The sequence below is a fragment of the Pleurodeles waltl genome, chromosome 11 (genome assembly GCF_031143425.1).
Source record: "Pleurodeles waltl isolate 20211129_DDA chromosome 11, aPleWal1.hap1.20221129, whole genome shotgun sequence".
Classification (NCBI taxonomy): domain Eukaryota; kingdom Metazoa; phylum Chordata; class Amphibia; order Caudata; family Salamandridae; genus Pleurodeles; species Pleurodeles waltl.
In genome coordinates, this window is record NC_090450.1 from 679,597,101 (window position 1) to 679,669,189 (window position 72,089).

The 72,089-nt window shown below is 44.4% G+C and overlaps 1 protein-coding gene across 1 annotated transcript; it reads left to right on the forward strand.

Annotated features, from left to right (window-relative positions):
* The first annotated feature begins 31,542 nt into the window (after positions 1-31,542).
* On the forward strand, positions 31,543-56,430 carry LOC138265128 (gastrokine-1-like). Its single transcript, XM_069212669.1, has 5 exons — positions 31,543-31,632; positions 50,882-51,019; positions 52,174-52,284; positions 52,490-52,625; positions 56,336-56,430. Exons 1-5 carry the CDS (start codon positions 31,543-31,545, stop codon positions 56,428-56,430), a joined length of 570 nt encoding a protein of 189 aa, XP_069068770.1.
* Positions 56,431-72,089: the final 15,659 nt, after the last annotated feature.

Below are 72,089 nucleotides of genomic sequence, written 5' to 3' on the forward strand. Positions count from 1 at the left end.
TAGAGCGGGAGCCCTTTGCTGCGGTCTGGGCACCAAGGAAGCTGAGACCACAGCTGCTTGGGACTTACTTCTGGGTTCAGACAGACCACAGCCCCCTCAGATGGCTCATTCAAATAAGGGGTTTAGGGGCGGAAAAGTTCTCTGCATGGTGAAGACGTGCCCTCACCCTGAGTGCCCAAGTGTATGGTTGTCTGGATCCCTAATGCGGATTGTTTTGTCATAAGGCGAACACGGATCAGTGGTGTTCGCCATGACAAATGCTTGTCACATGAATTGCCGAGTTGTTGGACGCAGACAGGCACCCAAAGTGCAACCCTCATAGTGTTGGAAGGGTACTGCATTCTCCAGAAGTTAAACAGCACAAGTGCAGTTGTGGCAGCATACTGTGTAGTGTTCAGTAATAGTAAACAGGTCCTTTTTACCCTGCATCATTGGCGTGAGGCCTACAGGCCCAATTACCCTTTTGAAAGTTCCAATGCTGTATGCTTAACCCACCACTGGCCTACGTCAGGTTGATGTGGAAGTGCGTGCATGATGAAAACATGTGCTGAGTTTATGTATGCTTTCAAGAGCATACACTACATCTAGGATGAAGAGTGGTACAGTGTGCACATGGTAAATGTATGTGTGTTGGCAGGGTGTGCTTTTAAAATAACATATTCTGGTGCAGTACAGAGACACTGTAGTACTGAACAGTGTGCGCTTGCTGAGTGTGTGTGCTGCTTGTGGGAATGCTAGTAGTAGCATTATGCATTAGATTAGATTAGATTAGATTAGATTAGATTAGATTAGATTAGATTAGATTAGATTAGATTAGATTAGATTTGTCGAGAGTGGCAAATGCCCATAGGCGTTTTGGCATCTTTGCGCTACCTTCTACAGAAGAGGATCTGAAATAACAACTCAATTTAGAGACATGATGGGCAAAGTAAACAACAAGATATTAAGATGTTTTCTGAAGGCCCGTGGGTTGGGAGGTTTCTTTAATGCCATGGCATTAGATTCCAAAGCCGACAGGTGGTATTGGAGAAACTTCTGCCTCCCCAAGAAGCTGTAAATATTTTGGGAACCGTCAACATCTTGGCAGTGGCTGAACAAATGTTTTTAACGAGGGAGGTACCATGCAATTTTGTTTTTTAAAAGAACCGGACCTGAATAAAAGAGCATTTTGTGTGCAATGCAGAGAGCTTCAAAAACTACTCTCTTACTCTTATGCATGACGGCAGCAGTACTAGACAGTGAATGCACTGTGAATGTATACTGAAGGCAGAAGTGCCTGCAGTGGTGCATTACATAGGGGACCTTGGGTTCCATTTTGGGAAGCCCAGGCCTACCTGGTGAAAAATGAGGAGTAGAGGAATCCTCCCAGACATATTTATGTATTTCTCCATTCCTGTACTCTGGGTGGGACAAGCGCTGGGTGAGGGGGAACCAGGCTCTCCCTGTGCAGTTCAAAGGGCTCTTTGATTTAGTGACAGATCACAAGGAAGAGTCCTGGACACATCTCTGGAAGAGGAAGATGGGGCTAATGAAAGATTCATAAAGAAGTAGGGATGAGGGCCCAGGGTTAACATTGCTGCATGTATATACCACTGTGTCTGACATCCAGGTGTGAAGTCTGGTCACTCCCATGAATCTTGTTGTGGGTTAATCAGCTTCGAAGTCCTGCCTGCTGTGACAGACATCCTTCAGGAGGAATAATAAAAAGGAGACATGTCCATTGCAAAGAAGCAGAACCCCAACATAAAACTTCAAAGGTCCAGACCCTAAATCACGTTGCTGGAAAAGAACTATAAGTAGGGGAATCTAAGAGCCCATTCTTTGTTATCTGCTGAGCAGCCAGCCAGACTGCATGAGATGGGAAATTCTGCAAGACTTCTTCCTGTGACTAGGACTAGTGGCACAGATTGTTAGTCTCCCTGCTGGGTGAGGAGACAGCACCCAGGGAAACCAAGACCACCTGCCCCTTGAGTCTGGAGCACCAGTACCTGTCTGCTCACCAAGACAGGTTTGCCTGTGAGGGAGAGGAGTGTGTTGGAGGAAGCGATATCCAAAGAGGAGCTCAAATGTGTGGGTCTCCTGAGCGAGGTGGGTTGAGGAGTAGTGGCGCATTGATTGAATCATTGCCCATGTGCTATATATCAAAGTTTTTTGACTCCCACATGCTAGGAGGGGCTGCCTTGTAACAGGAACAGTGCAGCATCGACAGTACTGTTGACCATGTGCAGCGTTGTGGAAGTTTGGTGACTCGCATGCCAGAAAGGAACTACCGTGCACCAAGGACCAGTGTAGGATTGATCGGGCCATCACCTGTGTGGAGCATGGTGAAAGTTTGGCGACCCCAAATGCCATGAGTGACAGCCATATGCCAAGGAATAGTGGTGCATTCATCGGGCTGTCACTCTTGTGTGGAAAGTCACTGTGACCATGTATACCAGGAAGGGCTGCAGAAGAGGCACCCTGAGGTCAGCATGACCCAAACGTGAGGTTCATTGCCATGACCTTGTATGCAAGGAGTGGCAGCTTGTAGCACTGAGGACGGAGGTCTGGGTCGTTGCCCGTGACTCGAAAGTACAGCTGTGACCAAGATGCAGTGGTTTAGTGTCTTAGAAGGTCCGAGGACCAAGAAGGCGCCGTCGGAGCCCCGCCAGAGCCAGGAGACTGCCTCCTTTCCCGAGCAAGGAAGTAAAAGAACTTACTGTGTGTGGCTGGAGCCGGAGCAACTCCAATTGTCAGTACACTGGTGATTGCGGCTCAGGAGACAGAGCTTGCCAGGAGCTGTGCATGTTAACGCGTACAGCCCGAGTTTGCCAATGCGGGCCAGGACTGCTCTGCACCACTGCCAGGTTACATACCACCGGAGTGGGTAAGCTGAGAACTCAACCTACTGGGCCAAGGGGGATGTCCCGTCTTTGGTTTTTGCAACCCTATTTGAATCTAGGTGACTACACCTTACTAACTGATTCTGAGATGGTGATAGCGCATGAGCAGGACCTAACAGCTTACATTCCCTGTATGTGGCCGCAAATTAATGTGGAATAACAGTGCACCGGTTACACGTGGATTGGGTAGACATGGGGGTGGCCTGACAGCTACTAGTGTGCCTACCTCAAGGGGTAACTGTGTTATTGCTTTTTGAATGTCATTTACCTTTGCATGTGTAGAATAGGAATTAAAATACTTCTATTATACAAAATACATGTTTGACTGGACATTGATTTATTGTGTACACTACTTGCATGTTTGGTTATGATTCATGTTCATTGATATGTATCTACACTTCCCTCTGAGAGAGCCTTGACTGCTCGTTTGACGCTACCTACTGAGTCAGGTGAAGAAGGAGGTGCTTGACCAAGGTGAGAGGGATCCATAGTCGGGTGGGCCTGTGACATCAGGGTTAAAAGGCCTCAACCACCTTGATTGGGACCAGTAAGCCCTGCTTGGCCCATGGCCCTTTCAACAAGATTCTGGCAAGGGGTGAGAATCCCAAGCTGTTGAGATGGGCCATCTCCCTACAGGGAATGGACTTCCCATTGAAACACAGTCCTGGGTCAGACAATGCCAATGCTGATAGTCTCTCCAGGATCTTCACCTTTAGTGATGAGATCGCCCAGGAGGTTGGATAGTTCTCCCCACTTTCAGCTGGGTAGGAGCATGTGTTAATTTTGTCACAGTCAGGCAGGTCTTCCCTCAAACATTTTGCCTTACTGTTCTATTTTTGATAATGGTTTTGTTGGCCTTGGGACTCTACGCACTTTATCACTGCTAACCTTTGCTAAAGTGCTTGTGCTTACTCCTATATATGGTAGAATTGACTTACCACCAATTGGCTACTTTTAGGTTTTACATGTCCTGGAAGTGTAAAACTCCTAAATTCAGTTTTCAGTACTGTGAGACCTCTCGACCCACAGAGCAACAATGGGTTCCCTTATTGCATCTAATAATTGGTAACTTTCAATTGGGAGCTGGTAAGGAGGTTGAGTTCAGTGTCTAAAGGACTGTAATTTAAAACTCACTTTAAAGGTAAAGCTTGATTTTAAGAAACAATTCTGAAAATGTCACTTTTAGAAAGTTTGTATTTTCTTCTCTCAACCATTTGGTGCCTGCAGCCTGTTTCCAGGGTCATATAACTAGGAGGAGCTGGCAGTTGGCCTTTGTGTATTGCTCTCAGACAGTGAGACAAAGGGGAAATAGGCGTTGGCAGGATGGGTCATCTCTGACGCGATGAGAGGGAGGAGCTGTCATCTACCTCACTTGCACATCACAATGGTTCTGCCCAGCACACTCACAAAGGGTTTTAACACTAGTCTTTTGTGTCCCAAGAGAAACTGGGGTGAGGGCAGGGAGGCAGGAAATTTCAAACAACTCTGAGGATGGAAACCTCCAGAACCATTCTCTTGCTTCAAAGCACCAGGTGTAAACAATCAACACTTAGACACAACACTTCAGTGCACTTCTGGACATGTGCTGTGCTGCTATGGCAGAAGGACTGCTACTCTGCTGCTCTGCTGTCTGAGTGAGATGGATTGGACCTGCATCTTGAACCCAGGACCACCAGAGTAACTCCAAGGTCCAGTTGGCTAGTCTCCTGATCAGAGCCTCAGGGACAGAAAAGGCTCCAACCACCTTGAACCTAGCACATGGACTCTGTCTGCTTTAGGTCCTACCCCTCAAGGGGTGCCAACCAAGTCCTGGACCCTTCAAAGTGGTCTTTAAGGTGCTATGCTATCCAGCTGTGGTCTTATCGGCAGAACTGATGTGGCACAAAGCATTTCCTTGCAGCTCTGCTTCGAGACTGCCACTGCGCAAGGCATCACTGACACAGGACTTTGTATCGCAGGCAGCAGCCCGCCCGCAGCCTCGTTGGAACCACTGCTGTGCAACGCATCCTTGATGCAGGCCTTCACATTGTAAGCCCCTGATCAATTGCATTCTCAACTACCATGCAGGACTTTGCATTGCAGTCCTGAAGCTTCCTTGGAGCTGCCGCTGTGCAATGCATCCGCGATACAGGCCTTTGTAATGCAAGCCCCTGGTTGACGGCCCCCTCGATGATGATTCAGGACTTCTCATTGCACGCCCCCAACTGCTTGGAACCACCGCTGTGCAACACAAGTTCACCATAGGATCTCACAATGCTCTGCTACCAGGGTTTAAGGTCAAGAGGGCCTAACTTGGCTCCTGGGGCTGCCCAAAGCTCCAGGCTGAGCTGGTGACTTTGTCCTGATCCAGTACTACCAGATAACCACAGTTGACACTTTTGTTCTTCTAGCCATTATTTCTACTTAAAATGTTAAAATTGCATATCTCTGGTTCTACTGATTGGATTTTGTTATTTTGATTTCAAATAATGTATTAAATTTTACTCTATTTTTCTAAATTGGTCTGGATTTTTTCTTGGGTTGTATTTTCACTTTATTACTCTTTGAAGTGCTCACAAATACTTTGCACATTGCCTCTAAGTTAAGCTGACTGCTTTTGTGCTATGTTACCACAGGGTTAAGCACAGGCTAATTTGGGGATGGCTAGTGACTTTCCCCTGACAGAATCTGTGGTGGTTGCAACCAGTAACCCAATTTCCAATACCCACAAAATCTCTCATGTAGAGGAGCAATGTGTGCATGCAAAAGCCATCTTTCATTTTTTATATCAAACTTTTTGTATGCTCGCTGTTTATTTGAAAATAGTTAAATTATTTTAGGAAAACAAATAAAGAAGTCACAAATTAAAGTTTCCCTGCAAACCTTTCTTCATATTTTGAACAAAACAATATTATAGTTAAAAACGTTTATTTTCCTTAAATGTTTCAGAGACCAGTCAACCCCTGGACTAAAGGATTACATAGCCAGAAATAATGCTGCTGAGCAAAACTCACTTGTTAGTAGTGGAAACAGTGCCTGGTGAACATCACTGCAGGCTTGTGATAAGAACAGGCAGCATTCTGCTGTACACCCTGATAGAAATCAAAGGTTCAAATATTTTCCTTGGTCTCGCCCTGAAAGGGGTCAGAACCTGTGAAGGGTGGTGTTTAACTGGGACGAACGCCGAAGACACACTCCCTTGGGTGGATACGATGGCGTCTGTTTCACCGCAGGGAGATAGCCTCTGCATTTCACTTGAGGAAGTGGATTCCGCTAGAGTGCGCTGGCGAGTCAAAGGCTTTCCTGTTTCGCAAGTGTGTCAGGCTGTATCCATTGGCGACTACTGCACCGCAGTGAGCTAGCTTCTGCAGCTTACACAAGAAAGTGGAGTCCACATTCCCTGGAGGGCGCTAGGTGTAAGGCATCTGCTTCTCCCTGACCAGCCTCTTCCCCACTAGACTAATCTAAAGAACCTCATTAAGGATCTGAAAGGAAGTCACCTCTTTCTGCCCCAGGTCAGAGGTGTGTGACCTATACAGAAGAGACCTCAAGATGCCTTAGTCCCTGGGAATTAAGGGCCAGATGTAGCAAAGGATTTTACCCATTCTGTGTCTATGGGAAAATGTGTTCGTACATATGGCCCTAAATGTGAAGATTTTGGATCAATATCTATATTTTCATTTTAGGTGACACTCTAAAAACGTCCATACAGCAGTTCCGTATGGTCAAGAGTGTGCCTAATGTCCACGTTATAAGCCTCACAACCAGTGAGTTAGGATGGGTTGATTGCCACCACTTAGGAAGGAAATTGTGGAAGGCACATGTCAATGCCATGCATCAATGATGGGTAGCTCAATGACAAAAATAATTATAACTTTACTATCACTTAGTACCAGTTGTCGCTGTTTGTAACTAACGGAGCTATCATCATCCAGTTTGATGATACTTTATTGACTTCATAGCAATGAAAGACGGGCATGGCCTTGGAAGGATTCAGACTCTTAATTTGTAGACTGCAACTCCTTTTTATCTCTGTTTTCTCCTTTTATTACTGTTTTTTCTAGCTTTATCTTTCCCCTTCTTTTTAAGTCAGGCGTTAGCAATGACCTTATGTTTTTGCTACAATATGTACAATATACTTACATATAGGAGCTTTCAGCCACCTCGCTTCATCTGTTGGTCTGTTGTATCATTCACATTTTGCTTCAGCCCACTACACCATATAGCATGAGGCAATGAAGTCTACTTAATCCACTGAATAACTTTGAACAACTGCATTTTACCTTCTCACAAGGAACACATCCCCACACAAGCTAGTTCTCTTCAGTGGCAGTGTTTTGTGTTTGCTTTATAATTACTTTAGTGTTGCCTTTGTGTTTAGACCCCGATGTGACATTAAGGTTCTTCAGATGCACATTCCATCTTTATCAGATCCCATCTCCTGCCAATGCTGTGTCAATTTATTTTGGGGTGTTTTGCTTTTCTGTTTTACAGCACACCAGATTGTGTCCATTTGATACTGTTCTGTATGAAATCATCATCTTTCTTTCTTTTTTCTTTCTTTCTTTCTTTCTTTCTTTCTTTCTTTTGCCGCCTTTCATTCTTGACTTCTTTCATTCTTTCCCTTTCTCTCTTTCCTTCTCTCTTTCTTCCTTTCATTCTCTTTTTCTTTCTGTCTTACTTTATTTTTTCTTTAATTCTTACCTATTTTCTAATCTTCTTTTTTCTCCTCTCTTTCCTTTCTTCTCTCTTTCTTTCCTTCTCTCTTTCTCTTTCCTTCTCCTTTCTAGCCCACATTCCTTTTATCTTGCATCCTTTCATTCTTGCCCTCTTTCATTTCTTCTTTTCTTCTCTTGTTCTTTCTTTCTGTTTCATTCTCTCCTTTTTCTTTCTAACATATTTTCTTTCTTTCTTTCTTTCTTTCTTTCTTTCTTTCTTTCTTTCTTTCTTTCTTTCTTTCTTTCTTCTCCTTCTCTTGTTTCTTCCTTTCCTTCCTTGCCTGTCTAACCAAGATTAGCATCAGCATGTGGGTCTTCATGCAAAAACAATTTAGATGAAACATAAATTAAGGAAAATCTATCTAAAGAGAGAAAATCTATTCAGAAACAGCGCAGTTGGCACCTAGATTTTAATCAGCACCACTCCTTAATCAGACCTACTTCCTTTCCTGTCAAATCCCAGACTTCCTCCTTCACAGTTCCATGTAAATCTGCATGCAATTCTTTCACAGTAAACATTGGGAAAAATTCAATCAATGGGTATTCTTCAGAGGCATTGCTGACTATCATTGCAGATGCCTGCTCTTCTTCATCATCACTATTTGTCTGGACTTCTATCCCTGTGTCTGAACAGTTGATGGAACATTTGGTCTTGCGCAATAAGTCTCTACCCAGTAAGGATACGGGACACGAATCACGCACCACAAATCTATGCATTCCCAAATAATTTCCAATTTCAACCTGCACGGGCTCCGTGTTTGGATTCATCAACTGTCTGTTTTCCACTCCCACAACTTGAACTGTCCTGCCTGAAAGAGGTAAATTTAGGAATTCTATGATTCTTACTGTAGAGCGCGTCGCTCCCGTATCAAACAAGAATGAAACCTTGTAACCCATCACTTTTTCCTTCTCAAAAGGCCCTCTCTGATCTACTTCTAGGGATGCGGCAAGCATACAGACTCCTTCATCCAAACTATCACTCATCCATTCTTCGTTTATTTCATCCTCACTGTAAAATGGAAACTGGTGTACTGTGTTATTACTATTGTCTTGTCTTTGACCTGTGGCCTGCTGAGTAAGCATCACCTGTTGCTGTTCCATCGGCGCTTGAGGTATTTGCATTTGCTGTCTAGGTACCATGGGGACCTGCTGCTGTACCGGCGGTAATGGAGCAAATTGTGCACACAGCACCTGCATTTGCTGCACTGGTAGAAAATTCTGTCCTCAATTTTGAGTGTTAGGAATAAATCCCTTCATTCTTGGAACTTTTACAGTTTGATATGTACTGATGTCACCTTGCTGAACCACACCATCCTGCACCATCAACGGACATTCCCGTTTCCAGTGTCCCACGTTTCCGCACAAATGACACAGTAACATCTTTTTCATACCTTGCATGTCATTCTGAACAACCACAGTTCCTAAGTCCGGACCAAGCTTCATGTCCATTCCATGCCCTCTACCCCTCACTTGAGGTTGGAACATAACAGCTCTCTGTTGTAGCAGTATAGGCGGTACTAAAGCTCCCTGCACTCCTGTTTGAGCTGCCTTGATTTGCATCACCATCGCCTTTTCTTTCAATTTCTTTTGTTTCAACTCAATTTCATCACTACAGTTTTTTGCTTTTTGCAACACCTCATCAATCGGCTTTGCTTGCATGCATATTAAATGATTCTTAATCATCTGTCCTACCTCCGGCCTTAGACCTTCAACAAACCTGAACACGAAATGCAACATGTCTTTTAGCTCAATTGCTTCCTTACCACTGTACTCCTTGAATGCTTTCAACAATCATTCATAGTAAGTATGTATTGATACTTTAGACTCTTGGACCGTTCTAGCAATCCGCTGCCAATCAATGTTTTTGGGAGAAATCCTTGTCTTCAGGAACTCAATCACCTTACATTAATTTTTCATTACCTCAGGTGAAGGTGCACCTGTTACTTTATCCCTTTCCAGTTCACTTGTTGGCCAGTCTACTGCTCTCTTACAGTCAACCCATAAATCTGCCGGCACCACTATTTCCAATAGCGTGTTCAAGCCATCCCACAAACATTTGGAAAGCTTCACAAATCTCTCTGCCTGTTGATACCATTCAATTGGTTTCTCTATCAATTTTGGAAAATCATTTGTAAATGAAAATATGTCACTCCTGTGCCAGGACATGAGCAAACTGCCCTCCTGGAATTTCTCTCATTAGAAGCATCTTGACTGATTCCCCTTTGTCAACACCTTCCACCCCTTCTTGGGAATCCCATTTTTGTTTATCTTTTTCCTTTGTCCACCTACCTTCCCACTTCTCTAATGCTCCCCAAATCTGCGCGCTCTGCAGCAGTTCTCTCAGGTGTGCGTTCATTCCCCCTGACCTCATGTGTTCAAAATCGTTTGCGTCAAAATCGAATCTGTAGCTGCGTTTCAAATGCTTTGTTTTCTCAATGTCCATATCATGTTATTCTGCTAGCTCTGCAAGTTTCTGATGTATCTTACTCACTTCTTTTGTAATCTCTGGGCATAAATACCTCAGCTCTTCTTCTGTGTAAGATTCTAATCTGGTCACACCCATTGTTCCCTCGACTAATTCAGTGGCTTCTATATTCAACCTAACACAATTTATCTGATCCTCACCCTTGAATGCATTCTAAAGGGAGAGTTTAGACCGTCTAACATTCACTTAATTGCTGAGCCGATAATCCCTGTAATGAACTGTTATTTGCATTCAGCACTGGTATGTGTTGTACCACTGCACCTGAAGTTTGCAGTGTCAGAAGTCTCAAACTCTGACTCGCATTTGGGCCATTCACTGCATCTGGAAGTGCTACAGGTGGACTAAGATCCATTAGAGGGCTAGATCCATTGAAAGTTTGTCCGGCAGATGACATTAGCTGCGCAGGATCGCTCACCCCCCTCCTTACGAGGCTCTGTGATACTTCATTCTGCTCTCCTGCATCTGACTTCTTTTGTGCAAATAAGGGTATCGCTGGACCAACAGTAATTGGTAGCGATATTGCATCTGGAGCTGCTCTAGCACCTGCACCTTGTGTGAATGCTACCCCCATTGGCTGATTCATAACTGGTGTGAGATCTGACTGCGTTCCTGTCAGTGGTGTAAATTTCAGTGCACCCTGTGCTTGAGCTGAAGGCAACAACATTGGTGTCGGATCTGTCTGAATCAGCATTGGCTTCGTAAGCAACTTCTCCCTCAGCACCATGATGTTCGAGACGGTCTCAAGAACTGGCACATCTGGATAAATTTGCTGTACCGAAGGTGGATGTATCTACGCTTGAACTACAGTACTAGTTCCTGCATTAGGTGTACTCTGTACTACCCCTGGTAATTGTCCGCCTTCTGCCTGCACAGCTCCATTGGCTCCCTGGGCTTGTGCCAGAGCAGCTGTAGGGGCAGTAGCATTAGTGCCTGGACCCCCCGCATAGGTTGTTGAAGGTGGAGGTCTCTCTCTCAACAACTGCGTAATGAGATCCTCAACATCAGAATCATCATCATCTACATAGGACTTTCTCTTTTTCTTTCTTCCTCCACTCTCATCCTCTTTGGCACTATCTTCCTTCTCTGTCTCATCTCCTTCTGTAATTGCAGGAAACAATTTGACATCCTGTAATGTCACTACTCTCCATCTCTTTTGTTCCCAATCCCATCTAACTTCAGCTAATGATTTCTCTACTCGCTTCATCCTCCTCTTGAACTTCATCTCTTGTTGTTGTCTAGCCACTAGCTCCCACACCGCTAAAGCTTCAAACTGTGCTGGTCTTGGTAATGGCTTCATGTCATACAACAACATTTGCAATTGATCCAAAATTCTAAACGTCCCATGCTCCGGAAACGCTAAAGACCCTTGATTTTTAGTTAACTTGCACCATTGCTTCAACCACAAACACAGTGCTACACCTCGCTCCTCCATCACAATGTAAGCCGGAGTATTTTCCGGTGGGGTCGGCTCCCCCACTGACACTTTAATGTAAGTATCACCCTTCATTACACTCCTGAACGCCTTGAAAAACTTAATTTCAGCTGTTTTGTTTACTTTTGATTCAATAATGAAATTACTTTTATTCCCAAGATTCCCTTCACCTGCTTACTCAACCAATTGCCTCTTATGGACGGCTGCCAATCCGGGGACGGCTCGTCTCACTGACCAACCAATCCCAGCGCGGCACACTTTGACGTCACACCCACACACAGCGGCTGACAAAGTCTTCCGGCTCGTCCTCCTTAACTCGATTCACATAACTAATACAAATTATTGCGAGCACTTACCAAAGCCCAATAACTAAAACAAACCTGCTGGTTTACTATAGGAAGGGACACAATCGCTTCAGAGACCTTACGGATTTTCACCAATGGCTCTCTTGGCTCAGATAGCTATTCCTCTTTCTCAGTCCCTCACATTCGCAAGCAAAATTTGACCCGCAAATTTTACTCTAAACTGATCAATGGGTCTGTTCGGGTGCACATAGAACTCGCCAAATCTCAGTCGAAAATTTCTTCCACCCAATTATCACACTCACCAACTTGTTGACCACGCCCGATTAAACCTACTAAACCAGACAGATTACAACGTATAACCAAGTGTCTCCTACACTTGTCAATATACTCCGGAGCCATAGACCACGCAGGGTCCGTACATCATCAACAACCACGTGGATAATTTTTTAGCACAAAGCGCCACACACATGTGAAGTTCGACGACTTCCCTACTCTCATACTATGGAGTATGAACACTCCTACTAACCTCAATTGTAGCATAGTGACTCCCTTCTATACCTCACATATCTCACAATTCACCTGCAATTTGCTTAAGCGTGTACAAGCGCAACCTACCACTTTCGTACTATCTCAAAAACACGCCGAGAACATAGCCAACTTTACTAACAGGATCTAGGATCTGGGAAAGTCATTTCTGGGCTTAAGGGGACATCATCTTTGCTACCATTGGCATTTCAGAAAAATTAAATTCAAATCTCATAAAATACAAACAACTAACCCTATCTTAAACTAGTACCATAACCTATAATCACCGCATAACTAGTTCTCCAAGGAAAATAACCATCAAGCTGCTACCAAAAACTGCTTGCGCACCTGGTCCTTAGTAAGTAAACTTACAAAGGGACACGTATAGGTCGATGAACCTTTTGAATCACATGGAGTATCCTAATCATGCAGTGATTACTGAAACAATAATCAACATCAATAGATCAATATTAAACACTTAAGGAACAAAAAAAGAAAAACCATATTAATCAGAAATAGCCATCACTCGTGGTAAAGGTTAATCATTTTTATTCCCTATTGATTACAATTCTAATCAAATGTTAATTTTGCCTTTATTAATCAATCTTTATTAATTTACTAAAGAAAACATTTTTCTCCAAAGAAAACATAAGCAACAATGCAAATCATAAGTCAGTGAATATCAGCACTAATGGAGTAATTCAGCAATTCAATTTGTCAGTCATTTGTCACTGTCAGCGTCTCCCCTGTTAGCCTGTCTAACCAAGATCAGCATCATCATGTTGGTCTTCATGTGAAAACAATTTAGATGAAACATAAAATTGGGAAAATCTATTCAGAAACAGCGCAGTGGACACCTAGAAGGAAAGGCACAAAATTGTCAGTCACATTTTTATAGCTCCCTATCTAGGAAGGATCAGCAACAAGTCAGTCTTTGTCCCTAGGTCATGAATGGTCAGCTACGTATCAGGCTCACAGAGTATAAGCCCAGTTATCAGCACTTCGGACAGCGTCTCCTGACGTCATCAACTTTCTCCTTGCAGTTCTGATTTTATTCCCCTTGTCATGACTTTTTATTAGGGTCTCCCAGTCCATCCCATTAATTGCTAATTGGTCAGTCTCGTCGGAAGTTATGACTCTTACCTATAGTTTTTGTTTACCAAATCTTTAATTTTGCATAGGCCTTGTGTCCCATAAAATTGATTGCTCCTTCTTGCGATGAGAACATCATCCGGCTCTCCAGGTAACAAAATTGTTGCATATGAGTCTTTAGTCAGTGCCTCTATTGTTCAAGTCCAGGGAAAGTACATTTAGCCTATACTACACATAATTGTATCAAATTGTCTTCATCATCTACTGTCTGCTGGTATATTGAAGAATGTTCTAGCTGAGCCGTTTAAACTCTGAACAGTTCAAGGTCCCTCCTTCCAGCTACCAGTCCTTACAAAGCTTTTCGGAGTCTCCAGTTTATGAGCAAGCAAGGCCCAGCGAAACCAGGCCTTTAGTCCGGCTAATTTAAGAATTTGAATTAACATAAAACATAGGTTATACAGCCAGTTATAAACACACATTAATCATTAGACATTTCTTCAATTAGCATATCTGCTCCATCACTATGTCAATTTCTTTTGGAGTGTTTTGCTTTTCTCACTGCTGCTATTTTACCGCACACCCGATTGTGTCCATTTGATACTGTTCTGTATGAAATCATCATCTTTCTTTCTTTCTTTCTTTCTCTTGCCGCCTTTCATTGTTGACTTCTTTCATTCTTTTTCCTTTCTCTCTTTCCTTCTCTCTTTCTTCCTTTTTACCTTTATATCTCTTACATTCTTCCTTTCATTCTCTTTTTCTTTCTGTCTTACATTATTTTTTCATTACTTCTTACCTATTTTCTATTCTTCTTTTTTCTCCTTGCTTTCCTTTCTTCTCTCTTTCTTTCCTTCTCTCTTTCTCTTTACTTCTAGCCCACATTCCTTTTCTCTTGCATCCTTTCATTCTTGCCCTATTTTATTTCTTCTTTCCTTCTCTTGTTCTTTCTTTCTGTTTCTTTCTCTCCTTTTTTCTTTCTAATATATTTTCTTCATTTCTTTCTTTCTTTCTTTCTTTCTTTCTTTCTTTCTTTCTTTTCCCTCCTCTCTTTTCTTTCTTTCCTTCTCATTTACTCTTTACTTAATTCTTTCTTTCTGACTCACTTTTTTCTTTTTCTCTTGCCTTCTTTCATTCTTGCCTCTTTTCATTCCATCTTTCCATCTTTCCTTCTTGCTTTAATTTTCTTTCTTTCTTTCTTTCTTTCTTTCTTTCTTTCTTTCTTTCTTTCTTTCTTTCTTTCTTTCTTTCTTTCTTTCTCCATCCTTCCTTTATTCTTTCTTTGTGTTTCTGTATTTCATGCCTTTTTTCTTGCCTTCTTTCTTCCTTGCCTTATTTCCTGATCCCTTCCTTCCTTGCTTTCTTTCTTCTTGCACTGGGTCAAAAACTGATTGTTAGACCTGGCATATTTTGGCGTGGTTTCCCCTGACTTTTTGATTTCTGACCTCCTGTTTTGACTGTGGGCTAAGCTTCGTTTTTGCTTGCTTTAGGACCCTACACACTTTACCACTGCTATCCAGTGCTAAAGTGCACATGCTCTGTGTCTAAAACATAGTAACATTGGCTTCTCCATGTCTGGCATATTTGATTTACTAGTAAGTAGTGCACTATTTGTGCCCAGGGCTTGTAACTCAAATTGTACTGGTGGGCCTGCAGCACTGGTTGTGCCTCCCACTATGGAAGCCTCCTGTCTCAGGCCTGCTAGTGCAGAATCTGTGTGTGCAGTTTAAACTTAAACTTTTGAGGAGTTATTTGCTCTAGATATTTTCTCACGCTATTAGAGGAAATGCAAATTAATTGTGTTGTAGCAGACAGCACCTGAAACGTACTTAGTTAAATGTCCTTCAATATATGTACCCATCATGTTTTCCTTTGAGGTCAATTTGTGCAGATGAATACAAGAAAACGTTTTTGCTTTCGGGGGTGCATTGTCACACCAGTATGGTGTAAACGGAGCAGCAAAACTCCATTCAGGGGTGCAGTGTCACCAAGTGCCTGGGGGTGGGCCACTGCACCCCTATTATGCTTGCATTATTCCTGTCTTGTATTACCCTCCAGAGAACAATTAACTCAGAGGTTATGTAGTGTGTCAATCTGCTTGGTAGTTGGTGTTGGTCAAGAGGAGACTCGGGTATGACACAATCTGGTTTAAACAATGTCAAATGGATGACGTAAACCCAATAATGAAGCATGCCACCTAGGTTGGTGAGTGAGGGGCTGTCGTAAATTTGTATTAATCTTTATGAAATGCATACATTTAACATTAGGTTACTCACTTATTCAGGCACATCCTCTGGCAGTACCTTTAGATACGGTTTCCTGTTTTGTGTTTAGTTGAAACGCATTTCTGGCTTTGAGGGTAGTCAAGTAGGGAATGTGCATGTGCACAAAAAAGAGCTGGTTGAACGAAGTGCTTGAAACTGCATAAACAACTATTGGCCCTGGTCTGGGTTGAGGTGAGAGACCACCTCGTGAGAATTCATCTTCTAAAAGCAGGAAATACTCAACGGATTTGGACCCAGACAGACACAAACTAATTTGTGGACATATCGAATTTGAGATTTGCAAAGATTGTTATTTGGGGTGGACTGTAATCACAGATGGGAATTCCTTTTAGAGGGCACTATTTTTTGTGTTAATCCTGAATTTGCAGTGAGAGGTTAGCACCCCCCCCCCGACGAGGTATCAACAGAAGAGATTACCATTTTTTTGTAAGTGATGATTCGACCAATAACAAGAGTTGACAACTGAATCTGGATTATTTTTTTTACTAGCACCTTCAAGTTTTTCACATGAACATATTTTGCTAGTGAAATGCAAGCAAACAATTTTGTAGAAAATAATGAAGACTGTACAGAAAACAGTGTGCAAACTCCTATTTCCATGGTTGTTACTCCAAATTCAGGGACTGAATCTCCTACCCACCAGGCTATCAATTTTCATGCAGCGTTCATTTTGAGATCCTAAATCTTTCATTTAGAGGGATTGAGAAATTAGCAGGTGTCTGATGTTTTGAATGCATCAGATGTATAAGTGCAGGTGTGCTACATTACAACATTGATAATAAAATTTCACCAAAAAGCGAGACTCCATTTAGTATGAAACAATGATCAATTCACATAATTGTACAGACCGTTTACAGGGCATTAAGCCTAATTTGGGAGGGGCCAGAGCAGAGGGATGGATCAAGTATTTGGAGAAATTGATGATTCTATGGCTTTGCATAAGATGAAATTTATTATACCAGTTCTTAGATCCAAACGGTTGATTTGCAGCATGAATTTTATTACTTTTTTTTAAAGCGCTGATGTAGCCCAGGACCATTAACGTGCTTTATAACCGAACCAGACAGTGTTACACACGCCTGTTTTTTTGTGAAGTACAGGGAGAGTAGGGGTGTGGTCCGAGGCAGATGGAGCAGCACGCTGAAAGCGGAGCTCCCGACAGCCCTCCATGGGTCTGAACTATCCTGCATAACCGTTCGATCTGGGTGTGGGGCCGGGGCACGCCCGGCGGTGCCAAGCACCCAGTGCACTGGAAAACACCTCTCCCGAAGACCCGAGAGGATCCGGCGCCCTAGAAAGAGTGATTCGAAAAAAGGCAACTGTGAGGCAAGATGGTGGCCACACAGCGGAGACGAGCGGGGACGCTGCGGTGAAGCTGAGCCCCGGCAGCACTGACCCAAGCTATGGGTGCAGAGCGGAGGCACTGACGAAGGGGGCCCCCTCGATTCCGGACTGGACGAACGAGGGCCGCCCCCCCGACTGGCAACCCCGAGATGGCGTGCACCGGGGGTGAGTGACGGCCGTAGGCGCCTGGTGGCTGATGATACGGTGCAGCTCCGTTATTGGTGCCCCGGATGCCAGGGAAGAGTTGTCGATGCCCCTGTCCTTCCCCCCCTCCCCTGCAAAGTGTGAGGATGTCGTAGGGGGGAGAGACGAAGATTGACCCCCTCACATCGGTGAACCCCTGAAACAACTGCATGCTGGGACGAGGGAACCCGCGCTACTGCTAGCACCGATAATAGCCAGGACCTGGGAGTGCTGCCGCAGACACCCTGACGGGGCAGGCGGTGTCGGCTGGCGCGCCCGCTACGCTGGTGAGAAACCAAGATAAATAAGGATTGCCCAAACCCTTGCTGGAGGCCCTGGGACTGTGCCGTGAGGGGCTGGGTTGGGCCCTGTAGACTGTGGGCCTGGGTGCTAGACCCCTGGTCCGGGGGCCGAATCGTGGGGCCCACATCCGGGACAACCCGAGATCCACTCTCTTTCCTCAACCGGGTGGTGGTGTTGGACCCTGAACACCATTATCTAGTCCCAGCGACCTGCCCTCACAGCAAGAATAAGAACGACAGTCGAAACAAATGGCCAAGCCTAAAAAAGGAGAGGGCCCAGACAGAGAACATGCAGGGGAGAGCCTCCCGGAGGGGTGAGTCGCCAAACAAATGGCCAGTAATCGCAACATATCCCAAGAGACCACCCTAGACACTATACTCCAGGTGATTCAAGCATCCCGAGAGGCCCTGGAGCTAAAGAGTGACACCTTAACGGTGGATCTGACCCTGCTCAAAGGCTTTCATCGCCGCCTGACGGATAGAGTTGCATCAAATGAAAAATCCCTGGAACAACTTGCCCCGAACTGTCAAACACTGACAAAAAACGTATCCGAGCACACCTCACAAATCAAAACCCTAGAGACGTGGGCAGAGGACGCAGAAAACCGGGCCTGCAGAAGCAATTTACGATTGGTGGGTCTCCCAGAAAAAGCAGAGCAGGGAGCGGCAAACATGGTGGAATACGCGAGGCGGTGGCCCCTGAGGGACTATCACCTTTTTATGCAATTGAACGGGCTCACAGAGTGGCAGCGAGATCCCCACCCCTAGGGGCGAGGCCACGTCTGCTCATTGCCAAACTGCTCCACTTCAAGGACAGGGACCACATCCTGACCCGGGCGAGATTGAAAGGGGAGATCAGAATGGGGGACCAGCAAATAATGATCTTCCCGGACTTCACCAGAGAAACACAAAAACAGAGAGCGTCTTTTACTGAGGCTAAGAAAAAGCTCAGAGAACGGGGAATCCAGTATACCATGCTGTTTCCAGCTAAACTAAGGATAACCACTAAGAACAAGGTCCATTTCTTCACCACGCCTCAACTGGTATGGGAATGGCTGGAATCGTATGACCCAGCCTCTGCGGAACCATCAGCGGGGACCAAATGGACAAGCACCAGACCGCGTGGAAGACCGAGGAGACAGCCGTGGCGCCTCCGCTCCACGAAGCACTACAGGAAATGCGAGACGCGGTGGACATCGCACCATCCCTAAACGGAGGGAGCCATGAATCATCTCACCCCTCTGAGGTCTTGTCTGACCACGAATCTACATTTGACAGCGCTTCCTTTTCATCCTACGACTCCTCCGACATCCTGCCGAAGGTAACCCCAAGGACATCAGACGAAATACTGTAAGGAACTCTGAGCTATGAGATTACAAACTCTCACCTCATCTACAAAAGGGAAGAGAATAACTTCACTTCATCAAATTGGGCGGCGCTCGGTGGGCCGACGGGTCAACATCATGGCTCGGATGGTACCCACAACAAACTGAACAATATGTTTCGACTGCGCCCTGCATACCGCCGGGGCCCCACTTGACCTCCTGCTGCGGTGCTCCTGAGCTAACAACACCGCGGCGGGGGATGGAACACAACTCTGGAAAAATGGGCTCATGGGGGCACGCTGGTGAAGCTTGCTCTTGGCCTTTTGTACCTCGCCCCTGAACATACAATGTTTGTAAAGCTGTTGAAAGTTTGGACGGGAATAGTTTTAGATGCCGGTCCTGGGGAGAGGGAGTTGGGGTTCTGGGGTTGCTGTTTAGTTTATTACAATTTTGTCACTCTCAGTCGTGTCAGCTCCATCATACCCGTCAATCCCGGGAGCACATGTTTGTCAGCTCACAGCCATTGGGTGCGAGGGGTAAGAGATAAATATACTTTACTTAAACACTCTCTATGGACACCCCCCTAACCTATAAATTTCTTACTTGGAATGTCTGGGGTCTGAACAGTATGAGTAAAAGATACAAAATCTATAGTCAACTCAAGAAGAGCGGTCCATATAGCGATTATTCAGGAGACACACCTGACAGAACAGGAGGTTAATGCTATTACTAAAAGATGGCGAGGCCAAATATATACCACGACCTACTCAGCATTTGCTAGGGGGGTTCTACTGTCAATCCGACCGGGAGTGCCGTTTCGAAAAACAAATTAAAATATAGATAAAGAGGGATGTTATGTCCTGGTGACTGGGAGACTGGAGGGCACAGATATCACACTCGGGGGAATTTACGCTTCAAATCAGGAACAGGGTATCTTCCTCACTGCGCTCTCTCACACTCTGGGACCCCATCTTACCCAAGCAACCATCATAGGCGGTGATTTTAATTGCATCGCTGACCCAGAACTGGACAGATCCCATCCTCCCCTGCAGCACTCCCCCACTAATAGGCTGGCCAAAACATTTTCCAACTGGCAACAACACTGGGGCTTCACAGACTGTTGGAGACACCTCCACCCCTCGGAGCAAGACTACTCCTTTACTCTCACCTACATGACCTTCATGTCCAGTTAGATGTATTTTTAGCGCCCCCAGAAGTAAATAGCATAGCAATAGCGGCTGAATATCTATGCCGCACGGTCTCGGACCACAACCCCTTATTACTTATGTTGGCCTGGAAAAGGGACCGACGCGAATACCAAACTGGCGACTCAGAGTGGAGTCGCTTGAAGATGGTGCCTTTAGGCAAACCATTAGGATCGCAATAAGCGAGTACTTTGAACATAACACAGGAACGGTGTCATCCCGAGCACTTGAATGGGAGGCTTTTAAAACAGTTATTAGGGGCAAATGCATGGCAGAAGTGGTGGGGCTTAGGAAAATCCTAGAGGAGGGAATCGGGAAACATGAGAGAGACCTTAGAGATATTGAGCGAAGGAGGCCTGGTGCCCCGGAATTGTCCCCCCTCCTTACGGAAACAAGAGAAAGGGTCGCCGTGGCAGTAGAGAAATTTAGATTTTTTTATTATAAAAACTGCATGGCCAGACAGCACGCGGAGGGGGACAGAGCGGGGTTGTTGCTGGCCTGGCTTGCGGTAATGGAGATTGAAGACCCCGCAGGAAGAAGGCTTTTCAAACATGGGGATATTAATGATAGATTAACTAGCTACTAATCCCTGTTATATGCCCCACCAACAGAGGCTCTACCCCGGCACAACTGCGGGACCTAGACAATCTTCTGCTCCCACAACTGGGGGAAGCGGCTCAGCAGACCCTGTCGGAACCAGTGTCCCCTGCGGACTTCACTGTGGCAGTGGGAGCGATGGCTAGGGGAAAGGTCCCGGGGCGGATGGACTTCCTCTGGTTTTTTATGGCGCATACCTGGACCTGCTAACCCCGCAACTCTCCACACTCTTCTCAGAGGCATTGGAAATTGGAGCATTGCCTCTGTCCATGAACGAAGCCATAGTGATACGACTCTTAAAACCAGGCTGACCCGCAACGGATGTGTGCTCTTACCGTCCACTGTCCATGCTAAATATGGACTATAAGATACTCAGCTGGATTCTAGCTACCAGGCCCCTACCTCACCTGTCAACACTGATTAATTTAGACCAAAGTGGGTTTATCCCTCAGCATAGCACGGCGATTAATATTAGACGACTAATCTCGATCCTACAATCTAGCTCCCCAAACCTGCAAAACGCAGAAATTATAGCAGTGAACATTGAGAAAGCCTTCGATAGTCTCTGGTGGGATTTTTTAGAGCACTTAGGGCCTCATTATGACCCTGGCGGTAGAGAACCGCCAGGGCCAACGGGGGCGGGAGCACCGCCGACAGGCCGGCGGTGCTCCCTTGGGCATTCTGACCGCGGCGCTTTGGCCGCGGTCAGAACGGGAAAACCGGCGGTCTCCCGACGTTTTTCCACTGCCCCTAAGAATCCTCCAAGGCGGCGCAGCTCGCTGCGCCGCCGAGGGGATTCTGACAATCCTTACCGCCATCCTGTTCCTGGCGGCTCGCCCGCCAGGAACAGGATGGCGTAAGGATTGTCGTGGGGCCCCTGGGGGCCCCTGCAGTGCCCATGCCAATGGCATGGGCACTGCAGGGGCCCCCTTAAGAGGGCCCCGCTAGTATTTCACTGTCTGCGTAGCAGACAGTGAAATACGCGACGGGTGCAGTAGCACCCGTCGCACCTTCCCACTCCGCCGGCTCGATTACGAGCCGGCATCCTCGTGGGAAGGGAGTTTTTCCCTGGGCTGGCGGGCGGTCTTTTGGAGACCGCCCGCCAGCCCAGGGAAAAACTCATAATACCCTCCTCGGTCTTCTGACCGCGGAGCGGTGTTATGGAGGGCGGCATCCTGGCGGGCGGCCTCCGCCGCCTGCCAGGGTCATAATGAGGCCCTAAATGTTGCAAATGGGCTTGAGGTAGGGCTTTCTCTGGTGGACAAAACTGCTTAATACAAAACCTACAGCACGTGTACACATGGACTGAACCATATCGGAGTCATATCTAGTTGGCAGGGGCACAAGACACGGCTGCCCTCTGTCGCCTCTGCTATTTGCAATAGCGATGGAGCAGCTCGCAGAAGCAGCAAGATCAGGCAACTACTACAAAGGGCTCAATATTGAGGGTCAAAATCACCAAATCACGCTCTGTGCAGATGATATGCTGCTCTTTCTGGATGATGCAGAAATGGAACTGCTGGGAGCAATGGTGCTGCTGGAGAGGTTTGGAGATTTGTCAGGACTACGCATTAACTGGCGGAAGTCTCATATTTTCCCCTTGAGGGAGGGAGCACCAAAGGTGGGAAATAGACGAGGGCTCGAATGGACCTCCTCCACCTTTCTATACCTGGGTGTACACATCTATCACAGGCCAGAAGACCTATTGGAGGGAAACGTGCACCAGGAGGTTCAGAGGCTGCGATCAGATATCCAGTTCTGGAAAACACTTCCACTATCCGTGGCAGGGAGAATAGCACTAGTAAAAATGGCAGCACTGCCCAGACTGATGTACTATTTCTCGACACTGCCACGACTTGTCCTCAATCATTATTTTGCAATATTAACTCCACTCTGACTGGTTTCATCTGGGGAGCGGGCAGACATAGACTAGCAATGAGTAAGCTCCAAAGACTCACAACGGAGGGAGGACTGGCAGCACCGGCTGTGGAAATCTACTATCTGGCCTGCCAGCTGTAATGATTAGCGAGAGCAAAATACGCCGAACGAGAGGGGGCGGGCATGAGGCACTACACAGGGCACCCAATTACAACCCTCCTAGAAATATGAATGAATCCCAGAGGGCGACGTACACTACACCCGCCTGCATTACACATCCTGCACACCTGCTGGAAGTGCAGCTTCCAGTGCACTCAAACCAAACTACCTTACGCACCGGAAATGCCGATAAGTGGCCTTACCAAGCTACCAGGCGGGCAGGCCCTGACAGACATTTCGAGACTAGCTACACATAACATTACAATATTGGGGGACCTGTTCAGCAACGGAGAATTAATGATCTTTAATGACCTGAGGGAGCACTTTGATGTCCCCCGGGGTTGTTTCTGTTATGTAGCTCATTAACAACACTTATACGACGACACTGGAAACTTGGATTGAACGAACCACCCACACATGCTGGATGTCAGGCTATATGTACATTGGGTGGGGGGAGAAAAGTGGTGTCCACCCTCTATAGGGCATTACAAAAAGACACACTTCTCCCACTGGGCAAACTACGAACAGCATGGCAGACGGACACAGGGACCCCTATAGATGAGCAGCGATGGGATAGAATCACAGCGCATACATACACAGTGTCTAGGAACACCAGTTTCAATTGAATTCATCTCTATGTATTCCACAGAGCACACTTTACCCCCTATAAAATAGCGAAATTTTTTAAAGCTGGGCGTGGTGAATGTCCCTGCTGCTCGGAACCTCGGCCATATTCGGTGGAGCTGCACAGGACTTAGGCTCTAATGGGAAGGGGTGTTCAAAAGTATAATTGCGGTCACAGATAGAAGACTCCTTTTGTGGCATTGCTGAGGGACTTTCCTCGACCAAACGCCAAGAAAACCACTAACAAGTATATAGATTTGGCATTGATACTAGCTAAAAGGGAGCTCACGCTACACTGGAAAGACCCAGGGGGTCCACACCTACAGAAATGGCAGGATGCATTAATCAAATGGGCTGGTGCAGAGGGGAGAATGGTACACCAGGAAGCAGCAAGGGGTTGCAGACCTGTAGAAATGGCACGACCATGGGACTCCCTGCTTGATTGCCTTTAGAATCCAAACGAAGAAGTAATGGACCAACCTCAATCAGCTGATGGAACAGACAGTGACGAAGACCACAACTAACCAACCAGTACTAGACCCGGACACTGCTCAGATTTGCTGACAGGATAGACAATGTTAGAAACAGAGCGGCCATCTGCAGATTGGGAGTTGACATGCGGGGAGGTGACTAAGGGAGGGGAAGATAGGACAGAAAGTTTTTCATGTCTGTATTTGTTACCTATAAAACCAATAAAAATATATTTTTTTTAAAAATGAACAGGGAGAGTAGGCAATTTTGCCCAGAATCGCATAAATGTAAGACGAGGCTAGAATTCGAACCTGGTTTCACACTTTCCAGATGTGTCAGATCTAGCCTTTAGGCCATATCTCCTGACAGCAATGCTAACCCAACAAAGAAAATCTTGCGTGGGCATTCACATACGAAGCCCTCATGGTGAGTCATAGATAATAAAGAAGGCAGATATGAACGTATCTAACCCAGATAAGATGGAGGCTGCCCTTACCGTAGAACGACTCTACATGTCACCTCCCATAACATCAACAGAGACAAACACACATGAACTCATCGCTGCATAGTGGAAGAGTTTCCCTTCAACTCCACAACTAAACATATATTTTAATGGCAAGCTGCCAGCACGGGGATACTAGTCTGCCTGGATATTGAACATTTTTCAGATAGGCTGGTACCCCAAAAAAGGGCAACAGTGTATATCATACTACACTCTGCTCTAGTCCAATTGGTAGACATTTGACTGACATTATCCCACTTTTCAAAGGCTTTTCAGAGGCACATACCTGGTCTTTAATCCTTGGCTTCTGGCAAATGAGTCCACCTCCACAGTCAACTCATGCAAAGTCAAAGACATCAGAGCACTGGAAAAATTGGGAGCATTGGCCAGGTGCCCAGAATCTCTTCCTCCCGTTTAATTGGAGGTATAACTGCCCCTGCAGAGACGTTCCCCCAAATCTGGTCATTTGGTCACCTTCACGACTCCTTGGAAGGAAAGGGTCAAAAGGAGAGGGGCATGAAATGCCAAGGAGAACATCACAGTATCAACAAAATCAATATTTACTTGCCTCTTCTGAAGAGCTTCAGCAAACAGTATTGGCAAAGCCAAAAGAAAGCTCACCTCTAATTTTTCTTCTTTCTAAAGCATCGCTCAAATTAATAGATGCTTTCAGTTCCATTTTACTGACTAGGCAAATGGCTAGCCAAATAGAGTATTTACTTTATTTCTTTAATCTCTGTGATACCATTCCTTTTATTCAAAGGAAAATTATCTATGTGACTTTTCATGATATCTTTGGCCTCGATTGCCTTTGTTTTCCAGCTCTAAAACTCATTTTCTCAGCAGGCCAGTCCCATCCTACATCAAGGATGTGCTTGTCTTGAGATATGATTGCTTCTTATTAACATCTGATTGTAACAGATAAAATGTTAATGTTGCTCTTATGTTAAGTGGCAACAGTTATTTGAAAAGAAGATTTTCTACTCAAGACATGAGATATGTTATGGAAAATTATGTTTTCTATTATCACAAAGCAGTGTTGCCTTCTCCTGTTGATTGTCTCTAGATACCAAGGTCATATTTTTTTTTTTTTTATATATCTATTTTATTATTTGCAACACATATAGTCAGTCACAAATTCAAGTATCGAAAACTGGATCAATGCATACCATACTCCCAAGGTTAACAGAGCAGTTGTTTGCTGATTCATAATACAGATCTATCAAAGGACGACAAGCGATATACTCACGATATAGCTGCATGGTACATTACAATATCACGTGTCATGTGTCACCCCTGAGTGCTTTGGGTGCATCTATCCTGTTTCACCTCACACCCAGTGGCTTGGTTTTACAACACATTACAAGCGTGGAGTCCCGTACATCTGGTCCAATTCACTGCTGGTTACAAACGGAGATTCGAACAATTAGGTAAGATCAATTTTGTTGACATTCTCGCGTGCTCATCTCCAACACATTTCTGTAAACAAAAGTCCCTCCCAGCCTCCTGGTGTCCCTCCGACTCACATGAAAACTCCAAAGCTTAATTAAATACCTTACGGATATGGCTTCCATAACTCCTTAATTAACGGCGGGCGCACATAATTTTCAATTTCCAGTTGAGTAACAAGTGTCATAACCTGTGTGCGCCTGTCCCTTATCTCGCAAGGCTCGTAACACTCGTGACTCTGTCCATGCCCATTGCAATGTCATAGCACACCACCTGTGTAGCTCCGGTACCCTAGACGCCTTCCAGTTCGTGGCAATCAATCGCTTGTACATAATGAATGCCAAGTCGGCTAACCTATGGATATATGTTTGCTGCTTGACTCTGGTTCGTATCCCCAAGAGACAAGATTTTGGTTCCAATGGGAACACATGTTCTGTAATGTCAGTGATATCTGTCACTATATTGTGCCAAACTTACTGAAGGGGCCTACACTCCCACACCATATGATAGAAATGAGCTGCTGGAGTCCCACATCGGGGCATGTCAGATTAGATGTAGGGTCCATGCGTTGAATACGGGATGGAGATAGGTATGTCTGGTGAACAAAATGAAACTGGGTATATCAGAACCTAGGGTTTTGTGATACTCGCTGTACTTGCTGAAGGGCCACCAACCAAGTCTCGGGGGTAAAAGGCACTGGAAGAACTGCATTCCATCTCTGCCTGATAACGTCAAGTCTATTTCCATCCACTTCCAGTTAGGGCTTTAAACAAATTTGTAATCACTTTTGATAGGCCACTATCTGAGAGCAAAAAGTGTAGTGTGGGAGAAGTTACAGGCTCCCGGTCTCCCTCCGCCCATACTTTTTTGATCAAATGACATATGGTATAGTGCAACATAAATTGTCCCGATCCCACCGAAGTACGGTCCCTAACAGCCTCAAATGACATCAAAACACCACTGTCAAAACAATCCCCCACTGTCTCTATCCCTGCTTCTGCCCATGGTGCTAGGGCGTGAGCCTTAAGCAATTGTGCACCTCCCGATATCTGATCCAGGGGGATGAGGGGTGAGTATGGGGAACCAGTTCCTCCCTTCTGTACATATCATCTCCAACAGGCATGTGGTGCTATCAGCAAAGAATTACCGGTGTAATGTTTCACTGTGCGATCCGTTAGCCAGGTGTAGATAGGAGCACCCTGCAGCTGTGTACATACCCACACTGCCTCTGACGACTCAGGCCTATGTATTCAGTATAATGCTCATTGTAGCTGTGCTGCAGCATAGTAGTGGTCAAAGTTTGGGCGCCCAGACCTCCCTCACGCAACGGCCGCTGCAGAGTGGCAGTGCCACCCGTGGTCTGTCGTTCCCCCATATAAGTCCCAACAATAATCTATTCAGCTCATGGAAAAAGCTCCTGGACACAAAGATGGGCAATGCAGTAAAGTAATAAAGGAGCTGTGGGAGCACCAGCATGTTTGCTACTGCCACCCTGCCCAGGGGAGAGAGAGGAAGCGAACACCAAAACTGAAGCGAGCCCTTCATAGACCAAAGCGCGTGTCCCAGATTACCATCCCTCAGGTCCTCAGGTTTATGGTATATATGTACTCCCAGTTATTTAAATCTGTTAAAACACCACTCCAGCCTTCCCACAGTAAGTGTCTCCCTCATCCTCGCAGGCAGGTCCGCCAAAGGGAACAAACAAGATTTAGACCAGTGAACCCTCAACCCCGAAATCTCTCCATATGCATCCAACAAGGACATCACTGCAGGCAGCGTGGTCCAACCATTCTCCAAGTGCATCAATGCATCATCCGCATACAATGATATAATATGGTGTGTCCCCATCTGACATATCCCCCACTGCTCGGCCAGTGCACGCAACCAAACCGCAAGCAGCTCCATTGCAAAGGCAAACAGCAAAGGCGATAGGGGTATCCCTGTCTGGTACCCCTACCAATTGGAAAACTGTCTGATATTACTCCTCCCGTTTTTACCCTAGCCGTAGGCTTAGCGTATAAGGTCTGCACCCATCGTAGGAAACCCTGTCCAAACCCCAGGCGGTGCATAGTGGCAAATAGAAAATCCCAGCCTAATGTGTTGAATGTCTTCTCAATGTCCAATGACATTGCCACGTTATCATATGCCTCTGTTGGAGTATCGCCGATAATACTTAATAGTCTATGGATATTCAAAAACGTGTTATGCCGTGGCATAAAGCCATTTTGATTTTCATGAATCAAAATGTGTATTACAGGGGCGAGTCTATTTGCTAACACCTTACCTAAAATTTTGCAATCTAGGTTAAGAAGAGATAACGGCCTATAGGACCTCACATCCATGGGATCACGGCCAGGCTTGGGGAGCATCACAACTGCCGCCTTTCTCTGAGATAATGGGAGTATCCTGCGGGTCCACGCTTCTTTAAACACTGATAACAAGTGCCGCGACAAGTGCTGCGCATAGGTGGCATAGTACTCTATCGGCAAGCCATCCACACCTGGGGTCTTATTGCGGGCTTTTTGTGCTATGGCTACACCAATTTCCTCTAGTTTGAGGGGTCCATCCAATGCTGCCATATTCATTGCCGATAACTGCGTAAAAGGTGCTCAGCAAAGGAAGGTCTATAATTGCTGAATGTTGCAGGTCGCCTGCCCACGGTACAGCCCCATATAGTATTCCTTGAAAGCACTGTTAATTGCTTCCTGTGAGGTGGCCAGAGTTCCGTCAATTAGACGTATAGCCCCAACTGAGGTGTGTTGCTGGTCCTCCCGCAGCAGCCATGTCAGCAGTCTTCCTGAGCGGTCACCCTCCGCCTGTAATCGCATGAGGTGGTAATTATAATCATGACGACAAAGGCGTTGATCTTCCTCCTCATACAGCTCGCGTTTAGCACAAAGGGATTCGAACAACACTCTGTTTTGTGCAACTGCTATTTCCAAGCCCGCATATCTTTTTCCAGGGTGACAACCTCAATATGCAGTGACCGGCGCACTCCTCAGGAGGCCAAAAGACAATGTCCCCTCACCACGACTTTGTGTGCATCCCATTCTATAGCCCTCGAGTCCGTGGACCCATTATTTAAGTCCCTATATTGCTTAATACAGGTGTTTAATTCCTCTCTAATGGGATGAACCAACAATGCCTCCCTCTGTAGACGCCAAGTGGGTATAGTGGAACACTTTCTGCCCCACTTTACAGTCAGTAGCAATGGGGAGTGATGGGACAACGTCCTAGCCAGGTACCCCGAGTCTTTAATCAAGGTGCACACGGCTGGAGTTCCCCACAGCAAGTCTATTCTAGTGTGTATTTTGTGTAGTGAGGAGTAGAAGGAATACTCCCTATGTGTCGGGTGACCTATTCGCCACATGTCGTACACCCCAATTTCACCGGCCCAGGCTGTCAACAAATTAGAATTGCGTCTACTCGCTGCACCCTGCAAGGGCAATGCCGAACGGTCCATCAGTACATCTGGGACACAATTAAAGCCCCCACCCCAAATGGCAGCCATAGCAAGGTCAGTTAACAGCACAGGGGACAGCATTTGAAGGAATTCATTTAACGCGCTATTAGGGGCGCAGACCCCCACTATAGTGAATGGTCTACCATTGAGCTGCCCTTCTAACACTATGTATCTGCCCCCCTCATCTATCCTGTGTGTATGCTGAACTTATGGTCCCCCCGGCGCTATTCACACAAGTACTCCCCTCGCATATGCCGAGAAAGTTGTGCCATAAATCTGTCTTTACCAGCGTTTCCTCAGAGCCTGCAAGTCACCACCCAACAAGTGTGTTTCCTGCAGTATGGCAAAATGCACCCCCTGTCATTTGATATAAGTGTGCATAGGATGCCTCTTACCAAGTGCATCCATCCCGCTCACATTCCATGTTATGATTTTATATTCCTGCATAATATATGGTTTGTGTAAACCTGTAACATGGTAAGCAATACATTTGCGCCTGTTTTGCCCTGTGACTAACCCCCAATGAGGATATGCAACTGCAGCCTTCGAGAAAGTATCCATCTAGCAATTGTGAGAGCATGCATTGTAACCCAGCTAAACATGTTGAACATATCTCACCACCCCCCAACAACACCCACAACACCCAAAAATGGTGACACACATACACCTCTCTAGACACCACCAATAAAAACAAAAAATAAAACATACATTGATTGCCAAAAAACTTCGTCCATTTGGATACCATCTAGGGGAGTATGGCAACTGTCTGTGGAAGCCCATTTTAGGGCCCCTATTGCCGGATAAAATATGTTCATAGTAACGCTTCCAGCAGCAACAGCCACACTGCCATGCGGACTCTCTGACTCCATGGAACAAAAAGGAATCTCCACCAGTATATGTAGCCAAAGCCATCACAGTGTCAGCGACTCCGTCCAAAGGCCAACCAAGTGGCGTTCCTATCCTCAAGTCTCTTTGCCACATGACCCAGAGCCCATATCATCACACCGCAAAGACAATCAGTATCCCATAGTAAACCACCACCGTGTAAGGAAGTGACTATTCAGGTATTATAGCTCGTCTGCAGTCCTAGGTGTAATCGCCAGTCCCTTCAGCACGTCCGTGATGGTCGAGTCGGATCCACCAGAGTCCGAGTCCATTTGTTCCTGTGAGGTGGACCTGAGCATAGTGAAAGAATTATGAGTGTGCAACATCGTGTCCCTCAGCACCTTTGCCCTTTCTGCAGCTGCTTGTGTTTTCGTGGGCTGCGCTTTTGATCTCCTCCTGGGTCTCCTGCAAGCCGACGAGGTCAGCCATTCTCCATGTTCCCCATCTTCCTCCGATGGTTGGGCAATACCCTTGGCATGCATCCACGTCCAGGCATCAGCTGGCATGGCGAAAACACAAGTGCGGTCCTCCGCAATTACCCAGAGCTTAGCAGGGAACATCAGGGCGTATTTAAAATTGGGTTCATGGAGACGCTGTTTTATCTTCATGTAGGAGTAGCGCTGGCGTTGCACCTCTGATGTGAAGTCTGGATAGGCTGTGATAGAAGCCCCCTCATGTCGTATCAGACCTTTGTTTCAAAAGTATTGCAGCATCACATCACGATCTCTGTAGTTGAGAAAACGTGCAATTAGCGGGCAGGGCAGCAGTCCCAGAGCCGGCTGTTCACCTGGAATTCTGTGTGCCCTTTCCACAGAGACGAACTTTGATGCTGTGCCATTAAGCACCTCTTTAATGAGCCATTGCTCCAGGAACAATTCCGTGTTGTGCCCCTCCACTCTTTCTGGAAACCCCAAAAAACGAACATTATTTCGCCGAGATCTACCTTCAGCATCCTCCGCATGTCTCTGGAGAGCTTTCACTTCCAGATCCAATCGTTGTATTTGCCTCTGGTTTTCAGATACCCTAGGATCCATGATGCCTAGGGTGGTTTCAGTCGCCCCAACCCTCTCCACCAGGCTGCGGTGATCCACTCTGAGTAGGTTAAGGTCCTGGGAGACCGTGTCTATTCTGTTTTCAAGAGACAGTTTAGTGTCCATGATAGCCTGCAGAATCTTCTCGAATTGACCAGAGTGGGACTGCAACATACTTTCTAAAGAGCGCAAACTCAGCACCTCAAGTTGTGCCTCAGGAAGAGCTATATGACCAGATCGCTCCTGGGACTTGGGTGTCTTAGATTTCCCCATCATTCTATCCGCACAAAATGTCTCTCCTGCAGGGTGAACTGCCTACACCCAGTATATTCTCCACTCCCCCACTGCGCCAAGAGGACCACTCGACTCACCGCTGGCAGATAAATCAATATCCTCTTGGTAATGATATAAGTAGCTTCAGGTCTACATGAACACCCTGGAAAACCATTACCATCACCGGCTCCAGGGAATGCAATCACTCAAGCAACAATCAGATGCAGGCCTGTTCAGTGTGTTGGTATTATTGTGCAGTACAATTTAATTCACCCTTTTTGTAGTGTTCACGTCCCCCTTCCAGATAACCAGTGGTGTTTGCTTCACTTAGCACAATATCTTTGGGGTTTCCAGCCACTGTACCTCCTCTGTAGTTGTCTCTTCCGCCTCCGTTCCCCCCCGGCCACGTGCAGTCTCTACTCACAGTTTCCTGGTCCTTCGTGTGCTACCGCCCTTCACTTCCTGGACACAAGATGTCTTGGAGATGAACTCTTGTGTCTAGCCACACACCAATATTATAGGGCAGGGCCTGGGGGACAAACAGAAGGAGGGGAGCTGGCTCCGCAATCAGAGCATCCACTCGAAGCGCTCTGCAATCCCCAGGCCCGCAGCGCATACTCCTCACCGTACGTGGCCTCTCTCTCCAGCCACGCATGTAAAGCAGCGCCCAGACAGCCGCAACTTCACTCCGCTACACCTCTGCACCGCCGATCCTCCTTCAGCGCTGCTCCACCACGCATTCTGTCTCCAGCGCGGCACTCCTCACTGACATGCCACGGCCGCACCTCCCGGTCCTCAGGTCCCGGCCCCGGGGAAGGCCTCGTCCACCTCCGCGGTCCCGAACACCACCCCGCTGACCGTGCGCTGCGCCAACTGCTCCAGACACCTCCAGATCGCTACCGCCACTGTTTATGTCGTGTGGCTGGTGCCGCAGGAGCACCAAACAGGATACTTTTATGGGCCTGAAGCAGAGCCTGATTTGAAGCGTCCGCCACGGCCGCCATCTTGGCCACATCCCCCCACCATGGTCCTATTATTATGGGCTTTGTGGCACATGGCGGTGCAGCAATTCATCTTGCTGCACTGCCCTGTGTCACAGGGAAAGGGCAGGAATGTGCCATATTTATCAACTTCTGCACATTCCTGTTCTTTCTCTCTTTGCTGGCGCCCTTTTGGCAGCCTAGTTCAGGCACCCTCGCACCATGGTGCAAAGGTGCCTGCATTGCAAGCAGGATTGTTCCGTGCAGGAAGTGGAAACTTCCTGCACAAAAACATTACTGGGAGGCTTTTTCCTCTTTCTGTGTATTCTGCAGAATGCAGCACACACAGAAAGAGGAAAAACGAGGAGACATAAACATATTTCTCCTTGTTACTCCTCCCTCGGAAGGTGTATCCTTTTGGTGCATTTTCAGGTTTAGAAGTTTCTGTAAGTCTGGTAATGAGTCAAAGTCCAGGGATGTTGCCTTGGAACACAACACCCTGGCACAGAGCAAAGTAACGCAGCAATTTGCGCTGCATTACTTTACTTGAAATTTTGAAAAACCATGAAGGGCCACACAAGGTGGCCTGCGTAGCTTCATGAATCTTATTTAAAACTTGTGTCACTCTTGCACCACATTGCGACTGAAAACAGGCCATACATATGGCCCCAAGTTTCAAGTTTTATTAATAGTTTGATATCATGCCAACAAGGCAATACAAACAACTCTTATTCTACACTATACCATAACATTGATAATACAACCTAATACTTAAACCCCCAATTCATTAAGAATAAGAAATAGATTGGTTCTCATCACTCTGTAAGTAGACATCTATCACTATCAACAGCTCATAACGACTAGCTGCTATAAAACTACAAACAGGAATTTGCCTACAATATGACACCGTCTCACAGTATTACCTTTTAAACTTACTTTCGTTAAGTCACTACTACTGCGGGCCTGAAAAATTCTGATAAAAGGGAGTAACAGACCTCTTATTTTATAAAGAAGAAAAAACGTGCAAAGTACAATTATGAGATGGAAACAGTAAGGTGCCTTCACAACTCGCAGGTAATGTTTCATAATATACAATAAAATTGATAGTACAATAATAAAATACTTAAAAATGTTAATTCATAAATAAATAGATTGTTCCTCAACACTTTGTGAGTATAAATATATAGATGTGAGCAACTCAAATCGACTAACTGTTCAGAAACCACAGACAGGAAGTTCCCTAAAGCATCACACAATGTTATTAGATTTTAAAATTGCTGTCATTAAATCACCGATAGGGTGGATTTGTCAAATTAATTCTGTCTCTAGATGCCAAGAACAGAATGGACTAATAATTGTAACATGACTGTTTTGTTTTGGTCTTCTCCTGCTCACCCTGGTCATAGAGAAGCCTGCTGAGAAATGAATATACATAATGTTAGCAAAAGGAGCCTTCCTGTGAGCAAACTGTGCGTGTATGTGTTGCTGTAAGGAAGAACAGCTGGAGTAGGAAATAAAATCAAGATTCACAGGAGACCTTTAGTCAATGGACTTTATTGGTTGCTCTGTAAATGAAGTCAACATGTGCACACAGGAGGTGAAATGCTAAATGTAGATCAATTCCACAGAAGTTTACTTTAGTGACGTTTTTCTTCCCTTGTCGTTTTGTGTTTTTACGTTGCTGGGCCATGCCTACAGGAGATGGTGTTTATTTGAACGTTAGTGTGAAGACTGCTAAGTATTGCATTGTGCCAGGAATGTGTGACTGTGTTTTTTTTAAAGCTGCATTCTTGCTGTGCATATGTGATAACTGCATCAGGTATTAAATCTTTGTATTGTGTGCATTAGTTGTCAAGCATGCACTGTTGTGGTCTGCTTTCTATCCAGTGTACAAAGAAAAAAAGAACTAGATAAGTTGCCAATGAATGCAGCACAACAGAATGCAGAGATCAAGCTGAATCCAGATGAGTTGAGCCATCCTTCGAAAACGCCAGGGAGTAGGGATTGTAGTAGTCTTTGGGGCCCTGGGTCCTTTGGGAACGTTCATATTTGGTGGCTTACCATGGGTTTATCATAATCTGAGTGTGTGGAATAGTGGGAGCCTCATAGAAAAGTGCTTAGAGATTGGGGCAGCACAAATACTGCTTTGAAAACACTAGTAATGCAGCAAAAAAACAGAAAAGCAAGTATTTGCTTTGGTTGGGATTTATCCGCTATAATCAGTTTCAACTGAAAACAAGAAACATTAAACATAAGGCATTCGTTGTGTGCTAGTCCTGATTTCTTCATTGAACTAATTGGACTAAGACACATAATAAAGATGATATGAAACAGAAAAGACCTAGATTGGAATACAGATGTCCTCATGATATGGAGCAAGGCAGCAACCCTTCCTGTTGGCACTTCTAAGGCAGAACATGGAGACAAAGCCCATGATGCCAACACAGGCCCCAGATAAGCCCTCACCCTTTCTGGGACATACAATATAATACAGTTCCAGCACAGTTAAGGGGCACAATAGGTTTGAAAAAATCGTTTTTCAGTTCAATATTTTTCACCTCATTGATGGATATTCAAGAAAATGCCCCAATGCTTCAGCAAACGGGTATCATTACAGCTCAGTACAATATAGGCTTTTAGTGTTTATCTAAAGAAGAGCAAATAGAAGCAATGTGGAGCAGTAAAAGCCAGGAAAGAGGGCCAAGGGCTTACCCTGCATCCTGCCCTTCACTTGTCCTCTTTCCAAAAAGCAGTGAAAAGGTAAATGATCTGCCCCATCAGGGTTGGGGACTGTAGCATCCTGTCCTGAGGACACGTTACTATACAGTCCCCTGTTCGAAGAGGGCTTTATACACTTTCCCACCCTCATCCAGTCAGGTGACCCTGCTAATAAAATAGAAGGTGGGCACCTGTGCCCTCACTGCAATTAATGCTGGCACTCCATCTCTTTGTCTTCGTTGACACCAGTCCTGTGGCCCATGACACTTACGGAATAAGGTCTATAAAAGAGCAGCTGCTCCCACATGATTTCAAATACTCAATTATACTCAAAAAAGATACAATCAAGAAACATGACTCATACAATTTATTTACCTGAAAACCTATGACAGAAATGGAATTTGATCATTCATAAAGTACTCATGGTTAGTGCAAGACAATGACTTAGACAAGATTCTGTAATTGAACCATGTTGTCCCAGTGGAATTACAGAAAGCCTGAATATGCTGTCCAATTACTGACTATATTTTGCAGGACCGGTATTGACAGTGCACACAAGGTTATCAACTTAATCTAAAGTTGGATAATTTTGCAATATAAACTTTCTCAAAGATATAATATTGGTATATTCCACTGAGCTTTGTAGCTACAATGTGCTTTAGAACTTTTCAGAAAATCAGGAACTGCCTTATTATCATCTCCAATTGTATAAAGGTCTATACAGTATTAGTGGTGGTAATTTAAAATTGACAGCATTTTTATAAGCATTTTAAATGGAAGTGCTGTGCTGTGCATCAAACAGTTAAGCGTGTGGTTGACAGCAAGGGCGTTTCAATATGTTCACCTGTCCTGAACTAGTGGGACATTTAAAGTGCTGCTGTCAATGCTGTACCTGATGTCTCTGGCATGTTATTTGCATGATAGAATTTGTTTTGCTATTCTGTACCTCCTGTGTGTATGAGGTTAATTTGCATAGATGCCGACTGCATTGGGCCTCATACGTGCACGAGTGAAGCATGCAAGGACACTGAGTTGTGTCTGTTCTGTCTGAGGGGAGCTTGTATTGCCAATCTCTTCCTGCTTGGTGTTCAAGAACTTTATGAAAATTATTTCACTTATTTTTAATGCTTTTAGGACAACAGTCTTTGATGCACTAGATTTGTTGCCAAACACATTCCAGAGCAATTATTTTAAAGCAGTGTGAGTGTTGTACAAACATAGTATTAAAATGAACCAAACTAGTATTCCAGCACTGGGCCCTTTTTCTAAATCCAGGGTCCGATGAACTTTTGTTCTCTGTTCTGAGGGATAAGGAGACAAAGCATCAAATGAATTACAGTGTAACTGGATCATCACACATTCAATTTCAGAGACTAACTTATTGTTCAAATGGATTTATTTCAAACTCACAGTCAACCTTACAAATGAGTCTCAAAATCACAGTTTAAGTGTACAGAATAACCAAAGAAGAATCAAAACGCTTCACAGTATAGAATTTAACTAACATGTAAAAGACCACTAATGCATTGGGGATAATGCAGAAAATAAGGAAAATTGAGTTTGAATCCAAGTTTTCCTGCCTTATCATTTGGCCTAATATTCTAACTATGATAATATCTGTGGGTTCAGGAAAGTAGTCAGCACGACAAAACTTTTGTAGAAGTTTCCATCAAGAGAGGTAAGGTGGTATGAAGCCACATAGAAATTTAAAGTTCAAGGGATGTATCTCAGTGAGGTCCGCCCTCAGCTAAAGACACAGGGAATTTGACCATTACTGCTAACTAAACCACATTAATTCTTATACCATCCAAGGGTGATCTCATAGGAAAATACCTTTACCAGTTCAAAATCATGATCACAAACAATGTTGCTAATTAACATTTGAGCCTTCTGAAGTTTCAGCATCGACCTTGGTACACCCCTTTGGAATTTCACATGAGTTTTAGCTACCATCCCAGGATACTTCTGTCCTTGATAAGCATTTCTCTGGGCTTTTCTTGTCTTCCCAAACAATGAGCTCCCTATTAACTCGGTCTCAGATTCTGACACCTGCAGCTTTAAAAACATTCAAAAGCAAGCTTCATATTGAAGGTTAGAACACAGAAAATATATATGGGCCTTCACACTGACCAAACAAGTTAAGAACAAATACTTCAGGTTAAATACAGTCTATGCGTCTCTTCTGTCAAATATATAATGATCATAAAGAATAACATTCCTAAAATAGTATACCATAACATTCTTTCAAAAAATAATAAGATATGGTATACATGAAACATTGCATTCATCGGTGCACGTTTAATTGTATATTTCACAGTGCACCATGTTTAAATTAAAACATTTATTACGTTAAACAGGAGAACAACCACCCCTTAATTTAATGTTTTAAGAGATGTAATGGCACAGCCAAGTTGCACTCTCTCACTAGAAAAACGAACGGTGAAAAAACAATAAAATGAGGGCTCTCCTGAATGCACTCATAAACCGATGCTTTTCAGGGATAATATGAGTACATAATATAACTACAAGTATCACAGTAAATAATTAAATGATTATATAAAATATTCTACATCACCAATTGGTGCATGAAGTTTTAGTTTTTCTGTTTCTTCTCCCAATGCGAATTGTTAAAAATCCCACCTTTTTATTTTTTGAGCTCACTAGATCAAGCATCAATTTTAAGGATCTTAAATACTTAACAAGCTCTCTACATTGATTGCTGTGTTGTTCATGATCACATCATGTAATCTGTTTCAGTTTTATGTAGCACAAACTTGACCCAAAGGTATTTGCGACCTTTACATGAGCACCAGTTACATTACACAAGTGCACATTAATATTTTAGGCGGGGAGATTAATTTGGCCAGAATTACAGGATGTTAACCTGACACTGGGACTCAAACCTAGTTCCCCAGTTCCAAATTCGGCAGCTCTGTTTCTAACACCACATTCTCTGCCTCCAGCTTAGCTCCCTCATGCTTATTATGCTAAGAGGCAAATCATATTTAGCCCTGGTTTCGGGTTCCATATTCCTTTGCATAGTTCTTGTGCATTTTGTGATACATTTACTAATTTTGCCTCTGCCATTTCAGCTTTCAGGTTGTCCCAAATAATCAGAGATTTTTTTAAAAACATTTTGGGTCGCTACTTGAAAGCCTCCACAGCACCTGTCTGTCTCCACCAGGTAGTTATAGTTAGGACCTAGTTTCTATAGAAAGGACATTTATTGTTTTGCTAATACCTTTGGTGCTGTTTGAATCTTCACAAAAGTTTCCAAGAAAATATGATGCTCACTTCAGCCGCTGTCTGGAAAGTTTTGGGGTCATCCGTCAAGCAGAGGCCAAGAAAAAGGGGGGTCCCAAAAAGCATTTTCACCACTCATTTTTCTATGGGGATTTTGAACAGCGATAGCACCCAAACCACTGGATGAAATTACACCAAATTTGGCAGAAAGGTAGCTTGTGGTCCACAAAGTGCCGTTTTGGTTATTTGGTGTAAATCCGTTCAGTAGTTTTAGAGAAATTAAAGGAAATCCAAATTTGTATATATAGGGGTGAGAAGGATTCACAACCACTTCCGATTTCATGCTGAGTCTGATTGACTGCCAACACTTCAACGAGAAAGTGTTGGCAGCCAAGTTGGTACTCTGCTTCAGCCGAGTCCCACAAAAACAGGATAAAAAGAACAAAAGGGTCAGGGTATGGACACCCTGATCCTTTACCTCTGGTGCTGGGGTCCCGAAGGGAACCCACCCCCCCCCCTCCAGGCTAAAAAGCATTTTAAAAAAAAATCTGCAGTGACTCGTGGCGGAGTTGCAGATCCGATGAAAATTTGAAAAAAAAAAAACATAAGCGCGGTCTCCCATGCTTTGTTATTGAGAACCCCCCGAGTGGGCCAAGTTCCGGGGACATTTATATTTGAATGCTGGGGGGACACCCAGCCCCCACCCCCGCTGCCCCAGAGACCGCCACCTCCCTGGGGCTTATAACGAATATGTGGGGGGCCCTGTATCCCTCTCGCCGACCTAGGGACAACCACCTCCCTGGTGCATTGAATAAAAACAACGTGGGGTGGAATGTGCCCCCCCCCCCACAGTCCCAGGGACCACCATCTCACCAGGCTATAAAAAAAAGAATAAAGGGGGTCTGTTTTGGACCCCTGAAGGCCCGGAGGCCGCAACTTCCCTGGGGCTATGCATGTTGGAGGGGGCTGTGCAGCCCCCCTCATGGAGCCACTGATGACCCTGGGGACCACCACCCCTAGGGTTGGCTCCAGCTATGTACTGGTGTGCCTACCCCCCAGAACAAAGCTGTTTGCGGCAGCCAAGTCACAGCAAACACTCTCCTTGCAGCGAGGGAGGGCTGTCAAACAGCTCTCCCTTGCTGTGAGCAGAGGTTTCCTCTGTCTCCCTGCCAACAGGAGATGGGGAGCCAGCAGGAACAGTGGGGGTCTTCAGGCTTACCCCCCCCAAGGTCTCCAACATTGTGACTGGGTACCCTGGTGGGCCCCCAGGTTACATGGCCAGGACCCAGGAGATGGGGTCCCCAGGGATGAGATCGGCCTGGAGAGGGAGACCACACTGCCCACCTACCTAAAAAAACAAAATTAGGCCGGGGATTGGGTCCCTGGGGCTGAGATCGGCCTGGGGAGGGGGGCTGTGTGGCACAACCTCCTCCTCCCCACCCTCCTCCCCACCCACAAATAAAATAATTAGGCCACACCCCTGGGCTTAAATTTGCCTAGGGGGGGGGTGGTCATGCATTCCCCTAAAAAAACTACATGTTAAGCTACAGCACCCCAACCCCCCAGGCCTCAGGGGATGGGTTCCCCAGGGCTGAGATCGGCATAGGGAGGGTGGCACCCCTCCCCCCCCAAAAAGAATTACATGTTTATGCCGGGCTCCAGGTGATGGGTTCCCCGGAATGAGATTGGCCCGGGAGGGGGAACACGCATCCCCCTTTACCCCCCAAAAACCTCAACATTTACACTGGGCCCCGGGAGATGGGTTTCCCGGGCTGATACCAGGCTGAGGAGGGGGTCTCATGCAGGGTTTGGTTGATTATAGTGGTTGGCCGCAGGGACTGGCCTCAGGCCAGGCCTAGCGGCCAACCCCAGCAACACACGGCCAAAGGCCGTGCATGACTGTGGTTATATTAATGTATAATAATTAAAATGAATATAGGTTAAACATAGAAATTCACTGGAAAAAAACAACGGTTACAGGGACGTTATGGATAGGATATAGAATTTAAAAAACATAGAAATTCACATAAAAAAGTTTACAGTCACGTCATAGTTAGGCTCACATTTTAAATGTACCAAACTATAGAAATTCACCAGTTATAATTAGTTGTATCAAGTAACTATAACTCGTGCCCTAAAGTAACTATTTATATATATATATATATATATATATATATGTATTCATTCAATTGTTGCCTGTTACTTATGATATCATATACTTAAATTCCAATGTAATTTGCTTTTCTGCCCTAAAAGCTCTGGTTTGCACTCAGTAAAGTCATAAGTCTTCCACTTAAGTCTGCGTCTGATTAGTGGGACCCGAAATGCCAACAGGTGTTTGGGCCGAGAATGGACTGCTTAGTATTGATGATCAGTGTCTTTCTATAGATGGAGATTTTTTTTTGCATTGTGTGCTTTGTTTCTCCTACTCATTATTAGTCTCATACACCTTTTCCTCTGTTTGCTTATGTTGATAACTTTCCCTTTTCTATGTTTTACCACCCAGCACCGCCCGATCTTCTGTCCTGTTACTTGTCATATGAGGAACTAATTCATATGGAAATGTGAAATTTCGATGAATGTTGAACTTAAACAAAAATGTATTTAAACTGTGAGAAAGAGCCTCTTTGACATGGTTATCCCTCACTTTTTGCCTGGTATTTGATGTGGTTTCAGAGTTGTTAGTGCCCACGGCCTCAGCTAACTAGGTTCCCTGGGCCAGATCTCTTTACCAAAATTGGCACAATTGGCAACACTTTTGGCTGCTACTATAATTTCCTAGTAAATTGCATTTGGGTACCCAGGACATGGGGTACTAGGCGTAGGCCCCTGATGACAGCAGCACAGATTGTGCCACCCTCAGTGACCATGCATCCAAGTTCACCCATCACTTCTATTGCAGACTGAGGCGGTCATTCCAAGTCTGGCGGCGGCAGTAGCCGCCCGCCAGGCGGGAATCGCCATTTGGCCGCTATGTGGCCAAAAGACCGCTGCCGGCATTCCGACCTTCCCGCTGGGCCGGAGGGCGCTAACCATGTTAGCGCCCGCCGGCCCAGCGTGAAGGAGGCCTGCAACACAGAAGCCGGCTCCGAATAGAGCCGGCGGTGTTGCGGCCGTGCGACGGGTGCAGTTGCACCCGTCGCGCATTTCACTGTCTGCTAGGCAGACAGTGAAAAGCCGGCCGGGGCCCTGTTCGGGGGCCCCTGCACTGCCCATGCCAGTGGCATGGGCAGTGCAGGGGCCCCCAGGGGCCCCAAGACACCCGTTACCGCCAGCCTCTTCCTGGCGGTGACAACCGCCAGAAACAGGCTGGCGGTAAGGGGGTCAGAATCCCCATGGCAGCGCTGCTTTCAGCGCTGCCATGGCGGATTCGCCCAGCTGGGGCAAAAACGGCGGGAGACCGCCGGCCCCGGTTTTCTGACCGCGGCTTTACCACCGCGGTCAGAATGGGCAATGAAGCACCGCCAGCCTGTTGGCGGTGCTTCCGTCATCTGCGACCCTGGCGGTCATAGACCGCCAGGGTCAGAATGACCCCCTGAGTGTCCTGGTGCAATCCTAAAGTGCAAAATTGACATGGGACACACCATGTGTACCCTGTCCACTACACACTGCATGCAATATAGGTAAGTCATCTCTCAAGCAGGCCTTCCAGTCCTAAGGTAGGGTGCACTATACTGCAGGTTTGGGCACAGGTGCAGGATCAATAGCCCCTTCTGTGGCCCTGCCAAACCTGGGACATAGTATATGTCATTTTACATGCATGTGCTGGACACTGGTCAGTACAAGTTTCACAGTGATAAGATGGCCATTTTGCACCCTTGGTTGTTTGGTACCAAACCACTCAGAATGATAAATCCAAACAGGTACCAGTATTGGATTTATTGCAAAATGTACCAGGGGCCACCTTAGACGTACTCCCTGCAAAAGCTAACTACCCTGGCATGCGTCCTGGCCAGTCACAACCAGCCTGCCACTATCAGACAAGATGCTGGAACCCTGGGGTTGAGAGCCTGTGCTCTCTGGGTCCAGAGAACAAAACCCTTCCTTGGTACAGGTGTTACACCTCCTCCCCGGGAATGTGCACAACCCTGCCTATGTGCTACAATGGACTTGCCACCCTTGAAACTCAAACCCCTGGTCTGCTGCTAGCAGCAAATGACTGCCCCCGCTGCAAACTCCCACTTTTGGTGGGAGCAATGGCAGGAAAATGCATGAAGGACAGAAGGAGTGACCACCCCCACCTTGCACCACCCCTAAGGTGTTGAATGCAAGGTGACCTCTCCATTTCATTTTCCTCCATCTTGCATGATAGAAAAAGAGCTTATTAAGGACAGGAAGTGACCACTGCCCACAGGAAGTTGTCACATAGTGGGTGTAGCCACCCTAAGGTAGATGAAGCATTGATCACTTATAGCCCTCCCCTAAATGCCCACTAAATGCAGTATTCAGTGGGCACCCCTAGACCTGCAGATCAGATTCCAAGGATACAAGAAGACCTGCAAGACTTAAGGCTTGAGAACTGCATCCCTGCTGCACAAAGACGAAAGCGACAAACCCTGCCTGCTGCACCCAGCACTCGACATTCGCCACTGTGGGGTTGCATGGACATCAGATGGACTGTACAAAACCCCAGAGGACCTCCACCATTCTGAAAATTGTCAAACATATCCTTTCAGAGTGAAGGCATCTCTCCCTGCAACAAAAGACCCAAAGACCAGTGAAGTACAGTTCACTGACCTGCTGCTGACCAAGGAATCAGACACCGAAGCCAGGCCAAATTTCACCCAGTGGACCCGGAGAACAAATCCTGCAAATATGTCAAGTTTGGTAGCACTGCAATCTCCAGTGGCTCAACCTAACAAAAGCCCATCGTACTAGTCACTCAACACTGGACAGCAAGAAGAAAAGTCTACTCCAGACTACAAAAGGACCAGGAGCAAGCAGAGTCGAGGAACTTCAGAACACATAAGATCCACCCCACAGAGTGGCCCTGCTGGCCCGCAATCCATCCTCAATGTGACCTGCTTTATGCTTTCAAGGCCACCTTTGCACACAGTTCCTGGCTCACCTATCTGTTCCACTCCCAGCCTCCCTGGGCCTATACCCGGAGAACTACCTATGCTCTAAGTGTCTGCCATGCCTTATGACCTCTACACTCCAAGAATGCCCACTGGACTCACCTGTGTTGTTTTTCCAAGTGGTCCCCCACAGTGGTCCTGCACCAGCTCCAAGGGCTTTTCATCAGCTCTTCCTGACAAATGCCAAAACCAGTAACCGCCCAAAGTCCTCCAGCTGGCACACAGGACTTCTTGATGACCTTGACCTAAAAGCAAAAAGAAACATTGGTTAACGCATTGCCTGATTTAATGTGCATTTTGAAATGTTCTCCCATTAATACCTATGGTGCATCATTACGTGCAAAAAGACTATTTTTGCTAAATTTGAAATAATCATAACTTAAAAAGTACTGACCTGATTTTGATGATCTTGGTCTTAAAAATCTATTGAAAACCTGACTTGTTTTCTAAATTGGTCTCGAATTATCCCTTTAACTGTCTTCATTTATTGATACTGTGAGTACAACAAATACTTTGTACTTCTCTCAGATTGGCCTGATCAAGCTACCTTACAAATTGGAGCATTAGGTGGTCAAGCTTTTCACCTCTATAAACCAATGTGTGGTTGCCTGGCCTCTTGGCACAGTGTGCCTTTTTTGCACACCACATAGAGAGCCAGCCTGCTACAGACACCCAAAAGCTTCACACCACTTCTCTGGTACATAATGCTACCAGAATTCCAAGAAACCTGTATTGATTGACTAGAAAGGCTTTTTAAGAAATTGCTCTTGGCAGTCAGAAATTGAGGTGTGTTCAGAATACCAGATTTCACAGATTAGTATGGAGCCAACTAATTATGTATGATCTTTGAATGGTCTATGATTGCATTAGTAAAACACTAGGCCATATTTACAAGGCCCATGGCTCAGGCGGTGCAGCAGGAAGCTTTTTGCACTGCCCTGTGCCACTGGGAAAGCAGAAATGTGCCAAATGGTGTATTTCGGACATCTCCCCCTGCGAGGGTGCACAAATGGCTACCATCCACCAATGCATGCACCTTTGAACCATGGTGCAAGGGTGCCTGCATTGTGGGATGATTGTTTTATACAGGAAGGTGTCCCTTCCTGCACAAAAGCAATGGAGGTGATTTCCTTCTCTGTGTGCTTCAGAATGCAGCACACATAGAAAGAGGGAAAACGGGGAGAAATATTGTTATTTCTCACTGTTGCTTCTCCCTTACGCCACTCCTGGGGAGGCATAGGCTTTTGATGCATTCCCAGGTTTACGATTTCTCTTAAATCAGTGACTGTGTCAAATGCCATGGGTGCAATGTGGGAACACCCTCTGTAACTCCAATGGCATACCTCACTAATACCTCACTAATACAGCATGAGGCAACGCAGCGACTTGCATTGTGTTGACTCAAGCCACATATACAAGGCCATAAAAAGCCACACAGGTTGGCTTTACGTGGCCTTATAGATATGGATCTGCAGTTTGCACCACCAGAGATCCTTGGGCAGAGTGGGCCTTGTAAATATGGCCCTAGGTGCACATTTGACAGTTTGTTGGCAGGAGTCAGATAAAATGTTGTAAGAATAGATTAAGTGGTTTCTATCCCAAAACACCTATTCAACTTAAATTGCTGTGTATACCACCGCTGGTCAATGCAAGTGTCGAAAGAGGGGAAAATACAGGACTTTGCTAACCTATCCCAAAAGTGCAGCACGAAGTGTTTGATTCTTGGAAAAAGGAGTTTGGGACTGATGAAGGGTAACAACTGAGATACTTGCAGAATAGGTTTTAAAGACGGAGCTGTGACTAGATTACTAACTCTTTTTGAAGTGTTCTTCCACCAGAGGGGCTTATATATACACTTTAAGCAATGCTTAGAGAGGCCCAACCCATTGTGCCTTGGCTGTATATGTTGAGGTGAGAAAGGAATCTGGGTGGAGAGGTAGAAATTGAACTGTGGCTTCAGTTGTGGTCGGATTTGACAGCAACATCAAGAAGCAATCACCAGAGAAACAAATGATTATGAGCAACTGGTATAGGGCAGGAGGAGGCTCAAAAGTATGTTTTCAAATGCATCAGACAGGTGCGAGAGGAGTTTGGGCAGTATTGTGGAAGAAATTCATATTTTATGGTATTGCCAAAGGTTGGACCTTAACCTAACAGGGGCTTTAGCAAATGTTAAGGAGTTATTTAATTATCCTGTACCGATTAAGCCAGATAGAAAGGTGTAACACTGGAAGGGGCCTAGAGCGTGACAGCAACCAAAAACAATATTGCAAGCAAATGAAAGAACAACAATTGTACCAAGATAATTGGACTTAGACTTTACTTGGCCCCTTTTTCTAAATTAAATATTAAATGGACCCATGCCTTGACTTTCTGAAATCCAACGTTATTTGAAAGAGATTGATACTAGACCCCACTTGAAAATGTTTGTCAGAGGGAGAGGACTGCAGGAGTATGTGATATGGGAAAAGTACCAATGGCACCCATGAGTTTTTGAGTGCTAGTGTTTATGAAAATTATAACATTCATTCGGAATACAAATTGTTAACATGTAATTGGCTGTAATCTAAAACTCATGATTTGAATTAAGTATGAGCGAGTAAGAGTCGATTACAAATGTTCTCATATTCTCAGTTGTATTCAATGGAATGCCAAAGATTTCTCTGCCAAACCAAATCGAATATTTATCACGTCAAATAAATGTTTGCTGATATCGCTCAGCAGCAAAGCCCACAGGGCTGGAAAGGAACCAGTTGCAGATACTGCCAAGGTTTACAACAGCAATCTATCCTACCATTCTGCAAGGAGATGGAGGGCTTCCAAAAAGATAGCACAGTGCGGGCGCGATATCAATGAGTCTCCACCTTTGTAATTATTCTAAAATGTCTATATATTATATACGGTACAGCGCTGTTAACTCACTCTCTGATAGATCCTTCTCAGCCACCTGCATCTATATTGGAGAGGACCATGAAGGGTTTTGTGAGTATGGTTTTGTATTTTAACTTTCCAAAAGTTAGAAAATAATCCAGAAGATGTAAGTTTGAAGAATATGTCTCTTTTAGTGGAAATTGCTATATGTTCTTTCTGCATCTGCTAAACATGAAATGTTATCAATCATAAATATATTTTAGGAAGCAGAACAAAGCCAATCATTTCTGGTCTGCTTTTCAGATTTTCCTTGCTGCTCTTTTGAGAGTCTTCCTGGCACAAGCTCTGGGCAATGACGTAAGTCAATAATGTATTTTGGCACAGCTACAGAATCAGTGTTGAATGATCAATAAGAACTGGTGAAGCACATCACTTAACAGACGTGTAGTGATTATAGCTTTACCACTATTTACACTGTCACGAACCATCGGCGGGGGTAGTCCAGACGCTGCGTTTTACCCTGTTTCAGCACTTCTGAACATGTTTGGATTCTATTGGCCTTTGTTGAAGGTCATTTTATCTTGTAAAACTATTGTGATAGACACTGCTAGTGATGTTTTAGTATGCTCCATCTTAATTACCTATTGACTGTCTTATGTTCCATTGATCAAGCAACATATCATGACTGTGAATAGTAGTAGGGTTCCCTGTAGAGCGGGCATGTGCAGATTTAACTCTAGTTGATCTTGGAGTAGCAGAGGGTTAATCTTGTTCGGTTATGTTTACCCATATTGATGTATATTTCTGTCCTTTAGCTTCATAAACCCGTTTGGCTCTTTGTCTAGTTTGCTTGCAGAAAAACATTTTTGGGGTTTAGGAGTGTTGACCATGTATTGCTTTCATTGGCCATTTTGACCATTTGACCATTGTTATCCATAAATCAGCATTTTTCTGCAATTCATTTTCATTACCAGCACAGGTATAACTACAGTCTCCAGAATCACAAGTGTCATAGATTGTACACCATCATTGAACTGTCAATTCCCCCACTCCCTTAACCCTAGAGTATACTTTCAGACCCTCCCAAGTACCTCTGGCCTACTCCTCATATTCTTCAGACCTGTGCAGGGCTCCACAGATGTTGCACCTGTGGGCATTTCAGTCTCTCATAAAACAGCATTTTAACTAATGATTGTTATCAACGATTAATCCTCAAAACAGCTGATCGTGGTGTGGATTTATTAACAAATAATAACCTTGATAAATATGAGTCAATATTAGTGAAAAATGACCACTGACCATTGCTCAGCATTATTGACAGGTAGCTACAGTATTAATTAAGTGTTGATATCTATCTGCATTATTAATTATGTGGTACCATTAACTGGACTCTTCACCATTAAAAATGTGTGACATTTCTTACTTATGGGTCAAAATTATTGACTATAAATAAGATTTGTTGACATAAAAATCGGGAATTTGTGAAGCATTGCACAGGGAGATTAGGTGATTTGCCCAGGATCACAGGATGTTGAGCCACGTTACGCCACATCCTCTCCATTGCATTTGTTGTGATCACTCGAGATCATAAGTGTTCACCGTTTATATGTGAATCCTTATCCCAATCTTTGCATTGTTGATCAAGAATAAACTAGTGCTGCTGAAGATGAGTTGCCATTCGAGACCAAAGAGAGGCTTATTTTATGGTTATTAAACCTTTATTATTGGAAGCGAATAATACATTACATTGAGGAGTATAGAGAAATATGAGTTACAAGTTCAATGGAGTTATCACATAATCTGTGGTTGCTGCTGGTGATACCAAAGATTCTATTTTGTTGCAAAGTGTAAAATAAGAGACAGGAGAATTTTCAAATAACTGATGGTTAACGAACTTTTGAACAATTGCCACAATGAACTTCACATAAGAATCTAAATAGCTGGGTCAGATAAAGGATCATCCCTCGGTTTGTATAACTCTGTCTTGGTTTGCCTGCATTGTTACGTAGTCCATTCGTTGCCAGCAAATTTGCATCATATTCTTGACAATGTATTGGAATTGACAGAGATGCTTCTGCAAACTCAAAAGTAACTCAATACAGAGAATTGCTGGTGGGAGTTTATATAGAACATGACCTCTTTGGGTAACTTTAGCTTTCTTTTACTTGGACTTGTGACATCATCAGTATTCTAAAGGTGTAATGTTCTGCCTTATGTGGTGAACTCTGGACTCATATATTCAAAAGATTTATTTTTCAATTCCATATCTCTGGGCTTGACCACTGCAACCCTTATCAATTGACCACTGCAATCCTTATGCAATCGTTCTTATTTTTGTGTTTTGACTTCTGCTAGGCGTTGGAGGTATAATGATAACTGGAAAAGGGTTAGGGACCATTTGAGGATCATTTGATTTGTGTTTGCTTACACTTTATTTTATAAACTTTGCTTAGGTTAGTCAAGTGCTTTTAGGCTTTGGGACTTTGGTATACCAGCAACTTATAAATAATTTTATCAATAAAATGCAATTGGTATTGATATCGCTCCCTGTATCAGCATTATTGCTTTTGAGTCTACGTTGTTGATCATAGATTGTCATTGGTACGCATGGGTCAGCAGTGCTGAAGATAGAGCCACATTGTGTACCATTGATTATTATTTTTTGTTGATGTTTTTGATTCATTTGTATTATTGGCAGTCACAATATAATCAATATCTCAGCAGTACCGACCAGCAACCAGCATGCAGATCATTTACGGCTATATCAAAGAATAATAGACTACTTTTGGAATTGTTTGGCTCAGCAATAGTAAACATGCTTAAAATATAATACTCATATTTACAGATAACCCTCAGTTCCAAACACACGATTACCTCACAACAACCACACTCAAATTACATACCAAATGCATCATTGCATCTCTAGTACAAGGTGCCAAAACACAACTAACACAAACGTTTAGTGAATGGTTATAAGCTAAAGGCCATTTTTGTTTCGACCTAGAGACAGAATGAGTCCTATACCGTTTATATGCAGTGATTAGAACAAAAGCACTGGAAATGTTTATGCCAACCGATTAACAACTGAACCAATCATGGTTGTGCTGTTCGGACACCTTTCTGTAAAGGTGTTTGACCTGTGCATTACTGCATCTATTACAGTAATTTGTGTAGGGCCACAGCTTAAGATCTAGGTGGTGCCAGTCACATTCATCCTTGTGATGCTGTTAAAATTGGTGTCATTGAGCTGAGGAACAAACTTCGGTTATTCATGGTCAAAATGCTTCAAAGAGTGAAAGTGCACTCTCCCAATACTTGTGTTTTGTGTGTAAAGTGCAGTCTTGTCCATCCAATTACAAACTGCAGCCAAACGCCACTTAAAACAAAACAATCACAAACAACGCCCTACGTGACTGACTGTCTTTACTGAGTGCCCTCGGGGAGGTGTAGTTTGAGACTTTGAGCAGGCACATGAGGTAGGTCACAATTCGGCACAGCTGTATCTGCTTGCTACTGATAATGCAAAGGTGTCTCATGTTTTCAAATTCAAAACTTTATAGGTGATCTGTGTATAAACGAATTTTTTCCATTTGCCGAATGCTTACTGATAATGATGAAGAATAAGGAGGAGACATTAATAATGACAAGAAGGAGGAAAAATAGATATTTCTAAACTGTTGGGTCTGGTCGCTCACTAATCTAATACATCTTTTTATAAAGTTCAAACCTGTGTTTGATCTCTTGGCCACAGGTTCAAAATCCCACTGGGTTAGCTTCACTTAGACTTTCATCCTTTTGAAGTCGATAAAAAGATTATAATTCAGTTAGGTAACAATGAAAACGATTTATTCAGAGCCAAGATGCCCAAAGCGGTGACCTTGCCCTTTAAGTGTAGTGTGTTTTGTAATATCCCAAGTTTAAATGACAGACGTTAGAGGCTAGAACCCCACAATTGATAATTAATAGTTTCCTCTTTAAACAACTCTAGCAAATTTGAACCATATTCCCTTTGATGCAATTGCATAGCCATTACACCACAATGTGCCTAACATAGGTCTTCTCGTCTACTGCTGGTCAAAATTGTCAGAAAATAAATTCCTTTTTTAGCAATGAAAATCACTCACTTCTCGCTTTTGTGTCTTAGGAATGATGCAAAGGATTTTAGAAACAATTACAACATTAAAGGGAAGTCTGTGAGCAAATATTTACCTAGGAAATGCAAGGTTTGGTGACTTGGTTTCATTTTCATTTCTATAGTTCCACGTTGATCAGTGGGTCATTGTATCAGCATAACAATTTCTGTTTATCTTTCGGGTCAAAGGTTAGGTTTAAAAAGAGCAGATTCAACATTCCCTTTTCTCCAGATCAATAAAAAGAGAACTCTTGGGTTGGATGACAGAAAGTTGGTATATTGAAGACACATCATACCTACATGGGTGTGGCAGCAAGTCAACAAACCACGCTCTTGCTAGGTTCCTTTCGAACAACTGACTGGATGGTGTACGCTTTCAGATGTGTTAGGGAAACACAATAGGACGTTTTTACTGAGTCGTGGGCGGTGCTTAATGTTGCAGTTGACTAATGTGTGTATTTCTCAATGCAGTCGGTCAGCCTCACTAATCGCGGCAACGATGGTGGTGATGTGCACCAGACAGTGAATATCGACAACCACGACAATATTGCCAACATCAACACCAATGCTGGCTGGAACTCCTGGAACTCTGTCTGGGACTATGGCAATGTGAGTTTTGGTCTGCATACTAAGATTCGTTCTCTTTTGCATGGTCTATTCTACTGGAGGGAGGCTGGTGTGCACTAAGCGAAGGTCAACTGGTCTGTAGTCGGGTTGAAAGGTTTCCACACAGGCCACTGCCACCTTTGGCACGTGACTGACATTGCCTCAACCCTACTGAATTTTTATACTTACTCTTGATGTAATTACTCTGCCTCAGCCCTACGTCTCTTTTTGGACCTCCCTGTCTATCAGGGTATCTTGTGATTTCCAAACAGATACCACTACCTCGATCTGTAGATCTCTTTTAAAAACCATAGTAGGTAACAACACACTCCTGTACAATATTATGCACCCTAAGACTGTGGTACATCAACAAATGACCGGGCTGACTGAAAAGGAGCCCTAACCAGACCAGCCAGATCTTTAGACTTATAGCAAAGTTATTTTTTAAGTGACTCTGGGTGTACCCTGCTACTTCCCTAACCATACACTGATTTCTTGATATGTCAAACAAAGAGTACATCCTATTGAGTCTATTGTTTGAGATCACCTTCTGCATGATAATCAGTGTCTTAAAAGATGTCTATCAGAAAGGTCTGCCATAGGGAGCTAGTTACACACTGGAGTGTAGAACTTAGCTTCTGAGTCCACACCATGTATACTTTGAGGACAGACCTGTTTTGTAACAGGGTGAATGGCATTACATTTTCAAAGTGTACTAAGGTGACAACAGCACATGCCGGGCTCTTCCACAGTGGCAGCATTAACATTTGCTACCACAATTTTTTTTTTACAAGTCTGCGTCTTTGCTCTTTCATAGACATATTTTCTCTTGTATTGTCTAAAACATTTCTACTTTTGTGAAAAACTGTCTACCCTTCACACATAGCCCACAGTTCATATTCATCAGTATGGCTGTTTAGTTTCAAAAGTTGAATCTGCCTTTCTCACAAAATCCCCTAGAGGGTCTTCCCTCAGATTAGAATGGGCATGCTCATGCTTTACAGCAAATTGCATCATGGAATTATAAGAAAGCCTTGCTTTTCCCTCAGTTTCTTTAGCTGGCAGTATCCTTCCAAAATGAACACCTAAGGCAGTTAAGGGAGGTCATATTAGGTAATCTTTAATGCCCAAATATAATTAGAGTGTTTGTTTTGCAGGGGTTTGTTGCAACTCGAGTGTTTGCCAAGAAAGTCTGTTACGTGAACAGGCTGAACAAGAACTTGGTTCCCAGCATCCAACAACTGGCACAGTTTACCAAGGATAAGAAGGTAATTTAAGAAAAGTTATCAAATCATAAAACGTGGTCTAATGTCTACATTGTCAATTGAGGCACCAAGTAACATTACCTTCATTGTGGTGGCTTAACCACTAATCTAAATTAGATGGAGGAAATAGTTATCTGAGGCATCTAGGGACAGCACAGGATATAATAACTGAATACTCATTTTATGTCCCTTCCCCTTCCATCCATAGGCCCCACAGTGTGCTCCCCCACGCACTCTGCAGTATGCCGCCACCAAGACACCAGCCCAAGACCTGGCCCGGTACGGGAAACCCATTGAAGTCCTCTGCAGAGGAATCCCAACCTACCTGGCTGAGGAGGTTCAAGGTGAGTAACCACTAAACCAGTGGCATCTAACCCAGGACCAGGTGTCTAGAACCATCCCAAATGTTCCAGCTATCAGCAGGAGATTAATTTACAGACAATGTAAATAGAATTTACTGACATTGGAGACATTTACAGTGAAAAGCAGGCCTGAATCCATGCCTCCTGGATCTACACTACATCAGTTGGCCCCCCCTTCAGTCAATACAAATCATCATGGCCAGAAGAGATTTAGCATTGTATCTTTAAAGCCATAACTATACAGTGAATGTGACACAAGGAGCACCAGGCTCTGGACCAAAGAAGCCTTATACTGATAACTGGGCTTTGTTTTAAGATGAAAAAATGAGCAGCAGTAAACGGCTCAGTAATGGGCCATCACTAACATGTTTTGTCATTTATTTCCAAGCTGAGAATGTGTCAAAAGAGAAGAGACTCCAAATACTATTCAAAAATCTATCCCTCACTCCTAATAATTACAGTGCATTATTTTACATGTTAGTAAGGCCTGTCTGACAAGAATAGGATTTTTGGCATCATGTATTTGACTGCATTTTTAAAACGGTAACATAACTTAACTGCAATGTTTAAATAAGTCTACACATATTTAAATATTGCCAATTTAATGGATTGATTGTGAAAAATTGTATGGGGGAGTGATGTTTTTGTTTTCCACTGGGAGCGCAACATTAAAAAATTTGAAGACCACTGCTGTAAGGAGATGTATGGTCTTCAACACATTGCAAATTGAAAGGCATCCATAATAATATATATATATATATATATATATATATATATATATATATATATATATATATATATATATATATACCATAGAGAATTGTAGCCTCTGTAACTCTGGAATGCCCACTGCTAGCTCCTGAAAGGCCAGATCCCTGCCTAATTTTCAGGATATTTATATAAAATGAATTTACATTCGTTGAATTTTAATGGAACTCATTTACGTAGTATGTGGTTAGTCTAAAAATAAGGCAATAATCTGGCCATTATTGGGCTACACTGACACTCCTGCTACAAAGAAATGAGACTCCTGCCTTTATTTCAGGCATGTAAGATATATGAAACACTATTTTAAAAATGTATACAGAGATGGCTGTAAAGGTTCAATGCAAGCTGCAAAGTTGTGAAACAACTCTTAGAATCTTTGGAATTGTCTGAGCTTCAGGAAGTACTTGGCTTAAAAACATATTTTTTCGTCAAATTTTCATCAGAATATTTGGTAGGTGCAGTATGTGCTAAAACAGTGCCAGGAAACCATTATATTGGTTGAAGTGCACTGTATAAAATGTTGTCACCATAACATTGAATTTTATTTCGGGCTGGAATTTTAAATGGCGTTCTTTGTAACTAACCGATTTATTGGTGAATGCATAAAGACAACCGAGGATAAAAAATAGTCTTTATCTCTCTTTTTAAAGAGCTCCCCCTTCTTTATCTTCTCTATTTGGAAGTTTCTTCTTACCTACAACTATCTCCATGTATCCGTCATTCAATTATTACTTTTCTTGCCTTCTCAAAGCCTTCGTTCTTGTTTTCTTTGTTGCTTTCTTTGTTCTCTTTGCCTATTTCCTTCGTACATTCATTGTTCACTTTCTTTTTATTATTTTCTCTTATATCCTTTTCTTTTTTCTTTTCTTTTTTTTTTTTACTTTACATAATATGGCCTCAGATCTGTAGCTCACTGAACATTTCAACAGATATATCTAAAAAACGACCTATGCTGCTTTCACTAGATGCAAATATTGTGCAGTAAGTTAATGTATTTGCTATAGGAATCTGAGTGTAATCTGGAGGTCTGAATGCCTGCAAAATTATTTAAATTCATTTGCAAATGTCTAATTAAAACGTGAGTGCAGTCTACGAAATGTTGTTCTATTTAAGCATTCTGAGCAGTCTCGCTCAACATACTTTAAATTTCCCATGTTTTACTATTTTGTTCGTTGTCACTGCTAGCGGCGGAACGCAAGATTCCATAGGTGACTAAGAAGCTTGGAGTTGCAGACAAGTAGTCCTGCATCACTTTCGTTTTTTTCTAGATATTTCATATGAAATACCACTAGACAGGGAAAGTGCCCCAACTTGCCTTGCACGTAGGAAGTGTCTGCCCCCAAAGCTAAAACACAAAGGACAGGACTTCCTAACTCAGAGGAAAAAACAACTAGATTTTGAAAAGTCAATAGGCCTGTCTTTGAAAGCTTATCTAATGTTGTTTTTTCTATTGCTTATTACAACCGTATGCCAAAAAAGAAACATGCTGCATAAAAAGTTTGATAATATACTTGCAATAAAAAAAAATTACGTGTAACAAAAAGCCTTGGCATACCATTTTAAGAGAAACGTACAGCTGCTTCTATGGAAGTAGGCGTGCTTATAACTGGCATAGAAAACCCTTTCCATTGTACTGCATATCGTATAAAATATGATTGTCATTGGTGTAAATTAGTTTAGTTTAGTTTAATGAACTTTTAGAGCGCATTGCTACCAGAGGGCTTCCTAGCGCTAATTTAAAGGTAAAATTGACTTTTCATTACTTCAGCTGTTCATCTCTAGAAAGTCCATAAAAAATAAAAATTATAAAGAACAGAAAGAAAAATTGAAAGGCAAAATGTCGGCCCACCACCTGTGGCACTGACATGTATTATCTTTTAGGTGGATGCACACCTGTGAAAAGGAAAAAAAGCTGTCATACTACAAGGGAGCCAATGGCTCACATTGGGTGACCCTTTGACCCCTTGCTGTAGCGGGAGCAAGCAAATGTGAATGACAGTTGAACAACACAATAGGTAAAGAGGGCTGTGCCAAAGCCCATCTATGTATGAAAATAGGGTTGTCTTTTATAGTTATGGTTTTCTTTTTTAATCACACCAGGCCAAGATGTAGATCTTTGCTTAATAAGCTAAAACTAGAAAGGATATTTATATCGCTCCAGTTTAAAAACCCTATAGAATGGAGGGTTATAAATGCTAAAGATGAAACTTACCATCCCCTGGCCATATCTTGATGGCCTTTGCTGGCTTAACCAGTGCCCATCTCCTGTTATTAGTTCCTGCAGTACAGCACGTACAGTCTATTCATTTACCCCGATAATTCTCCGGCTGCTGTCTTAAAGGTAGGAGCATGAAAAAAACAAGAGCTCGCCTCGGCAGTCCATCACAATGCGGCCCAGATCTTAAATCCCAAAGTTTGGAGCTCCTGGCTGTCGCCAGAGAGAGCTAGAAACTCGAAGAGTGCATGTTTCTGGCTGAAAGCTAAAAGCCCAAATGTTGGAACTGATGGATCCAAGGGTAGAATGACATAGGGTTAAACTCCTTGGCCAACAGTTAAGACAATAGAACAACCATTCAGAAAAAAAACTCAAAACAACTATACCAACATGGCTCTGCGAAACACACTCTTATTGACTAACTTGGTATGAACCAAACCATGACGTTTTATGACGTTGAGCCTCACGCCTGTAGCAGCTGCATTCGTCCTGTTCTCGCTTTTTGTCGTCCTATCTACTCCTGTACTTAATACGCCGGAAGCAAGGCACCTAATGCACCAGAAAGGCATCCAAAGCCAACAGCGACCTGCAATAATCAACAGAAAGACGTTTTGTGCGTGTGAATAACCCTCCTGTAAAGTGAACTACACGAGATGAAGATATTATGCATTGATTAAAGCACTTATTCCTCCTATTCTTTTGCTTCTAGGCGCCAGCTTTTTCCAGCACGTTGAAGGGTGTTTGAATGCCGGAATCCTGCATCTCTTGGATATCAACATCTGCATCGAAGGTCTCCTTTTATAAGAGCAAGCCCCCCCTGGAGCTCTTCCCTACAGTTCCTGCGTGTTCTTTGTTGGGTGGCAGTGTCTTTCCTGTAGATCTGCCCGCCATTGCTGTTTAGTTGGCGTCAGATCCCTCCGTGTTTTCCATGTGGAAGAAATGCTGCTGGCATCTTGTCTAATAAAATGGCTTTGTTAGCATAACCACTGTTTTCTTTCCTCTTTTGTTGACGGGGTGAGGGGGCTTTCAGCAAATCGCTTTGGCGGGCCCTGTGATACAGTGGCCCCCGGCACCCTTATCTCAGGTGGGCCCCTAGCACAGATTGACCACCAGCACACTTACCTCAATATCTCGACACCAAAGAACCTTTGTCTTCAGTGCTTGTTTTTGACCGCACCTTTGTGCTCCCCTCACCCTCTCCACTAACTCCTCCCACCCCCACAGCTTGTCAACTTTTTAGGTAATTGATGGCGCTTCCTTGAGAGAGTCTACTTTGAGGTGGTGTGCAGGGGGAATGGGACCAATTTACTAATATTTAAGAAAAGTTGCAGGCACTTAAAAATGCCCTCCTGGTCTTGGGCTAATTTATAAACTGTGCAAGTCCCAATATCACAAAACGGCTTCGGTATTGTCCAGATGCAAGCATCAAGTGAGGGGCCGGACGCTTTGCTGGTCCATCTGTCATCAGCACCTAAGAAATCGACAAAAGCTGTTAGGTATATTACTCGGTCGCCACGAGCTTTGTATATTTGCTGGGCCCTGGAGGTCGTCAGTGTCACCAGTATTGCACCTGATTAAGCCAAGATGCATGCAAAGTGTTGCTACAGGTTTGATACATGAAACAAACCAGCGCCTGGACTCGTGAACAGGAGTACAGCGTACAGTTTTCCTTTTGTCCAACAAAGAGTTCTGCAATTCTCTCTGCTGCAAAGAACCATCACAGTTGGGTGAGCATTTCAAAACTAGGCACGGGCGATTAAATTACACCGGCATTATGCTAATTGCGCGAAATTCCTGAAACAGGCCATTACGCCACAGCGAGTAATTTGCTATTCACCGCAACATTTTACTAAAAGTGCTTGAAAATAACGTGAACGGGCAGATTTCCGCCACTTGTGTTTTCCCTGCTATTGGGTCCTCTAATCAAAAATTAACACGAGGACGAATTTCACTGTAAAATATAGGGCTACATGATGGATTTGCATTTTGCGTAATTATAAATACATTTGCATAATTTTCCTGCAATGCTATATAATTATGTGAAAGAAAAGTATTTTACACACTCCTATTCAGGGGTCTGGGCATTTAGGCCCTATAGCATGCCCATTATTTTAGAGAAATTTAAATATGTGCGCCCATTAGTGCGGGGATGCTAATATACGCACTTGGAAGGAAATCTCTGCATTCTCCCCTAAATGGCTGATTAACATTTAATTGATTATGAGAATCAACTACAGAGATTTACAAAATAACTTTTTTGCATAGTGAATTATTATAATCTGGTTCCATACCCATATATATTATACCAACAGCTGTCTCTGGATTTTCAGTGAACATCATATTTCATTCTGGGTCTTCTAATGCTGATTGGGGTAAAAAATCAGAAATGCCTATGGGTGATAGGTAGAAAGCCAGGACTGACAATGTCACATGACAAGGATCTACTTAACAGTTAGATTTTAAAAAATAAGGAAGAAAAAGTGGCACAAAAAGAAACCGACAAGGAAAGAGTGGCAGACAGTTAGTGCAAGGCAGTAGCAGAAACCTAGCTGACTATATGTATGTGGCATGTGTTCATCTATGTGGTATTTCTGTAGTGCAAACCTAGCCAAAATGCAGTGGAATGCGGCAGACGGTCAAAGACAAGCATAAAGGTAACAAGTAACAGGGAAGGTAGCTGGTGTGTGGACAGATGATGCATTGTCGTGCAGTATTCTTTAAAGAGATTAACCTTCAACTTTGTCCTAAACTGGAGCAGCATCGGAGCGGTCCTGATTATACTGGGATGTTGTTCCAGATGCTGGGTGCATAGATGGAAAAGGCTTGCTGCCTTTTTGTTTTTTACACTTCTTAGTCTGCAGTCTGATAGTGTCCTGCCTGCAAGTGTGCTGAGATGGTGAGCTTGTCTGCAAGATAAGCAGGGGTGCAGGTCATAATGGCTTTGTGAATGAAGCAGCTGGTTTTGAAGATGGTATGGGCTGGCAAGAGGAGCCAATGAACTTCCAACAGAATGGCGGTGATATGATCATATTTTTTTAGAACCTGGATGAGACTGTGTTTAGGATGCCCTTAAGTGGTATCTTTGTGGAGTCAGGTAGGAAACGGAAGAGAACATTATGCCTTCCAAATGGAAGAGTACCAGGACTTGAACAGTAGTTCTGAAGCCATGTTCTCAATCAATCAGGAATTTCAATCAATCAATCAATCAGAAATGTGTTAAGTGTGCTACTCACCCAGAAGGGTCTCAAGGCGCTGGGGGGGGGTTGCTACTGCTCGAAGAGCCAGGTTTTGAGACGCTTCCTGAAGGTCTGGTGGTCCTGGGTCAGACATAGGTTGGCGGGGAGGGAGTTCCAGGTTTTGGTGGCAAGGTGGGAGAAGGATCTGCCGCTGGTGTGGTGCGGTGTATGCGGGGGACGGTTGCGAGGGCCAGATTGGCGGAGAGGAGCTGGCGTATCAGGATGTGGAAGTTAAGACGCTCGTTGAGGTAGGCCGGTCCGGCATCATGGAGAGCTTTGTGAGCGTGGATTAGGAGTTTGAAGATGATCCTTTTGTTGACGGGTAGTCTATGGAGGTCTCGGAGGTGGGCAGAGATGTGTTCATGGCAAGGGAGGTTGAGGATGAGTCATGCTGAAGCGTTCTGGATGCACTGGAGTTTCTTCTGGAGCGTGGCCAATGTTCCTTTGTAGAGGGCATTGCCATAATTCAGTCTGCTGCTGACGAGGGCGTGGGTGACCGTTCTTCTGGTTTCCACGGGAATCCATCTGAAGGTCATCTGGAGCATTCAAAGGGTGTTGAAGCATGAGGACGGGATGGCATTGACTTGCTGGGTCATAGAGAGAGAGGAGTCCAGTGTGAAGCTGAGGTTGCGTGCGTGGGTGGTGGGTGTTGCGGCCAACCCCAGAGTGGCAGGCCACCAGGAGTCATGCCATGCTGATCTGTTGGGGCCAAAGATGATGATCTCGGTCTTCTCTGAATTCAGCTTAGTGGCAGCTTGCTTTCATCCAGTTGGCGATGGCGTGGAGTCCGGTGTGGAGGTTGTTCTCAGCGGTTGCGGGGTGCTTCGTGAGAGAGAGGATGAGCTGAGTGTCGTCTGCGTAGGAGACAATGTTGAGGACGTGGGATCGGTCAATGTTGGCAAGTGGAGCAATGTAGACATTGAAGAGGGTGGGGCTGAGTGAGGATCCCTGGGGAACTCCGCAAATGGTTTTCGTGTCCTTAGACAGGAAATGGGGGAGGCGGACTCTTTGGGTTCTTACACAGAGGAAGGAGGTGAGCCGGACTGGGAGACGTCGAGTAGGCCGTTGTCCTCCAGGAAGCGGAAAGTTGGTTGTTGACTAGCTTCTCGATGACCTTCACAGGGAAGGTGAGTAGGGAGATAGGACTGTAGTTTCTGAGGCCTTCACGGTTGCCTTTGTGCTTTTGAGCAAGGCTTTGACTTCTGCTGGTTTCCAGCTCTCCGGGAAGATGGCGGTCTCGAAGGAGCGGTTGATGATGGTCCAGAGACGAAGTGAGGGCAGGGGTCAGCGAGAGAGCTGGAGTGGATGGTGCTCATGGTCTAGGTGGTTTCCTCATCGTTGGTGGGGGTGCAGTCGCTCAATGCGTTGGTGTGGCAGGGTGCGTTCAGGTCAACCTTGGCAGTCGTGGCGGTGGGGGACGGCGGTGTGAAGCTTCCATGGATGTCTGCGATCTTGCAGTGAAAGAATGTGGTGAGGGAGTCGCAGAGGTCTTGCGAGTGGGGAGGGCCGGCGGAGCAGGAGTTGGGGTTGGTGAGTTCCTTGATGATGCTGAATAGCTCCTTGCTGTTGTGTGCGTTGTTGTCAATTTGTTCTTTGTAGAAAGATCTTTTGGTGGTCCGGATGAGCTGGTGATGTTTGCGGATGGTTGATTTGAGGGCGGCGTGGTTGCTTTCTGATCGTTCCTGGCGCCAGATCTTCTATGCTTTCCGGCATTCTCGTTTGGAGGCCTGAAGGTCTGTGGTGAGCCAGGGAGCTTTCTTGTTGGCACGGGTGTTGGTGGTTTTCTTGAGCAGAGCGAGGGTGCTGGCGTAGTTGTCGAGCTATTGTTTGAGGTTGACGGCGGCAGTGTTGGGGTCGCTGGTTTTGGGTGGTAGGGCGTGGGCGAGATTGGAGATCAATTGGTCCTTAGAGATCTTGTTCCACTTACAGTGAGGGATCCGATGCTGTTTGTGGTGAGTTTCAGGAAGGAAAAATGAACACAACGGTGGTCAGTCCAATGGAGTTCGGTGGTGTGAGTGAAGGTGACGTGGCTGCTGGAGGAGAAGATGGCGTTGAGTGTGTGACCGGCTGAGTGGGTGGGCGAGGTGACCAGTTGCTTGAGGCCGAGGTTGGCAAGGTTGTCCAGCAGGGCAGAGGAGTTGATGTAGCTGGTGTTCTCCAGGTGGAAATTCAGGTCGCCGAGGAGCAAGTAGTCCGTGGAGGTGAGGGCATGGGAGCTGATAGTGTCAGCGAGGGCATCGCAGAATTGAGGGCGGGGGCCCGGGTGTCTATAGACGAGGGTTCCTCTCAGGGTGGTGTTGGCATTGACGTATATCTGGAAGTGCAGGTGTTCTGCGGCATCTAGGGCATCGTGGGTGTCGGTTGAGATCCTGATGGAGCTTCTGTGGACTATGGCGATTCCTCCTCCTGGTTTGTTGGTACGGTATCTTCGGGTAATCTTGTAGCCCTCGGGGATGGCTATGGCGATGTCTGGTTCCGATGAAGGGTACATCCAGGTTTCAGTGAGGAAGACGATGTCTGGGTAGGTTGATGTGAGCAGGTCCCAGAGTTCGATGGCGTGCTTGTGTTCTGGAATCAACTGTTTAAGTTTCTTTAGCGGACAGAGCTGGTACAAGCCACCATTGTTTTTTGGGCAAGTGTTTGTTGGACCTTACCCTTTCCGCAGGGCCATCCCCAGACTTTTTGCCTCCTCCATCCCACTTTTTGCTGAATTCGTTTTTGTTGGCTTGAGGACTCTGTACAGTACTAAAATACATGTGCTCTCTGCTGAAACTATTGGTAACATTGACTAATCCAAAATCGGTGTATTTAATTTACTGAAGTCCCAAGTAAAGTGCACAACCTGTTCCCATGGCCTGTAAATAAAATTCTACTGGTGGGCCTCCAGCATTGACTGTGCCACCCACTGCAGTAGCCTTTCAAACATGGCTCAGGCCTGTGTGTGCAATTTGAAACTGCCATGTCAAACTGGCAACTTAACCCTCTTGCCAGGCACAACCCTTCCTTTTTAATACCTATGTGACCTCTAAGGTAGGGCCTGGACCACACCAAGGGCAGGGTGCAGTGTATTGAAAAAGTTGGACCTATACTTTTAGGCTTTACATGTCCAGGGAGTGAAACATTCCTACATTTGAGAGGCTTTTCTCTCCCATAGGGTTAACATTGGGATTCCAAAATGGAAGAGATGGGACCCCAATTTTGGTGCCTATGGAATCATAATTTAAACTCACAACTTATGGTAAAGTTGTATTTTAAATTGTAATTTTAAAAAATGCATCTTTAAAAAGTTGCCATTTTCTTACTTAAACCAAATTTTCCATTCTGCCTGTCTCCAAAACACATATGTGGTGGGGAACAGCTGGGCTTTGTGCATTTACTCTAGACAGCCACACTCAAAGGGAACTTGGGTGTGCCTGATAGGCCATTCACATCCTTATGGGCCATTAACATCCTGATGGTTCATCTTGGGTATGATGGGTGGGAGGAGCTCACACATACTTCTAGATGGGCTGGTACTTGAGCCCCCCATTAATAGCTGCACAACCCCCTGTAATGTGTCTGGAATCAGGGCAGAAAGGGCAGTAACGTAATGCACTTCAAAGGCCTCTCTTTGAAGTCTTTGCTTCTTCAGAGGCACCACTGGGTATAATAACTGGACTTCTGACCCCACTAAATAAGTACACTTCTGGACCTGAGGGCATTCTGTCAGGAAGAACTGCTGTGCTGCTAAGGGACTGTCACCCTGCTGAACTTTGCTGGGCTCCTGCTTTGCTGTGCCTGTCCTGCTGCCAGCTGCCCTCCTTGCCTTGAAGTGAGAAGGACTGGACCTTCATCTCTACATCTCCAGAACCAAAGTGATTCCAAGGGCTTGCTGGCTTGCTGGCTTGCTGGCTTGCCTCCTGTTCTGAAGTCTCAGTGACTTGAAAACCTCACTCACCTCTGCTACAGCTGCTGGACTCTGCCAACTGTGAGTCCTCTCCTGCCAAGTGGTGTCAATACAGTCCTGGGCCCTTGGAAGTAGGTATCCCTGTGCTGCTCCAGCAGAATCCACACATCACTGTCACTGCACCAATCGAAACTGCTGCATCTTGCCTCGACACTGACACATTGCCACTGAGAACGAGGACTTTGCAACACAGATTGCGCGGCTCAGGAGTGGCTCATTGCAATCAGCCCTACACATCACTTTTACATCATGCCAGCTACGTAGCTTGATGAAGATGCATTGCTCCTATTGCGAAGGGTTCAATGCCACACCAGTGCTCGGGGACATCACACAACAACAGCATGGCTTGACTACAAAGCATCCCTGACGGCACAGATTGGAACCAACGCATCACCTTCATATCTTCCCCTCTGCTCCTCACATTGGATCTTCAACATCAATACAACAGTCCACGCATGGTACTGTTGCAGCGGGACATGGTTGGTCTCTGTAGCCAGCCTGTGCTCCATCGTGGCCAGCCTGAAATTTCGGATTTACCCCGGTCTAGCGTGACCAGATATCCTCAGTTGGTGCTTTAAGTTTCTAAACACTATATTTGCATAATATTTAAAAAATCTATCATATCTCAACTTCTACTGATTGGATTATTGTTGCTTTGGCCTTGTTTTGCTCAATAAATTAAGCTTTGGCTTTCTAAACTGATGTGGATTATTTTTGTGTGGTATTTTCACTAGTTTACCTTTTTAAGTGTTGCACAAATACTTTACACATTGCCTCCTAAAATAAGCCTGCTTGCTGCATGCCAAGCTACCAGGTAGTGAGCATGGTTTAGTTTATGGTGTGTATCTGATCTACCCTGATGAGGATTGTGGTTCCTGCTTGGACAGGGTGCACACCTCTGCCAACCAGAAACCTGATTTCAAACATTGGTGACAGTGATGGGATAGAACCTGTGTTTGTGCAGTACCTTACCGTAATTTGGTGTACTCTACCATCCACATATAAAACCAGCTCAAATCAATGGTCTCTGATTCTCATTGGCATTTTTCCCTACTCTCTCTAAATGGCATTTTTAATTTTTCCATTCTCCCTGATTGGCATTTTTGTTTTTCTCTAAACTCATGTCTCTGACTGGAGGACCTACATCTTCACCTGCACCTACAAAAATGGACTGTGAGCTGGCCAAGCTTGAGAGTTACACTATGGCCCAGCTCAGAGATTTCTGAAAGGGGTTTGGGCTACTTACAAAAGGCTTCACCAGGAAGGTGGAGCTGCAAAAGGCACTGAGGGCCTGGTTAACAGCCTGCGATGCCCCTGTGGCCCCAAAGGAGAAGGAGAAGGAGGAGGAGGACATAATGGAGGATGATGTGGAACTAGATCAGGATTCTCTAGAACTGCCTGTGGGGCAAGGAGCCAATGGAATGGAGGTTCACCCCAGGGCAGGGAAGAGCATTTCATCCAGAGACCTGTCCCCAGAGGGGGTGGAGGACAAGAGGGATGAGAGAAAAATAATGTTGGAACTGTCTAAGCTCAAATTAGGGAAATAGAAGGCAGACAGAGCCTTGGAAGAGAAAAGGTTGATCATGGGTCATCCTGGGTAGGATGTTTTGAGCCAGGACAGGAAGGGCAGGGATTTTGTGCACTTCCAAGACCTCTCTTTGAAGTCTTCCTCTCTTTAAATGCACCACTGTGTATAAGAATTGGACTTCTGACTCCACCAAATAAGTACACTTCTGGACCTGAGGACATTCTGCTAGGAAGAAGAACTGTTGTGCTGCTAAAGGGACTGTCCCTCTCCTGGACTTTGCTGGACTCCTGCTTTGCATGACCTGCTGTCTTCAGCCCTCCTGGACTGGGAGGGAGAAGGACTGGACCTGCATCTCCACATCCCCAGAACCAAAGTGACTCCAAAGGCCTGCTGGCTTGCCTCCTGTTCAGCAGTTTCAGGGTCATCAAAGACTTCACTCACCCCTGCTACACATAGTGTACTCTGCCAACTGTGAGTCCTGCCCTGCCAAGTGGTGCCAATCCAGTCCTTGGCCCTTGGAAGTGGGTTTCCCTGTGTTGATCCAACAGAATCTACACAGTGCTATCACTACGCTGATTGGAACCACTGCATCTCGCCTTGACATCGACTCATCGCTGCTGGCATTTTAAATGAGGACATCCCAATACCGACTACGCGGCTCTGGATCAATGCACCACCATTAGCCCAGACACCTCGCCTTCATAGCACCGGATGAGCAGCTCAACAATGAAGCACTGCCTTCATCGCAAAGGATTCAACATGGCCCCGCTGCTCAAGGACATGTCATTGACAACTGAGCGGCTCGACGAAGACGTATCACTGACTGCATGGATTGGAACCAATGGATCAACTTCTAATTGTCCCCGCTGCTCCTCTAATCAGACCTTCAGGATCGACGCAACCCTTCACCCAAGGCCCTGTAATAGCGAAACAAAGTTGGTCCCTGTAGCTGGCCCGCACTCCATTTGGGTTTACCCTTGTCTAGCGTGACCAGATTGTTCTGGTTGGAGCTTTAAGTTTAAAAATTAATATCTCGACTTCTGCGGATTGGATTTGTGTTGTTTTGGTCTTGTTTTGTTCAATAAATCAAACTCTATTTTATTAACTTGGTGTGGATTATTTTATGTGGTGTTTTCACTGGTTTACTTTTTTAAGTGCTGCACAAATACTTTACACATTGCTCATAAGTTAAGCCTGCCTGCTCGGTGCAAAGCTAACAGAGAGTGCACACAGGTTAATTCATGGTGTGTATCTGACTTACCCTGACTAGGATTTTGGCTCCTACTTGGACAGGGTCCATACCTTTGCTAATCAGAAACCCCATTTCTAACAGTGTTCCTTGAGGGTGAGGCTGGTATATAGGGTGAATCAAAGTGACTTGGCACTTGGTGAAAGTTGGTGGTTCGAAATGGTCAAGGCTTATGTCATTGAGCAAGGTTTGTACTGTTTCTTGTTTGTTGTTCTTGGCTAATAACAAAAATTCTGTCTTGGTTAGGTGTGAAGCACAGGAAACTTTTGTGTACAGGTGTCTATCGTCAGCATATTGGAGAACCTTGATGCTATAATCTGTGACTAAAGTACCAACTATCTCCATGTTGAGACTGACGTTGAAGATGATAGGATCCAGTGTGAATCCCTTGGTGCTCTTCAGGTGAATGGGATCTTTTGGAACTTGGAGGAGCTCCTGTTTAAAAAAGTTGTATTGGTTGGAAAGGTGGTAGGAGAACCAGTGATGCTCAACTGTGTCAAAGGGAGCTGAGGGGTCAGGCATTGCAGATAAATCGTAAATGAATGATGAGCCAGTATTTGAAGTGGTGATCAAGATCTATGGTAGATTTCCTTAGAGGAGGGAGTATCATGCCTCTTTTGAGAGCTTCTAGGAAGAATCCTTGTAAGTGTCTTTCCATGTTATAACATATGCAGCAGACTTTGATATTGGTGTACAGTGAACGTCAATAAAGTGTTAACATCTCAGTACCGGGATATTAGTTTAAGGTGTATGTTAACCCAGTGGCTTTCTCAGTGTGGGGATCATGCAGGTTAGAATATATGTGGATTACAACAAATGTTGATATCTCAGGAGTGGTATAACATTGTCTCTTGCAGGTCAGAATTTACATGTGAAATGAGAGCTCATAGAATGTGTTAATGAAAGATGGAAGTAAAAATGGGGCAGCACTGAGAGAACTCTCTTGATGCATTAGTAGTGGGATACCAGGACTTGTTGCAAGTCAGTAATGAGGTGTGTCATGAGTGCCCTGTAAATGTCTTAGTGGGTTGATATCAGACAATGGGACAAGCCAAAAAAGAGATGTATGCTAAGAGCTTTGTAAGTGTCTCAGTAGTAGGATATAACTGCAAGGATGTGCATTTTGAGGATTTGGTGGAAGTGCAGTTACTTTAAGACAAGTGCATTGTGAAGGCCTCAATATAGGTCCTTTGTAAGAGCTCTGTGGTTGTCTCATTTCTGGGATAGCAGTGTATGAAAGGTCAAGATAGTGGTGACCTTTCAGTATTGTGTTGTGTGAGGTCTGTAAATATCTTCATGCTTGGATATCAGCAAATCATGTTGTGCAGAACAGAGGTACATTAACCAAGATAACACCTCCTCGGGGATACTAAAACAGAAATTCCTCAACAGCTCTTTCATTGTACCTCAAACCTCAAATATAATGTGTCAACAGTAGTGGGATGCAGAGATGGTGTGGGTCTGAAATGTCGACTAGGGAATATCCTACCCTAATATTTGAGGACAAAAATATTGACAAGTAAGTATGTATAGATTTTGTATGCCTAACTTCACATTTATGTATCTTGACAATATATACAGCTACAAGGTATTACAGGATTCCCTCTCATGAACAAAGAAATGGGAGCCAATCCAAAAGTGGGTTTGCCTTAATGCTTCTTTATTTATGCAGAGAGAGTGCCACATTTCGACTCAACTGAGTCTTGTTCACACAAGCTTTCTTTCATATTGCAAACCACTTAAAAAAACGGACAAAGTCAAAGACGGTCTCCTAAGCTAGTCCATAAAAACACCCAAGATCACATAATGACAGTGATTGATAAAAAAAAAAAAAAATATATATATATATATATATATATATATATATATATATATATATATATATATATATATATATATTGTCCAACAAGATTACATAATTGCATATCATAATGTGTGGACAAAATAAACCAAAATAAGCTAAATCAAATCCTGTCATAATCATTGATATAGTGATAGACAGACAAGAACGATTTTGAGGGCATTACTGCTGTCCTTATCAGATACTTATTATGCATTGTTATGTAGTTCTTCACAGGACTCACTGCTGTAGGAGCCAAAATCTAATCTGAGGACATTATGACATAACCAAATGATGAATCCATTAAAATGTAGATTATATGTAAAACATAAAAAGTGGCACAATTTCTTTCGTCCCACATAGATTACATTTAAAAAAAGGAAACTTTTCAGTGGTTATAATGTCGATCAACTGATGCTGCAGTAGCCAGAGTTCAAGCTACAGATATTTTGAAATGTCATAATAATAAGTCCATATGTAATTTATAATCATACATGCATTATATCATTAACTAAGTCATTAATTATAATTTGAAAATATAGTCAACCCTGTAAGTCTCATCCTATGACTCAATCACAATAACACTAGGGAAATCATTAGGAAAATCTAACTTCACTTTGAATCTAAATGGATCACAATGAATAATTAACAATTACCATAAACAAATTTGACTAAATTGTAACACAAATTATTCTCACATTCCTGGTCTGTCCTCATGTATATAATCACAAAAAAGAAGAAAAATACCCCTAAAATTCGATGGAAAAACAAATATCAATGAACGCTCATGTGTTGTAAAACCATGTATAATAATACCTCTGCCAATAGATCATCAAAAATACCTTACATAGAGACTGAAAAAATAAACTATAAGGCTGCAGTTAGTGACTGGCTTTTAGACTTGACAGCCTTAGGTTGGGCTTGACTTCAAATTTTTGCCTACCTGCTCCATTTTTCTGACCTAGTTTTTGCTGGCTTTAGGACTCTGTGAACTTTACCACTGCTAACCTGTGCTAAAGTGCTTGTGTCCCCCACTAAACATAGTAATATTGGTGAATCTCCAATTGGCATATTTAATTTACTTATAAATCCCTAGTAAAGTGGTACTATATGTACCCAGGCCCTGTAAATGAAATGCTACTACTGGACTTGCAGTACTAATTGTGCCACCAACTTAAATAGCCATCTAACCATGGCTTGTGTCTGCCATTGCAGAGCCTTTATGTGCAAATTACACTGCCATGTAGACTTGGCAAAATAACCCTTTTGTAAGGCATAAATCTTCAATTTTTATACATATATAATGTAGAATGGCATGGCAGAATGGGATGGGAGGAGTTGGGCGCTACCTCACTTACACTTGAATAGGTTGTGTCCTGTCCACACATAAAGGGTTGAAGTGTGGACAAGATAGTGAGTCTGGAGCCACGGTAGGAATGGCAAGACCTCTGCACTTTTAAAGGCCTGTCTTTGAAGTCTCCCCCACTTCAAAGGCCAAACTGGGTATAAGTACTGGACCTCTGACACTACTACTTCAGTACACGTCCGGACCTGTGAAGACTGTCCTAGAAAGAAGAACTGCTGTGCTGCTGAAAAACCACCACTCTGCTGGACTGCTACTTTGCCGTACCCTGCCTTGTTGTGCTGCCCTATTGTCTGCTGCTCTCTTGCCTGGATGGGAAGGACTGGACCTGCATCATTTGAACCCAGAGTGATTCCAGGGACTGGCCACCTAGCCTCCTGATCTTAAGCCTCAGGGACATAAAAGACTTTCAACCATCAGCCTTCTCTGAGGCTTTTGGAGCATTTTTGTATGTTTTCCCCAGCTTTTGGATCTCATTACCATTTTATCTTGAATGGTAATATATGCTTCCTGTGAGCTACAAATGCAATTAGTTTGCAACAGTTCACTACAAGAGATGCTCCTCCTAAAATTAGGTGGGTGGTTACTGTTTGCATGAAGTGTGGAGTTCCCAGATGTACTCTTCCTAAAGAGTTCTGCAAAGTACATAGCTGTGTAGTTAAGAACAGTAAATCTATTTTTACCTATATGCACCTAGCTATATTTTTTTCTTGTCTAGCTCGTCACCCTCATCTCTCTTTTCACCATTTTGTTTGCCCTTTCCTCTAATACTCTTCTGGCTTGCATTTGCCGCTTACAATCGCCTTGTTTTTTTTCACATACTCTCACTTTAACACTCTTTTCCTCAATCACCCTTCTTTAATCGTCGTATACATCTTTCCTTACCTTCTCCTATCACCTATTACTAATTCCCCTCTCCTAGGGCCAGTACAAGGATTTTTGCCAATGTAGATCAAGCCACATCTTTTGTACCAGACACCTCTAGTAATGGTGGTGCACCTGAAGCTTAAAAGATAATATAACATCACATTATGAGGCATCCTCCTAGCATTCCATTCTTGCTCGTCATCTTATCTTTTTCACACCTTGTTTCAAGTCATTTTCTGTCATGGATCTTACTTTCTGTCTTTAAAAACAATTTCCTCACACCCACATTCACATTTATTCTGTCCCACATGCTCCTTCTTCTCACATTTTTATGTCACAAGCTTTCTTTTTCATGCCACGCCATCTCCATCATTGGGCTCTGCTCTTGCTTTTCCTCTCCCTTCCTCTCTCACTTTCTTCCAAGTCACATCAAACATCCTATTCTATTCCTCCCTGTCACACTTGGCACCAGTGGCATGGTCTCCCCTCACTTTTTGCGTCTACTTCCCAAGCTGTTTCTGTGTGCAGTACTCTGCTTTTTCTGTTTTTGTTTGCTCTGGACACTCCAGTGCGAAAGTGTAAGTGTTCCCTGTATAAATTATATATGTACATTGGCTTATCCATGATTGCCATATTCAAATGCTACTAGTGAGCCTGCAGCGCTAGTTGTGCCACCCACATTAGTAGCCCTGTAAATATGCCTCAGACCTGCCACTGCAGTGTCTGTGAGTGCAGTTTTAAAGTGTCAATTCAACTTAAACCTTCCCTTTTTATACATGTAAGGCACCCCTGAGGTAAGGAAGTTAAGCCTGCCTGCCCATGCCAAGCTTCAAGGGGGTGAGCGCGGATTAAATGAGGGTGAGTCTCCTTTACCCTGACTGGAGTGAGGGTCCTTGCTTGGACAGGGGGTGACCTGACTGCCAACCAAAGACCCCATTTCTAACACTCCTGCTCCTTCCTCTCACCATGCCCTTTCACTTATCTTTTCACACAACTTTCTTTCACATGTCTTCTAATCTTGTTTTGGTCTCACACCATTCTGTTAGATTCTACACTCTGCTCACCCCCACCCATTATCTTTGACACTCATTCTAATATACAGGCTCTTGCACCTCAGACTCACACTAAATTACTTACCTCTCTCAAATCGTCCTTTACCTCACCAGTACCCTTACTTTAATTTCTCTTACTTCTCTGACTGTCACACACCTTAATATTCATAAATCTCTTGCATCTTTCTATTTCTGTCATGCCTCCCTCCCTATGTTACCTCCTGTTTCACACATACGCCACCTAGCAGAAGATCAGGCTTTGAATTATCATGTTGATTTTTGAGCCACCAACAACTGTAACAGTCTATTGGAGAACTATTGTTTCCAATGCATTGCATACACCCAGAGTAGGCTTTAGGTCCACGTTTCAGGTGATTGGATTCCTTTGTTACCTATCTCACTTCCCTGCTCCTAATTCAATGGCTTCTTTCACTATTATTTGTGATTGTGTGGCCATGCAGCATTTTGTTCTGTTTTTCTATTAACTTTTCTATTCTTCCACTGCTGCCATCAAACCTGTTTTGAAGAGCATGGAAGGGGTTATTTTCTCTCCCTTTGTGTCTCTGCTCTTCCTCCACCATTGTCTCCCTCGCTAGCACTTCCTTTGCAACTTCCTAGCCAGTGTCATCTTGTCCCCACTGTCCACTCATTCATTTTTTCACCTCCTTCTGTCCTATTAGTGAGTTGGCAGCCATCTTGAAAAACTTTTTTGACCATTCCAAGATGGTTGTCCAGGCGTGCACAAGCATGTGTGGTTGGCATCATAGATTGGTTTTCTTTTATCCTAACAAATACTACATCTGGCCCAAAATGTCTTAAATCTGCCACCCTCATGAGTTCTTACTACCCTTTTGCAAGGGGTGAAAAGAAGCCTATGGAATGGAGTTTCCCTCTTCACTGCATGACTCACCTGCTCTACTGATGAGCATGATCCAGGGAACTACTGGCTGTAGGAGCGCAATCATTGTGCATATTGTTGTTAAAACCTTTCCTCAGCTTTATTACATTTAGAACTGGGAGACTGAAAGAACTGTGAAGAAGGATCAGCTTGGAACAGAGATACCAGTGCATTATAGTGTTCTAAGTCTCAAATGTGCCAAGACAACGGAAACATGCCATACATATTTGAAAACATTTATGTGTTCACCCATTTGACAGATAGGAGGTACGTTTAAAAGGGCAATCAATGCTCAGTGCATCCATGCAGGAATTTGAACAAACGAAGAGCTTTGGGCTGGCAGTACATATTTTAGGGTGTAAAAACAGATGCCTTTTTTTATGAATTATCGAAGTTTTACAAATGGGAAATCGGGCGAAATGGCGTACAAACCACAGCGCACAATTTAAGGGGTAAAAAGCCACTTTAACATCACAGGTCTAGT

Bases quoted from the DNA above. Each gene is read 5' to 3' on its own strand.
- LOC138265128 (XM_069212669.1), top strand. From the start codon at position 31,543: ATGAACACCCTGGAAAACCATTACCATCACCGGCTCCAGGGAATGCAA. The intron at 52,285-52,489 runs GTAATTTAAGAA...TTCCATCCATAG, and splicing joins AGTTTACCAAGGATAAGAAG to GCCCCACAGTGTGCTCCCCC. The intron at 52,626-56,335 runs GTGAGTAACCAC...TTTTGCTTCTAG, and splicing joins CCTGGCTGAGGAGGTTCAAG to GCGCCAGCTTTTTCCAGCAC.